General features: G+C 35.3%; 1 protein-coding gene across 1 annotated transcript; it reads right to left on the bottom strand.

Moving 5' to 3' along the window:
• Positions 1–16,120: 16,120 nt before the first annotated feature.
• LOC131037109 (villin-2) lies at positions 16,121–47,541 on the bottom strand. Its single transcript, XM_057969146.2, has 22 exons — positions 47,354–47,541; positions 39,816–39,925; positions 39,393–39,492; positions 39,083–39,151; positions 38,735–38,971; positions 38,251–38,428; positions 37,988–38,120; positions 37,428–37,587; positions 37,179–37,329; positions 36,664–36,764; positions 36,387–36,545; positions 36,183–36,251; positions 35,964–36,032; positions 35,596–35,733; positions 19,233–19,361; positions 18,798–18,953; positions 18,285–18,428; positions 17,900–18,025; positions 17,573–17,638; positions 17,169–17,481; positions 16,778–17,016; positions 16,121–16,655 (listed from the first exon to the last, which is right to left on the bottom strand). Exons 2-22 carry the CDS (start codon positions 39,863–39,865, stop codon positions 16,542–16,544), a joined length of 2,901 nt encoding a protein of 966 aa, XP_057825129.2. The 5' UTR covers positions 39,866–39,925; positions 47,354–47,541; the 3' UTR covers positions 16,121–16,541.
• Between the last annotated feature and the right edge of the window lie 24,548 nt (positions 47,542–72,089).

Below are 72,089 nucleotides of genomic sequence, written 5' to 3'. Positions count from 1 at the left end.
TACAATCTTAAATGTTGTTGCTCAATACAACGTGTTTTAAATTTATGTTGTCATCTTCCAACACGTTTTAAAAAAGGTAAGATTTAAAAATTCAATGAAGGGAAAGTCATTTCACATTCTATGAAATGGCATTAAGAAGATTGCTCGTGATACTTGAAAGGATTGTCTATGAACCTACCACATTGTCTTGAGTAGGATGTTGGAAAGAGGATATGAATCAAGGAGTGACAATAACTTGACTCTTGAAATGTACGGTTATAATTCTCTATATAATAACTACCCCTATTCTATTTTTTAAACTTGGTGAATTGTGTGTGGTGAGAATTGTAGAAATTTTAGTGGGATTTCTTAGTGTTACTACTCATTCATGTATAATCCATCGCACACATGCTCTCTTCCTTTTATTATGTTCATAAAAGTAATCTCAAATAAATAAATGATTTTATTTTATTGTATTCTCTAGCCGGAGCATAAAATCATGAAGCTCCAAAACAAGATAAAAAACCAAAGCACTCAACATTAGTTGTGCCACCTCCAGTAGTTTTGGGAATTTCTTATCTCACAACTTTAATATCCTAACATAATTTTTGAACACATTTATAAAAAGACAAGGTTTAAAACATTTATGGGTAGAAAACTATTTGACATTGTATAATTAATTGTCTCTTCTCAATCATAAAATTTAATTTTGAATTATGAATGATTAAAATTGTGGAAACAAGGTTTTGGTTCTCTATATAACGTTTTTCCTATGTACAATAATCTAGGAAATCTTAAACATGTGATGAAAATACTAAAAACTTTGTCTAATCAATGTCAGGTAAAAAAATTCAAATAAATTTGTGTGGGTGTGATTGATACTAAGGCAAAATTGATGTACATATGAATCAACTTGAATTATTCATTTTTCATTGTATCCATCTAATTTAATGTTCCCATAAGTAATCAAAATGAGATTTCCTTCGACATATACTATCTTTCTTAGGTCTTAGCTTCTTCGTAAAATATAATTATGTAGTGACTACTAATTAGGATAATGGCAAATGCTATAACTATTATATAACCTTATGGTCTACATTTTTGGTATATATCAAATGCAATCTATTGAAAAAATGAGATATATATAGTAACTAATATATATTTTTTTCATTTTCTTCTGCTCTTTACATTCTTTTTGGAAATGACTAGATTTTTCATAGTTTCAACATTTTACCTTGGACTTTTTACTAGGAGACCTAGATATCCCCAAAGCCTTGGATTTACCTTTCTTCTCATTCTTCTTGCCTTCGTCTATCATTCTACCATGAGAAACCAGGGCCTCCTTAGCCATCTTGGAATATTTCCTTAACATCTCTTTAGATAACAATGAAGCAACCACATCCTCCATCTTGAAAGTAGTTGTTGTACTTCTAATGGCCATAACAAGGTGATCCCACAAGTCTAGAAAATAACATAACAAAAGCATGCATTTCTCTTGATCACCATTTATAATGCTAATAGAATTTAACTGGGCCACCAACATGTTAAATGCATTCAGGTGATCTAAAATAAATCCTCCTTCCTCCATCCTCAAAGAATACAATTTCTTTCTCATGAAAATATTATTCACCAAGGATTTCATGTCATAAATATCACCAAGCTTCTTCCAAAGCTTAGTTGTAGTCTTCCCTTCATGGATATTTAGAAGCACAAAATTAACCAGGCAGATTCTTATTAGACTCTTGGCTTTTCGATCCATTGTATCTCATGCACCTTGGGCTATAGTTTGAGGTTTTGTTGAGGAAATAACAATAGATAGATCTCTATCTATGAGCATATCCTACATTTTGAGTTTCCACAACATAAAATTTCCACCATTAAACTTCTTCATCTCTATCCCTTCATATCTGATTTCCATCTCAAAGTTGCAACAAGGTTATGAAACCTTTCTTTGCAATACTCCCAATGAAACAAGATCTACTAAAAAACTCTACTACCCTACAAGGATAACAAATTTGACCAGGCTTTGATACCAATTGAAAGGAAGCTCAGTGCAAAATAACGCTTACAAATGTAAAAACCAACATGAGAGTGAATGCAAAAAATTATTACAAGCCCTTAACAAGTTACAAATTTAGATGCACAAAGGAAAAGTAGTTTATAAAACATAATCACGTAAAACAATGAAAACCATATTTACATGGTAAAATCCTTTTGGGAAAAACCCACACACAAAAGCGCATGAATCAATTCTATTATCATTAATAAGGATTACAATACAAGAACAGAGTTCAAGTGTAATTACAACAACAAAAAATCGAGGAGTAATTCTAGCAACATAACAATGTCTAAAAATAATCAACATATCTCATATTAAGGCACCAACATATTTATAGAGCCCAATGCATGAAAGGTAAGCGTCCATGGTTTCCAAAACCGTCTTGCACACCTAGGTATACAAGTGGTGTGCAAAACAACAAGTTTCCATGTTCTTGACATGTTGCAAATAGAACGTCCTAACCCACTAACACTTGTCTTTCCATAATAGTAACTTTCTATGTAAAACAACACTCGTAACATAGAAACTTGCCAAATCCACATTAGGCATCCAACATGCATAAATCTACCTATTAAAATTGAACTCACCATAAATATAAATTGCCAAACATTAACTCTTCTTAACTTGCAAGTTCTGACTTAGCCGTTTCCATATCCTGCCAAGAATTATCTCAACAAACAAGGATACTTGGAACCCAAGTGCACCTTTGAGAGGTTTTTACAAACTCTTCTCTTCGAATGTGCACCCAAGTGCTAAGTGACACAATTTCATGCTCCACACTATACATCTAGTATGCCAACACTAAACAGGCCCTAAAGTGATATAACAACTTGGAAACATAACTCGTAGGATATCATGAATATAATATGCAACATGAAATTAAATGAATAAATTAAATAAATTCTAGGACTCTCAAAGGTTGAGACACCTTAATCTAGACATCAAACACTTGCAAGAGAATAACTTTCTCATTTTGAATTTTGTTAACAAACTTCAAAAGGTGACCCATTTATTTTTATGTTTTAGCCATCTATAATAGGTTTTAGAGAAATTAGACAACCAAAATTGGGATTTTAATGACATGAGAGATTTTTCCTTGAACTACAAACATTAGAAAAAGAAGGGAGACCCTATTTTATTGAGAGAAAAATGGGGTGTGTTGTGAAATCACACAACATGATCCTTTCCAAAATTGAGAAGAACCTTTCCCTTTAGATTATGAAACCCCTTTATTTGATAGATAAATTTAAATTTTTCTTAGAAAATATCATAGAAACTCATTCATATTATTATTCATGTTGGGCCCCTTCTACAGCCTCTTACATGAAACTAAGGAAGCTTCTTAAAGATTTTCTTTAGGCCTCCTTTGACAACTACAAGGGTTTTCCTCAAGTCACATGGGAATGATTTTGTATCCCTTTCAAATCCAAAGGTCTCAAGTTGTTTTGAACCCAACATCAAGGGTTAGCTCTTTATGTTAAATTGATCATTCATTCCCTCATTAAAGATGTATCTTAAAAATATTGCTTTGACACTGCATTTTCTTTGGCTATCTAGTCAATTGACCTACTTAGAAGGGGGTTGTTTTTCAAATCCTTCTCACCATGAAGGATATTGTTCTTATTGAGGAAATTTTTGAGTTTAATAGCATCTAGAAATATTGGGAGACCATCAAATGTTGGCTTTTTTGTAATAGTTTTTGTTTTTGTGATGCCAATTTTATCAACCAACAACATATTTGGTGGTATCTTCTTTTGCACAACCAAGGTTACCCTTTGGCTTGTTTACCTTGGGCATAGGTCTCACAATTTTATAATAAAGAAATTCAATATCCATGGGATTTATTATCTATAACTTCTATGAGTTTCATATTGTTGAATCATGTTAATGTTAAGTGTCACCTCTCTAACTAGGGCTAAGAGACTTATGATAGTGCTATAGGGGTAATTTTGACTAATATGGTTCACATAATTGATATTCAGTCTGCCAAATCTTGGTGGAAATATTGAAAGTGGGGTCCAAACACCACCTTCTATAACTATAAGCCCCATACTTGATATTGTTATATTTCTCTCCATTTGTCCATGGTACTAATCTTAAACCAAGGATGGAATTTACAATCACCAGTCTTGGTTTCACAAAGTAGGTTTCTCGCCAATTGGTTTGTTGTGCTTGAACCTAAGTTGGACCACTTCACTTGGTGTATTCTTTTCCAAGTCTTGTCAATGGGATCACAATTTATTCATATGGGAATTTGAGAACCTTATTGCCCCTTCTATGGATATTTGGAGTATTTTAAGCACCTTTGTCTAGTTTTCTTTGAGAGATTAGAAATTTTGGAACTAGATTCATGACATTTTTCATCCTTTCAGTCCAGTGCCTTTTTTCTTGTGAATGGTTATGTTGGGAGATTGGCCTTGTACCCCTCATAAATTCAACTAGATATGACATGAATTCAAGGTGGATATTCTCTTCAGTATATGAAAAGAGAAATTTTATATTTTTTTCTCATTTCTCTATTGACCAACATGTTTCACATTTTTCTAAAGCAATTATTTTTTCTTGTGTTATTATAGATCTAGGTGTAAGCTAACAATTTTTCCTTGGAATTAGCTCAAATTTATGTTTTTTTCAACCAATATGGGGACGCCTCATGTGCTATGGCCAAAAGTTCCCTATTTCCATCCTCTTGGGAACACTTGCCTCCTCATGAGTGTTGATGAGGTTGGAGTCTTTATGCTCAGGGTAATTGTGTTACTCATTCATACATTTGATTGTGAGAGATCATAGACTTAGAAGTGTGTCATGCAACTCTAGATCTCCATCTCCCACAACTGGAACTCCTAGGTGGCCCACTAGTGGAGTTTTTAGTTGGTTTGACTCTAGCAAGTTTCCTTGCCTGACTTTAGCTATTTCTTCAGCTAGTGATGATAAAGATAAATATAAAGATGATAAGGGTTATGAACCTACCATGAACACTCTATACCTCACTAATGTATGGGGCAAGTTGGATGACCAAGACCCTCCTTCCTCTGCTAATGCTGTCACCACTTTAGCAGCTAGTTTTTATATTTGGGATTTTTCCCAATATGGACTCTTAGGGTGTGATTTTATATCCACCATTTTCTTTTTATAAATATGTGTACTATTTTTTTATATATAAAATAATGGTAACACTTATTCACTAAAAAATTGGTGTTAAACACATGAAAAAATTAACATAGGGCATAACAATACTATGCCAATAGTTTAATCCATATGAATATCATAACAAAGCTTATCTAGGGACATAAATGGTTTTATTGCAAACTAGTTCACACTATCAATCATATGGATGATCTAAGGAGGAATGAGAAGGAATAATATTTTTATTTTGCATTTCAAAGGCAATAAAATATGGAGTGAAATTTCATCATGATTGTACAACATATATTAATATTTGAACTAATATATTTTCTAATGTTTTAAAGTTAAAAAAGAAAGAGTAACAAATAAATGGAGAATTCTTTATATTTTTTTTTATTAAAGGATTCATTCTTTATATATAAATTAGTTTTAATTTTAATTTATTTTGCTAGAATTAATTTTTGGTTTGATATTTATTTATATAGGTAGATCGCAATCAAGGGGACTGATCCCTTTATATTTATAAAAAAAAACACAGTTCACATAATTTGTCTACAACCATTACAACTTTCCAAGATAACCAACCTTCAAAATTGGAATCCTTACATTATATCTTAAACTTCTATCTACATAATGCTAGCTCCAACTACAAAGAAACAAAATTGGAGCTTTCAACCTTTACTACATATTGTTCAAAGCATTATAAAACTAAAGCTTTTCTAAATACCCATTTTTTGTCATGCCTACTAATAGTCTAACCCAAATATTTTTCACTTATAGATCAGTGTAACCACTCAAGACTCTCAACATGCTCCATCGTGAGAATCTTTTTTGTAGAATAATGCAATGTTATGACCATCTAGTGATGGTGGGGTAACTTGAAATATATGACAATGAGAAGGAATGAGAACCTTTCCACCTTCATGTTAGAGTAAAAGGTTTTATTTACTTAATTAATTAATCATATTGATTAATTAATAAGTCACCTTTTCTTTTTTTGGCTTAAGCTAAATTTAGGAAGCTTTTTTAGGCATTTAATAATTATTTTATTTCATGCATACATTCCTTAGGGTTTGCATTAGGGTTTCAATTCTCAATCTTTCTTGCACTCTCTTGTTTGTAGGTTTTTCTCTTGTACGTGGCAGGTATTTGCATGCAGGTGATTACAAGGCATTGTGGAATTCATCAATCGTGGATTCTAACACGGTTTGAGAGCTCCAGACCTAATGGACCTTGTTCATCAAATTTGAGATTTTGCTTACAGCGAGGTTTTTTGTGCATCTTGGGTCAATTTGAATCTCAAAATCAGATCTATGAGGGTTTGAAAATTCAACTTTTTTTGTGATCTAGGGGGGCACCTTTTTTTTTGAGCAATTTGGGCTAAAAGGACCTCACTGTTGGCTTCCGGAGGGCATTTTTTATGTTTTGACATATTAGTCGATCTATTTTGGCATTAGCAGCATTTGGAGGAATTTTTTTTGAGGTTTGTGTCGTACGGATCCGTACATGCACGACTTTCAATTTTTTTTAATTTTTTTTTAAAGCAGTCACCACCCGCAACTAGCGACCATAAGCGACTTCTTGATTGTAGCCGCAACGATTTTCTATAGACTGTAGGCAACCCTTTTAGCCATTGTGGGCTATAGATCACTAGTGGACTATGCAACTGCAACACAACCACTAGCAGTGATCGCCAATCCTCCGCCCATCGGCCACCTATTTCTACCACCACCTCTCTGCCTAGGCGCTTCTCCTCTCTGCTCTGCTTCACTTGGGCACCACCTCAGCCAGCGCTCCACCCAGGAGCCATTGCTCAGCCACCAAGGGTGGATTTTTTTCAAAGGCCTTCTTTTTTATAGGGGTTTGGTTTTTTAGCGATATATGCGTTGGAAAGGTGTTGGAACGTTTTATTTAGATTTGCAGTCAATTTCATTAGAATTTTTACCAGGTACACAAAGATTAGTCATTTGTGTTTTTTTTATTTTTTGCACTTTCCAACTTTCAAATTTGTACTAGGGTTTGGGTTTCTGTATTGTGGGGAGCATTTTTCCTCTACTTCACATGGCAGACCCTTCCTTTATTGAGCGGCTCACTCCACAAAATTATCACACGTGGAAAGCATATATGACCTGTCTTCTCGTGTCAAAGGGGTTATGGTCCTATTTGGATGAGGTACAACCTCAATTGACTTGTGCATTTGAGATCATACAACACTGAAACCGCATGGATGAGGCCATGGGCATGATTTCCCTAAATATTTCAGATAGCCTTTTGTTCCACCTTGAGGGTTGCACTACACCTCGGGCCATGTAGATCAATTTCCAAACTCTCTTTGGCAAAATCAACAAGTTTCGAGCTCTACAAATTGAGGCAGAGTTGACTTCTTTGGCACCTGAGTCCTTTCCTACCATTGATGACTTCCTGATGAAGTTCAAATCACTGTGATCTCAGTTGGAGGGTATTGGTACTACGAAGACAGATACATAGTGCATCTATCTGATTCTCACTAAGCTTTGAGGTCTTTTTCAAAATTTCTCTTCTTGTTTTTTCTCCACCATGGATGCTATGGGGGAACGTCATACCATGCCCACTTATGAGGTGTTTTGTGTTTGTCTAATTCATGAGTAGGCCTAGATATCCTAGTTGGACTCTCACACCAGATCACAAAACCATGCCTTAGTTGCACAGTCATCTCACGAGCAACATAAGCAGAAACAAAAGCCGAAGACCAAAGAGCCTAGGAAAGATTCTAGTTCACAGTAGTCCTCTAGCCCACCTCATCCTAAGGGGAGGAAATCGAAGAAAGATAGATCTAAGTGTGCTTATTGTAGCAAGCCAAATCATGATGAGTCTCGGTGCTATGAGAAGAATATTGATGGATATGCAAAATAGGTTTTAGATTTGACAACTCTTCTTCAAAAGAACAACATTGATATTCCTTCTTCTTCTTCTTCTACTTCTCACAGGTCTTCATCTTATTCATTCCAGACAGATGGACAAGACATAAGTAAGGGTCATGCATTATGTGAAACAGTTAGTCCACCTTCTTCTAGATGGTTACTTGATTCAGGTGCTTCACATCATATGTCATCTTCTCAGGATATTTTCTCATCTTTTCAGGCTTCTCCTACACCACACATTTTGATGGGTAACGACACTATTATGACTGCATGTGGGAAAGGTTCTATTGACATTGATGATGGTATGTTTTACGATGTATTATGTGTTCCATATTTGTCCTCTAACCTTCTCTCCATCTATCAGATTACTCACAGTGGGATAGGGAAGACAGTCAAGTTCACCCGAGATTCAGTGCACATCAAAGACAGTGAGACTGCCAATATTGTTGCAACAGGGATAGTTGATCATTCTTCCCGCTTGTACTCTTTCTCTCATTTTTGGTCCACCATATCCACTATCAGAGAATCACTCTCTTTCTTCAAGAGAGCATGTTGAGGTGAAGTCGAGTCACTTGAACTTGTGTGTTGTTCTTGAGACCAATGTTGTGACTTCTACACCTCCACCTCTTGTTGAGATTGCTTCTGTTTAGTAGGATTCCTCTTCAGCATTGCTTGACATTTTAGCTCCATGCATCGAGCCACCTATTCTAGTTGTTGAGGATATTTAAGAGGATGTTCATTCCCTCTCAGATGACATATTCAACACATTTGTTGTCCCACCATCATTAGGGAGTCCATTACAACATCATCATGCATTCTCCTTTGAGAATCATCCAGGCCTTCCGGTTTCACCTCATGTTTAGGGGTATCCTCTTCTTTGTCTGCAACCTTTGTTTCTTCCATATTGGAGCCACATTGGTTTGACTATCAGCAGGGTTCCATCATTCTGGGGGGGCTTTGGAGTCTCAATCCTCTCTCATGGGGGGTTTGGTTGTACACATGTTCTTGAGAGAGTTTCTTGAGACATGCACTTGCATATGTACTTTCTTTATTCCATCTCTTTTTGGAGATGATTTTTTTCTCGCTGGGTTTTCTCCTTTTCTCCACTTTACATAGATTTGCATGTTCTGATTGGGTACCTCATCAGGCCTTGTTGCTGGGACCCAACTTTGCATTGTTGCATGCAGTTGCATTTTTTGCATATAACTACTTTCATGCACTTAGCTTTTTGGCTACTCCTTAAATTCATCTTAAAGGGGGGGGGGGGTGGTTAGAGTAAAAGGTTTTATTTACTTAATTAATCATATTGATTTATTAATTAAGTCACCTTTTCCTTTTTTCACTTAAGCTAAATTTAGGAATCTTTTTTAGGCATTTAATAATTATTTTATTTCATGCATACATTCCTTAGGGTTTGCATAAGGGTTTTGATCTCCTTTATTAAAGGATTGTTCTCATTGTAATTAATTAATTCCAACAAGATAATTCAATTCTCATTCCTTCTTCCAATTGTCTCCAATTATTCTTGCATTCTCTTATTTGTAGGTTTTTCTCTTGTACATGACAGGTATTTGCATGCAGGTGATTACCAGACATTGTGGAATTCATCAATCATGAATTCTAACACTTCATTCCCTGAATCTTCATCCTTGTAAAATAAATAGGGATGAGAATCCCTCTACCACATACAACCATCAAATAAGATGTCCTCCAAGTCTCTTAATAACTACTTCTTGATGAGCCTTTTGCATAATGTCTTGATTGATTCCACCAATTCTCCCAAATTCAAAAGAAAGGCTAGGAACATTGATCAAATATTTGTATTCACCCCATTCTTGTGATCTACCACCATGAAATCATCCCCCAACTCCCCTTTAACTAAATGCAGTATCAACTTGTTGACATTTCATGCCTCTTGGTGGCCCATTAGTTATAATCAATCTAAGATATCCAACATGAACCACCATTTATGAGTTGTGCTTCCATCCCCCGCTTTTCCCCTTTCCCATACCTTAGCCAAAAAATTTCCTAAGTTGCAAAAATCTTTAAAATGGCTAAGTACAAATTGTTGACCATTAGATTTTTTGTTTTCTATTTCCCTATATGTCACTCCCTACTCTTATTCTTTACACTATCGCTAAGAACTAATCACAAAATTACAAAGTCAAGTTACTCTGTCCTTGGTTAGGCTTCAACCCTTCCACTCACCTCTTCCCATTTCAAAAGAGGTAAGGGGAATGCCTAAGGGACAAACCCCAACATCCCCATCTTAAAGGGTTTCTAAGTTTTGAAGACTTATCGATGGCTAGGCTTTGACCTTTCCACTTTCCTCTTTCCATTTGGGAAGAGATAAAGGGAGGCCTAAAGGTTGATCCCTAGAATGCCTTTGCTTAGGTTTCAAGATATGAAACCTTGATGTTGGTCAATTTGCAAACTTTCCATCCAACTCCTTCCATTGCAAAAGGGCTGAAGATCAACCCTTATCACCTTCATAATTTTTTTTGAGTTTTTTGAAGTTTGGGGGTCAGTGTAAAAGCCCAAACCTTGACCTCCACCCAATCCCCAAACATAAAGTTTCTACTTCTTTCAACTACTAGGGTTTGGGTTTCTTCCTACCCGGTAAGGAAAAACTCTAGTACTTGACCCCAATTTTTTTTTTCATTCTTTTCATTAACCCCTCCTCATTGGCCCTCATTCCTTGAGGGTCCCTTTTTTCCCTTCTTTGATTCTTGAAAAGCGATAAGATAGATTCCCAACCCTAGACACCTAGTAAAGGCCCAAAATGACATGTTTTGACATAAGAACGCCATAAATGCTCAACCAACCCTTACAACTATCAGATTTTGAGCCATGGAACTACACTAGACATCTTAAATTTTTTTTTTTATAGGTCTAAGGGGGATATAGCATCCCATGGTTATTTATTGCTATAGTTTCCCTTTTTTCAGAAACCTATCTCCATATTGAGATGTAGACACTAAAAAATGGTCAACGCCTACGTCTCCTATTTTTAACATATCATATGCACAGTCTTTACTATTTGTCGATCTTGTCCCTATCCTTCTTTCCCATTTTTTGTCCCATTGATATTGTTTTATCCCAATTTTGATTCTATGATGTCACTTCATCCCCAAATCTATCCCATTGATGCCATTTCATCCCCATTCTGATCCTATGACATTAATTCATCACAAAACCTATCCTAGTGATATCAATTTGCTCTCATTTCGATCCCATGATATCATTTTCTCCCAAAACCTGTCCTAATGGTACCATTTTCTCCAAATTTGGGTCTCATGACATCATTTTTACCTTATTTCCTATCCCATGGCTTCATTTCGTTCCCATTTCATGCCCTTTGACCCTCTTTGATCCAATTTACCTATTTGACCTTATTGAGCCAATTCCTCCATTTTCTTCCAATTTCCTCCCAATTCTTCCCAATTTCATCCAGTTTGACTCAATTTGACTCAATTTGACTCAATTGCATCTTAGGTTTAATTAATTGAACCCCCTTTCCTACTAACAATTCTTCTAATAAATAAATATAATTTATTTATTTATCCCTTTTGCCTATTAATTAAATAAATCCATTTGATTTAAGTACCTAATTCGTAGAGAAGAATAGTAAATTAATAAACTATATTCATTAATTTATCATATTTATCTTCTTCTTAAATGGAGATAATTAATAAATTTTATTTATTAATTGTCCATAATATCTGCTTTTTATGATAAGATAATTAATAAATTTAATCTATTAATTTCTCCCATTTATCCTCTCATGTGGAGATATTTAATATTTTTAATTATGAAATCTTCATAACATCTCCAACTTGCTAATTTGATCTTCATATGGAAATAATTAATGATTTTATTTATTAATTCTCCATAATATCTCCTCCTCGACTTTCTCCATTTTTTCCAATCTCCTAAATGGCATCTTTGTGGTGCACTCGATCGTGTCCATTTGATTCTTCAAAAAACAACTTGATCTTGGCAGTCCATTGAAATATGGATTTCTATAAAAGGAGGCCTCATTCCTCATTTCAAAGAATCTAGTTTTAGAATCATTATTCTATCCAATTAGCAATCTAGTTTTTCACATTGTTACTTTGTCGAATTAGTTTTCATAATCACACTTCTAGTAATCTCATTATCAAATCCCTTGATTTCATCCGTGTTTGTGCATCTTGCATTTAGAGAGCAACAAATCCATATTAGAGAAGAAAGGAGAAACAACAGAGTTTTATCAAAGGAGCACAAAAATGATGGTTTGCACTATGTTTTGATATTGCTTTGTTTCAATAATTCTATTGGCTAGATTGGGCTTGATTTGCATGTTTGTTTAAGTTTTTGTGATTTTCTTAGATTAACATTCATGCTTCGGTTTCTTACCCAATTTCCTGGTCAACACCAACATTCCAAACATTTTTCAAGGCCCCTTGGTCACTCAAGTGATTGGATAGTGTCCATTCATCTATTTTCTAAATGTTGACGTGGAACTAGGGTTTTGCCCTTTCATGTGCCTTGATTTCTTATGGGTTACCCAAAATTGTATAAAAAACAATTAAGCCTTATTCAAAGGCGTTCTTCTTCTTCTTCCAATTCTTAATAGAGACATGCAATTTTTGCATCTCTACTTTTGTAACTTGACTTATGCCTCTTTATCAATAAGGGTTTATACCTTCTCTCTATTCATTTTCTATTTAGTTGTGTGCATAATTGATGGTGGTTGTATTATTCGTGATTTAAGCATATATCCTTGTAGTGTGATCCATATTTCAACACCTTCAAACATAAGACATACATATTTAGTGCAATTTATAGATTGTGAACTACTAATTTGAACAACTTTTAGATGTGAAAAAAACCTTTTTTCTTCTAAAACTGTGAAGATTCAAAATATCTCTATAAAATATTGATGTGTTAATGTGCAAAATGTTAGACTTGTGTATGTTTCTTAATAGCTTTGATGGTGTTTTATGTAATATTAAGCAGGAAGAGACACATTCTAATCTTAGCACATCACCATACTTTTGATTTTTTGCATTCTTTCTTCCCCTTTACTCTTGCAAATCAACATAATGGGTTTATTTGTAGAGTTTCTCTAGACACTAGACCTTATTTTGCAAGGGTCCCACACCTTGAGGTCATTTCCATTGTGTCATTAGAATGCTAGACCTGGTTCCAATAGAGCACAATTTCATGTGACAACACAACAAATGCTAGGGTTGAACACACATTTAAGCCTCTCATGATCCATGATTTCATCGAGAAAAACTATTTGTCCTTGTAAGAAGGTAAGACAAATGGGAGTTTTTTTTAATAATTTTCACTTTAAATTACACCTAATGCACTATGAAACAAATAATTCACCCATTTTGAAATTTAATCCCGTTGTTCCATCTTGCACACACAAGTATTAATGAGAATGAATGTACCTTCACGATTTCGCCCTTGGCCATCTTAAAACTTAACATTGAGCAATCAATGAATGATTTCCACGAGTGCTATAAGTGATCACTTGTCAATGGATTGTGACTTAACTCTTGATTTGACATAATCTCCAATTGATCAATCTCGTTAGCAACCAAGTTGGCAAGGTCATCAGTCGCTAAGTTGGCCTCACGGTAAATATAGTTTGTTATAATCATCCAACTTTGCTGCTATGTTAATTGCCTTTTCCAATAAAGCTTTAAGTTTTCATCCTCAAATATAGTTTTTCTTCCCATTGCATTGACAACGATCAAAGAGCCCCCCTCAATTTCAAGTTTGCATAAATTTTAATTTTGTGCAAAGTTGCAGTCCTAAAATACTTGAACCTGCAACTTGGCCTCATTGTTAGTTCCATTTGACAATCATTTTAATATTTTACTGATATTCTTGGTTACCCCTAAAGACCTCATTAAAAAAAAATAGTCCACTCAAAACTTAACCACTGAAAATATTACATCATATTAAAATTAAACAAATAAAAAATTAGACCCTTATCATTTAGTCCTCGCAATAATTTACGCTCTTCTAGTTGAACCTCTCTACAATGTGGTTATTATTGTTTACAAAATATATAATTTTAAAATTTTGGAAAATGAAAAAATAAAACCAAATTTTTAGTAAGTCATAACAAGGGAAGTCTCCTAACGAAGTACCCTTTCAAACTCCACATTTTTGCGAGATGTCATCTGTGGCAGAGCTTGTGGACTGTCAATGCTGCAATTTCTTATGATAATGTAGGGAAGATGAGACTGCGCACGAAATCAAGAAATGGTAGAGGACTTGTTTATACCAGGACAATCCGTCCTGTTTAAAGGAGAAAAGCCCCAGAGAATGGTAAGTTCTCTTCCCAGTTCATGTTACTTTTGATGAAGCAATTCATGTAATCGATCCAGGATTCTAGAATCTTTAAAGCCTAATATAGTGTAGTATACTAGCCACACATGACTTTCTGCAAAACAACCCGTTCAGCATTCTATCAATTGCTTCCAGGAAGTTATAACATGAGAGGTGTTAAAAGGAGACGCTTTGCGGCTATCTCACAGCTTTTAGAGGAGCGAGTTTACCATGCCAACAAAAGGTGAACCGAAATGAAACAATAAAGAAGAGTGTTGCTAGAGACAATCATGGCAGTGAAAAAGTTTAATGTTTTATCACATAGTTGCCAGTAGACTCGGGTTACATTTGCGTGGAGGGTAACGCCATTTTGAAATAGGGCTTGTGGGTATAATAATAAGGATGGGGGAGTTAATGAATAAGGGTAAATCTATGTTACATTTAAATATAGATACCGGGATATATGGGGCACATGGACTGAGAACATAGGACTAAGAATCAGTAACATAGTAGTATAAATTTTTGTTAGGATTGATTTGGCAAACTATCAGATTTTTTTCATGATAAATTAATTTGATGATTTCTGAATTTATCTGTGTGATCAATTGTTTCTATTAGCTTTCCAGATCATGGTTAGTTAACTTATTATAATGATGGATAATGGAATATGATGGGAAATGTTAATAGAAAAATTGATGGCACAGTCAAATCCAGAAATCATCAAGCTAATTTATCATATTTTTTTTAATTAAATAGAACTTAACTGGGAAAAACATGAAACTTAAAAACACTTAAAAATTCATAAAAATAGAGAAAAATGCAGTTTTTTAAATGTAATGGCAAACGAAGGAAAAACTGCTGTTTTCCCATCTGGCGCAGCTCAAAATAAATTTTTATTATTTGTTTTCAAAATCAAAGTGGGGTCAAGAGGCAGCATGGACCTTCAGGGTGCATGCTATTTGTCATAATTGTGGGTGTCGAGGTCATACAGGAGTAATTTGGATTTAACTCAATGAAATGGAACGGGTATTTGCTAAAGAATGAGAACTCTAGAGTGCACCTAATCAATCCAATGTTTGGTTACTTCGGCAAAATCCAAATGTGGAATGTAAATGGTAAAAATGAGATTTCGATGGAAAATTCAGAAAAAAGCATGTTATAGGTAAATTGAAAAAACTACAGTTTATTTGCTATTAAACTGGCCACATGAATCGTGCCAGCAACCAGAGGAACAAATAGGCAAATTAAACCTTGGGGACTGTGCCAGAATCGGATTGCTGACTGGGCCAAGTGGCGATTATCATGACAAACTGAGATTTATAAAATATTTTTGCTGCTATTGTTACAAGCGTGGCAGTGAAGTAAACACTGCCCAATGACAGGGATGAACGTAGATGCCTGCTAATATGGGGTTGGAATAAACTCATCCCTCTAGCGTACTGAACAGAAACTTGCATCAACCAGTCAAGAGAGAATCCAGTTTGACTACTGAATTAACTCTGTGTTTGAGTCTTATCAACCATAAAAAATACAATGCATATTCTTGTAAACTAAGCATCAGAATACATCAGTCTTAACCAGAGGATAAGTGATAGCTAATCTATAGCAAGGAAGATAATGAATCTATATCTGTAAATGGCAGTTCTTCTAAATTACATCTCACTAAGCATTTTGCGTGTTCATTTGTGTTAAAGGCAGTTACATACCCTTGCTGGAATAAAAATGAAATTACAACCTGAGATGTATGAATTTATTCTTAAATGGGCTTAACAATTTTGCTTTCCATCCCAGCAATAATCAAGAGCACAAATAGGCATTTTCTTTGCTGGTCAAGTTTGGAGCCTTTAATAAATAGGCACAAAAGCTAACCACTGGAAAAAAAAAAGAGTAAAATATATAGCAGAAAATAACTGCCCTTTTTTTCTATGCTTTAGGGCCTTAGGCGATCAGAATGGTGTAAAATACAATTCAAAGAATATTTTGGCAATGCAATTAATCTCACTATTGGCAATAATACTCACCAGAATCAACACTTCAAACCACATCCTAGAAAGCCCTACAAAACTTATGTCCTTCTGAAAATATAAGATAAAGAAGATTTTCAGTAAGGATGAAGTAATTTCTAAGAGCATTAATTCTGTCAGTTAAAAAAGATCAACTGCCTTCTTTTGCCTTTGTTGCTTCCACTTGGGCTGCTCATAGAATGTTTTCTGGTCCATCTTAAATATCTTCTGAAACTCCTCAGGTGTCAAATATGACTGCAAACAAGAATCGCCCGTCAGTGAATATGCACCCTCTTTGTTTTAACATTATTCAGCATAAACTCTGAAATGAAATAAAACAATGTACTGAAAGTCGAAGTAAAGGCCTAGGGCTTTGCCTCTCTTTTTCTGGGATTGACTCCTGGTGCTGGATTTGTAGACTTGGATTTCAACCTTTCATAGCTGTATGTGCCAGAAAATCCATCTTCCTCAGGCTTAGTTTCAGCATCCTTAGATATTCCTTGTACATGAGCATCTGAAACAGACCCTTTCAATTTTGTGCCATTTTCTGTGGCTGATCCTTCACTGTCAGTCAGCTTACTTTCAGCATCCTCTGTAATGCTTGTTTCAACCTTCTCTGCATTTGTAGAGTTGTACATGATAGCACAGTTGGCGAGAAATTAGAACCCTTTTCATTCACATATTCAAAGAATTTAAATTTATTCATTTTAGGCCCTATCAAACTTAAAATTAAATATTTACAGAAGAAGCCCTGATCTGCCCTCCAACCTGAAATTGTCACAGAAACTTTTTCATCTGCAACTTCGGCAGTTGGGTTTGCTGGTGAATTGATTTCTAGTTGAACACTTAAGGTCATAGGAGATGCTCCAGTAGCAGCTGAACTTTGAGGCTTGAAGGATGCTCTGGTCACTTTAGTTAAATTTTTCTCTCTATTAGTTGATGTAAAAGCAGAAGACAGAGCAGCCAGTGCAGCTGATTTTTGTGTTGCAACACCTTTTCTAACTCCATTTGAATTGTCTGAAATCTGCTCCGGACTTCCATCGGATCCAGAAGTGATATTAGAAAGTCGGTTTTGTAATTTCTGTACAAATACTTGACATGAATTTGTTTCAGTATATACTGTACATCATGAAACCCAGCATTTGAAAATCAGAGATATTTACAGTTCTGACCTCAACAGTCTGAGCAGGTTTTCCTTGAAGAATTGAAAGCTTCTTTTCAAATGAATTTCCCTGTATCTGTAATGATAAAAAAACACACCCAAATAATCTCAGAATTCTCAGAATTCAAAACGGCCAGATTTGAGTTATACGAAAACATGTGACATTTTACTGATCACTGTTTGCAACGCAACAGGTTGGAAAAAAATTAAGTTATCAGCACTTTCTTAGAAGAAATTTGATTGCCAGGAAGATAATTATTTTCGTCATATTAAATTTTTAACATGTATTGCCTTAGATCTGCATTCAACTAACATATTAACGAAATAGAAAACATACCACAGCTTTCGCAGCATCCCATGCAAAATACCTAGTGAAGAAAGATGGTTCATTTCCTTCAGTTACTTTGTAAAGTGGAGTATCTTGAGATAACCCTTCAAATAAGGCTGCACGCTCCATGTATTTCTGCTAAATTTTGTACCATTTCAGTTAGAAACTATGGTAAGGTAATGATGCCACAGAGATATCCAGGTCACATTTTTCTTAAGCACATGCATGCATTACATGAAGGCACGAGGTGGTAGGAGTAGTGATTTTCACAAATAATGGTCTTGTAACTATAAACAGTCTTTTAAACTTTTTAATTACAACAAATTCATTCGTATTATGGAATAATTGAAAATTGATGCAAACACAAATTATTATTAATTTTTTTTTCTTTCACCTTGCCAATCTCAAAACCTTGTTGCTTCAATTTAGCCTCTACATGCTGACCAATCCAGACAAAAACTTCACTATGTATATCCAGTACCATGATATCCTCTGTTAGTAGGTCATCTTGACTGAAGTTGAAGACTTCTAAAAGCTGCCACAAAATAACAAAATTACAAGGCAATACAACCTTGATAGGAGAACTCAGCAAACTATTGACAAAAAAAAGGTGAAACAAGCTAGGTCTTATCAATCTTGAAGACACAAGTGCTGCAATATGCCAACCACCTTCAATGTGCCTGCAATTTTCAAACAAACCACAAACACAGAAAATGAGTTTTTCTAGTGCCAGTTTGCCAGTTTTCCAAAAGCTTGGTTTTGAAGAAAGATTACAGCGGGTACCAAATTAGTGCAAGAAAAGTAAACTAACAATTAGTCTTTTAAATGTAATCAAGGAGAGAAGTAATTAAAGAGAAAGAAAACTAATCCTGAGAAGCCTCAAAAAGTAACAGTCCAAGCAAATAAAAAACGAACCCTTGTCAAATTCACAAGCATATAAATGAGGATCTCCACTGGTTTCTTGGGATTCCTTCTGGCTTACATAGCTCTGCCTTCCACCCAGTGCATTCCAAAAGGCTGCTGGTTCTGTACCTTCTTTTACAGCTTTTGAACTAGTTCCAGGCTGAAAATATAATGGTTGTAAAATATCATCAAAAGCTTAAAACATGAGAAATGTTTCAAGCACCAACATAAGATGTGTGCTAAAACTTTCTCCAGTTATCACTCAATGTATTATTTGAGTTCACCAATATAAAAAATGCTGGCTCATATGTATAGGAACAATATGTTTGTTTGCAGTTCAATGTAGAAAAGCTAATAAAAACATGCTTTTATTAAGAAAGTCACTGATAAAGAAACTAGGACGAGTATATGAGAATTGTCATCTCATCATAATACTCACTTTTAGGAATTCAGGAAGTCTGGCTGCTGCTTTTTGCTGCTCAATTGTTGTAGAGTTACCATGCCAAGTGAAAAATGATGTTCCACTTTGTAACAAGAAGCAACGTGTGGAATCCAAAGAGGTTGCCACCTGCATGTACCAACAAAAATATTATTTTGTAGTAGTCTTAATTCCTGTCAGCCAAAGGGTTTTTGTTGTTCTCAAGCGTATTTTCTATTTACATGAATCAGGCTTCACATTCATGTTCTTTGTAGAGTATGTTGTTTTGTAATCAGCAGTTTTGTACTGAGATAAGTTTATTCTCAACAGAAATATTACAGAATACTTTATGCTCAGATCCAGAAAGAGTTCATTATGGCACAAGTCCTAGAAGTAACAATCTGCCTGAGTGCATGACTGTTGTTTGTAATTAGGGTTGGGCCCTAAACCTCCAACGCATAAGGGCTGGGCCCTAAACCTCCACGTCTCACCTCCACGCTACACTAAAACATACACGCCTCATGATAGGACCTATCCTAACTTCGCATTAAGCAATTAGTAAATTAAATAATTAAAAGGGTTCTATTTTGCAAAAGCCGACATGCTAAAAGGGGTTCGCTCTTTACATAAATAAGCATTCAACTCTCACCACAAATAATCAATTGTAGCACTAACTTCATGCGAAATACACAAGTCTGGAGAATGCGAACTTCAGGAAGAAAGTCTTCAAGTTGAGGCGTGAATTACATCATTAGAAGGAGGCGAACTTAGTTAAGATTGTGCAAAGTTCTTGAGGATCTGTAAATCTGGGTTAAAAGAAGGAGCAAGCTATCAGCAACAAACACACACATGACAGTGAAGCAATCTGCCATTCTTTCTGTGACAGCAACATCTACTTCTACAAGTTCTTGAGATAAGTGTTGTAACAATTGCATTACCATAATCTATAATCAGATCCGAGGATCTCTTTGGCTGGGTTTTTCCTCCTGGGAGGTTTTCCCAGGGTAACTGTGCTTTGTCCTTTTGTATTTCATTTCCTTTACTATGCTTAAATCTGGAAAACAATAAATTAATTAACCTAGTTTAAACTAATTCTGATTTTCTGAGTTTTATTCAATCTGAAAGTACTAAAATTAACATGGTATCAGAGCTAATTGGTTAGATCAATCTTCAGATTTAAAATTCAGTACACCTTTATTTCCAGATTGCTGTAGCTTTTGCAGATCAGGTCAATGGGGCTGAAAGTTGAAGATAGGCTTGATGGGAATCTAAATTTTACTGCATGGAAAGTTCGAATCAAGTTGGCTCTTGAGGAAGAAGATCTTCTCCAATTCATTGAAGCGAAAGAGCTAACTGAGCCTTCGGATGCAGCTGAGTTGAAACAATTCAAAAGGGATGCTATCAAGGCCAGGAAGATTCTCATTGATTCAGTCAAAGACCACTTCGTCACCTCTATTGCCTCATTCACCACTGCAAGGGAAATGTTCAGCCATCTACAAGGTACATATGAAGTTAACAATCTTAGTAGGGCAATTACGTTAAGACAACAACTACTTAATATCAAAATGGCTAAAGAAGATTCTGTTATTTCCTATTTCATAAAAATTTCAGAACTAAAGAATCAGCTAGGTTTAATTGGCCATAACATGGAAGATAAAGACCTTGTCATGATTGCCCTTAATGGTCTACCTCACTCTTGGGAGTCATTTATCCAAACCGTAAGTGGTCGGTCGGAGTTACTTACTCTTGATCGCCTTAAGAATGATTGCATCCAGGAAGAGTCTCGCCTCTTCACAAGGAGTCAATCCAAGAGCCCCCATGTAGATGAACATCACATGCTTGTAGCTCAATGCAAGAAAAAGGGAAATTGGAAGCAACCTTATCCTAGAAGAAATAGGGATTCTAGATCCTTTAGTTCCCAACACCCTTGGAAGAAACCAAGAGATACCTCGTGTGTGCGATGTTTTAGATGTGACAAATTTGGTCATTATGCTAAGGAATGTCAGTTTAACCCTAACCACAGTGAAGCAAACCTAAATGAAGTCTCAGAACAAAATGATGACTTCTTATTCATCTCCGCTCTATCTAGCAGTGTTCCCTCAGATAGCAATACATGGTTGATTGACAGTGGTGCCTCCAGACACATCACAGGTTACTGCGATCATCTTTCAGGCCTAGTAGAAAAGGATACCAGCCTTCACGTAGTAATTGGTGATGACGCTCGTTATTCGGTAAGAGGTTCTGGCTCTACTTCTCTAAAATTAGATTCTGGTATTTCCTTGCATCTTAGTGATATATTGTTTGTTCCTGGAATTAAAAGAAACCTAATTTCCTTTTTTGCTCTAGAAGATAAAGGTTATCAAATTGCATTTTCTGAAGGAAAAGTTCTTGCTTGGTCTAAGAAAGATAGTTTTGAATCTGCTCGTATAATTGGTCATAGATATGATAGTCTTTATAAGCTCTCTACTAACCCTATTCAAGCCCTCATCAATGAGGCCCCAGAATCATGTGAGTTATGGCATAGAAGACTTGGACATCTACATTATCAAGCCCTTCCATCCCTTGAAAGGTTAGTCAAAGGTATGCCTAAACTCAGTCAAATTCATGATAACACTTGTAAAGGTTGTGCTATTGGTAAGAATGTTAAAAGTCCTTTTCATAAAAGTGAAAATAGAGCTAAAGACAAACTAGAACTTGTTCACTCTGATTTATGTGGTCCTATGTCTATAGCATCTCCTAGTGGATTCCTTTATTATGTAATCTTCATAGATGATTTCTCTAGGAAAACTTGGATCTACTTCTTGAAATCTAAAGAATCTGATGAATTCTTAAGTAAATTTAAGGAGTTTAAAGCATTAACTGAAAACCTCTCTGGTAAAAGAATCAAATGTTTAAGATCTGACAGTGGAGGTGAGTACACCTCCGGTAGCTTTCATGATTTTTGTGTTGAGTCAGGAATTAAGAGGGAGTTTTGTGTTCCATACAATCCTCAACAAAATGGTGTTGCTGAAAGAAAGAATAGGACCATTGTGGAGGCTGCAAAGGCTATGATTCATGATCAAGACTTGCAGACCTTCCTATGGGTTGAGGCTTCTAGAACAACATTATATATCCAGAACAGATGTCCTCATCGTGCTCTAAAGAACATGACCCCGGAGGAAGCCTTCACGGGATTCAAACCAGACATTAGTCACCTCAGGATCTTTGGAAGTCCCGTCTATGTTCATGTGCCCAAGGAAAAGCGATCAAAGTTGGTACCCTTCGGAAAGAAAGGCATGCTAGTCGGATACAGTGAATCCTCCAAAGCATTCAGGATTTACATCCCAGGTCAAAGGTATGTTGAGGTAAGTAGGGATGTTAAATTTGAAGAAGACATTGCGTTTAAGAAATCGAAAGGTTCTTGTGTTATTGATGAATCTGATGATAATCAAAATATGAACGTTGATACTAACCCTGAGATTCAGAGTGAGCAAGTTGAACCTCCACCACAAGATGATCATGATGATCCTCCAGAACCCATGAATCCCACTGATATTCCTAGTGACATTGTCGTTACTAAGAAGAGACCACTTTGGGTAAGAAACACCATTCAAGAAGCTGAAAGATTTGCTGCTCCAAGTGGCACCTTCCGTGAAACTAAGAGACCTCGGGTATTTTCCAACTATGTTTCTTTAATGTGTAATCTCATTGAAACTGAACCTTGCAATGTTGAAGAAGCCTTAAGTCATCATGCCTGGAAGCTTGCTATGGATGAAGAATATCAGTCAATCATCAAGAATGATGTATGGGACCTTGTGCCCAGACCCAAAGGTAAGTCTGTTGTTTCCTCTAAATGGTTATTTAAAATTAAACATAATGTTGATGGTAGTATTGAAAAATATAAGGCTAGATTTGTAGCGCGCGGTTTTTCCCAAAAGGAAGGCATAGACTATGAAGAAACATTTGCTCTTGTTGCTAGATATACTTCCATTAGAACAATAATTGCTATTACTGCTTCTAAGGGTTGGAAACTACATCAGATGGATGTTAAGACTGCCTTTCTCAATGGTGTCATTGAGGAAGTAGTCTATATTGAGCAACCTGAGGGATATGAGATTCAGGATAAATTAACCCATGTGTGCAGGTAAGAAAGCTCTATATGGTCTTAAACAAGCTCCTCGTGCTTGGTATGAAAGAATTGATAAATATTTGCTAAGTCTAGGCTTTTGTAAAAATGATGTTGACCTTAACATTTACTTTAAAGTAGCCAATGATGAAATGCTAATTCTAGTTCTTTATGTGGATGACTTATTTTTGACTGGTAAAGATGAACTTATTATTAGATGCAAGAAAGAATTAGCTTCAGAATTTGAAATGAAAGATTTAGGTCTAATGCATTATTTTTTAGGTCTAGAAGTATGGCAAAGATCTAACGAAATCTTTCTAAGTCAAGGGAAGTATACTATTGACATTTTGAAAAGATTTAGAATGATGGATTGTAAACCAATGTCTACTCCTATGGAATCTAACTTAAAGAAGTTAAGTGTTTCTGCAGCTAACTCTGAATTTGCAGATCCATCCGAGTACCGACAATTGATTGGATCACTGATGTATCTAGTTAACACTAGACCAGACATATGTTTTGCTGTGAATGCCCTCAGTCAGTTCATGAGTTTGCCCAAGCATGTTCACCTTGTTGCAGCCAAGCAGATTCTAAGATACTTGTGGGGCACAGTTGGCTTTGGGCTGAAGTATCCATGTAACACTCCAATAACCTTGGAAGGTTATTCTGATGTAGACTGGGCTGGAAGCGTCAAAGACTGGAAAAGTACCTCCGGTATTTGTTTCAGCTTGGGTTCTGTAGTGATCTCTTGGGCCTGCAGAAAACAATCCTCAGTGGCATTGAGTACTGCTGAGCTGAATATATTGTAGCAAGTGTAGCATCCAGAGAAGCAGTGTGGCTTCGTAAGCTTCTTGCTGGACTGTTTGGTCAACCATGGGACCCTACAGTTATTCACTGTGATAACCAGAGTTGTATTAAAATGTCTATCAATCCAATGTTTCATGACAGGTCAAAACATGTGGAAACCCATTATCACTTCATTTGGGATATGGTGCAAAGGGGTGCCATTCAGCTGAAATACGTCAGCACTGATGAGTAGGTTGCAGATATCCTTACCAAGCCTCTATCCAAAGTGAAGTTTGTGTACTTCAGGGATAGACTCGGTATTGTAGAAAATGAAACTCCGATTGAGAGGGAGTCTCAAGTTCAGTGATACTTTGTATTGTATAAATCCACCCTCTACGGGCAATGTAAGGTGGTATTGTAAACTTCTCAGGGAGAAGTATAATTATTAACCATCCTCTGCGGGCAATGTAAGATGGTATTGTAAATATTAACCACCCTCTACGGGCAATGTAAGGTGGTATTGTAAACTTCTCAAGGAGAAGTCTAATTTTTGACCATCCTCTGCGGGCAATGTAAGATGGTAGAAAGGGATCCTCTCCACCCTCTGCGGGCAATGCAAGGTGGATCCAGTCTATGCTTGTGTGCAAACTGGAAGGTTATGTAGTTCCATTATATGCTTGTGTGCAAGATGGAAGACTACAATATTCTGATTATGTAATCCATCCTTTGCATGTGTGCAAGATGGAAGATTATGGTTATGTTCTCATCCCTAATTAAGAGGGAGTGTTGTTTGTAATTAGGGTTGGGCCCTAAACCTCCAACGCATAAGGGCTGGGCCCTAAACCTCCACGTCTCACCTCCATGCTACACTAAAACATACACGCCTCATGATAGGACCTATCCTAACTTTGCATTAAGCAATTAGCAAATTAAATAATTAAAAGGGTTCTATTTTGCAAAAGCCGACATGCTAAAAGGGGTTCGCTCCTTACATAAATAAGCATTCAAGTCTCACCACAAATAATCAATTGTAGCACTAACTTCATGCGAAATACACAAGTCTGGAGAATGCGAACTTCAGGAAGAAAGTCTTCAAGTTGAGGCGTGAATTACATCATTAGAAGGAGGCGAACTTAGTTAAGATTGTGCATAGTTCTTAAGGATCTGTAAATCTAGGTTAAAAGAAGGACCAAGCTATCAGCAACAAACACACACATGACAGTGAAGCAATCTGCCATTCTTTCTGTGACAGCAACATCTACTTCCACAAGTTCTTGAGATAAGTGTTGTAACAATTGCATTACCATAATCTATAATCAGATCCGAGGATCTCTTTGGCTGGGTTTTTCCTCCTGGGAGGTTTTCCCAGGGTAACTGTGCTTTGTCCTTTTGTATTTCATTTCCTTTACTATGCTTAAATCTGGAAAACAATAAATTAATTAACCTAGTTTAAACTAATTCTGATTTTCTGAGTTTTATTCAATCTGAAAGTACTAAAATTAACAATGACCACAGTAAATAGCAACTATGTCCCAGACATAACTGTTCATCTTCTTGGTGACTAAGTGTGAAAAAAATGATGAAGACTATTTATGGTCACAAATAATAAAATTCAGTCAATGCAAATTATGAATTCCAAATGATGTCCTCACTTGTTCACTTGATAAATTTAAAACTGTATCAATATTATCTATTCCCTGACCTCTATAGTCCCATTTATGTCACACATGTGAAAGTTGTTATTTCAAAATGGCAAAATTTTGAAAGATCATTAAATCTCTGGAAAAATCAAGAGTTGTGACAATATTAAAAAAACGTAATGGAACCATATGAGTTCTAACTTCTACAACGGTTCCACTTTTTCTTCTCAACTGAATGGAACTAGTATATGTATTGAAGTGGTACAGGGGGGTTTGATCCCCAATTCTATCAATTTTAGCATTCATAATTTGAATCTGTCCCCACAGATTGTACAATATCAAGTCAGGCAATATAATTTTTCAATGATTCAATACAGTTCCACATCTTGTATCTTCGCAGATAATTGAATCGTTTCAAAGTTTTGAATTATTTCAATTTTATGTTTCTTATTGTTAATGCACACAGATTGCTATTCACAATTGATGGTGTAAACTGTTTCCACCTTGAAAATGTTGGAACCCCATGCTTAAGCTGGCAGATTTCTTTCTTCCCTTATATTGTAACTAGAGGTTTTCAAATCCCATCGGCGGCCTTTGCCATTTGTGGACATTAATAGAATTTCTTTCTTTCTTTGTCTTTCTATGGCATGTGTTGTATGAATTTAATTTTTGTTTATATTTGTTTTGGACAAATAAGTTGTGGATGGGGGAGATGACTTGATGGGTATATTCTAAGGGATATAGATTGCAATTTTTTGTTTTTCATTTCACAAAGGGAGCCATGGAGCCTTAATTGGATCTTAACATCTTATAGAGATTAAACTCTTGTTTTGAAAAATTTAGGCCTTTAATCCTGTTGGGGCTTGAGCATGGGTCTTTTGCCTTGTGGCACCCCATTTTAACTTGTCAATCCAGTCCGATAAACAAACACTGCTAAATTTTTGAATTTGGAAGCTTCTGACATTTGTTGATATATAAGTTGCTGAAGTGGAATTGGGTACAAGTAGGTATGTGGGTATGGTCTGCTGGTATGACAATTTTTTAAAAGGTCTGGGTAGGTTCTGGATTCATCCATACGCTAGACAAATAAAAACTTAAGACATACATATTTGCAGTCTAAAAACAGGAATTAAATTCAGAATACCACATATCCTGCATATGCTAAACAAAACTACCATTAATATTACAAATTTGAAATATATATACCAATTTGATTTCAATTTTTAAAACTAGAATGTCATGATAGATATTAATTGCTCAATATTTGAAAACTAAATCTGTAATCACTGTCATATGGGTCTTCATCAAGACCAACATCATCATCATAATTGATATTAGATGATGTAGGCAGATTAGAATAACCACAAGCAGCTCCACCTCCACTTGCAGTAAATGTATGCTGGCTGTTTAACTCTTCAAAAAGTGATGACCTATTCCTACCCATAATCCCAAATTCAGCAGACAATGGCTGCCTATTCCTACCAAGCAAGAATCTAGGAGTCAGACTTCTAAACCCAGTAAAAAGATTGATACTAATACAGGCTATAAGTTAAATTGGGATTTAACAAGGATTGTTAACACAAATTCTTTCAACCCATGCAAAGAGCCACCCAAAGGCCAAAGCTACACCAAGAGCATATTTACCATAAAAATGGCTGTGGAATCAGAAGAAATTTGTGGAGCTGCTTACACGGGCAACATGGATCTTATTGTGGTGCAGCTTACTATCAATCAAACACAATTGAAAACGACTATTGTTTTAGGGTTTAGGGTGCAATTTTAATGGTCAAAAGTTGAACAAAACACATTGAAATTGTTGCCCTCTGCTAGAAAACAAATTGGTAAAATAGTGTCCCAAGGAATTGAAAAAAGATAAGCTTAAATTTGATGACATAAAACCTGTATCACACTAGTTGACTCCTTATAGATAGGGGCTTGGTCAGTGCGAAGCAATGTGTAGAATAGCAGGCATAGCATAGGATGAGTGTTGCTGAAAAAGGGCAGAAGACATTGTTGATTGTAACTAGGTAGGATGCGGATTCCAATTGCCTTAAGGCAACATTGGAATCCGCCAAGGGCTGGGCCCTTCTCTTCCTTCTCACACACCACTCTAAGGGAAACATGTTCCCTCTAATAGGGCCGACCCTATAACCCAAAAGATATATCTCACAAAAGGGATAAAAATAAATAAAAAGAATTGGCTCCAATTTAGTCCAAGCCGACCTCAAATAGGTCCCTTGCCACATACAAATAAAGAACAACTTGACCTCATTAATCATCTCATATCTTCCTTCACAAATGTGAATTAGCTCTGAAGTTGAATGCGAATTTCCAGTAAAAGAAAAAGGGCGAATTTAGTCAGTTATCTGCTGTGCATGAATGCGAACTACATCTGCTGCCAAGGTGTGGATATCTCCATTGAAAGGTGTGAACTGCTGTCAAGAATAAGATGTCAAAAGTGCAGACCAGGTCGCTGTTTGATGAAAACAAAAGTGCAGATCTGAGGTGCAGACCTGATACTGATTAGCCATCTACATCAGCCCTAAGTGTGGTCATATCAGACCTCTTAAAGAGATAAGTGTTGTAATCAGAATATTGTGTATAATTCATAATCAGATCTGAGGATCTTTTCTTGCTGGGTTTTTCCTCCTAGGAGGTTTTCCCAGGGTAATGTTGTCTTGTCTCATTTTTATCTATTTTGTTTGCTTTCTGTCATTCACTAAGTTGAAAAACTCTTAACAGAAAATAATCTAATTCTAGTTACTAAATCTGTTTTCTGATTTTACTGTTAATCTGAAAGTAAAACTAACAGACATAAAAAATCCACCACGACATGAGATATTGGAGGCAGGCTTGTAATTTGAGGACTGCCTCTACTTGTCATTACCAATTGGACTTTGAACTATTGAAAGTGTACAAAATGGTTATATTGTTTTTGTGTGTGTTTATGTATATATGATAGGCATTTAGTGTATGGTAGCGTTAATAAGAAAAATGATGTTAACATGGCACTTTATATTTTTAGTAATTAACTATCCATAGAATGTGTAATAATGGGAAAAATTCATATTAGTACTTATATTTCTAAGCCTGATTTAGCTAAGAAGTGTTTATTTAGATCACATCCATCAGAAAATAGTCTAAATATTTTAATTAATTTACATTCCTTGAAAGTTGCCAGAAAATAATTTTTAAATACTACAAGTTGGTGAAGGCTCAAGGTATATCAAATGTTGGTTTGTTTTGTGTTTTATTATTGATGTCAATCTAGGTCGAAAATAAAATGTTTCGTTCATCTAGAGCATTCTTCTATATGATTCTTCCCTTTTGTTCCCTTAAGTACATCGTTCAATTTAACTTGGTGAATATGGTTGTAACAAAAATCAGTCCAATTTGCTAGGAACAAGCATAACAAAGATGTAGATGCTTTTTTTCACTAATTTATAGAACATTATAGATTGAAGCTTTGTTACTACTTTTGCCCCTCCCAGCCCTTATATAGCAGGCCTGAATGGGTTTGGTGGTCTGCCTTGGGCATGGCCTTGATGACCTAGGTATGCCCAGACATACTTGGAGGGCACTTGGGTGGTTTGGACTCTACCTCGGGTGAACTCATAGGGTGTAGAACTCGAAAAGCTACAAAAAACAATTAAGAAAAAGAAAACCTTTTTAAAAAAACAAAAAGCGCTTAAATGTGAAATTAAAACCTAATAAGTAACCTACAAACACAAAAACACACTTGTACCTATCACTTCAAATTTATGTAACTTTTGTTTGTCATTATGGTGGTTGTTGGATTTTTTGAGTGTTAAAGGACCACAAAGGCATGTTTGATAAGTGCTATGACTATCAAATAGCTTGCACCGAGGAGAATCTTCATTCCAAATATTCAAGTAAGTTTTTAAAAGTTTTGTAAAATTTATTTTCAATATTTTTGTGTATTTGTCAAAACATTTTATTGTTGTTATTCATTGTTATATGTATTGTAGGGTTATATTATTGTTTTTTTCATTGTTATTATTTAGCTTTTCTATGATTTTTTTGGATTGATAGGTGGGGGTTTTGTAGGGCCTTCTAACCCTGATAAAGAGAGCAGTACAACAAGTTCATACAAGCAAACTAGATAACCATAATTGAGTAGAAAAACTAGCAAACTAGATTTTATTCAGTTATCACTCACCTCAAATCTATTGTTAAGGTTGGACATTAATTTGAAAGCAAACTAACTATGGTCTAAACTTAAAATCCCTATTTATTATCACCTCTACAAGTAGTTGTGTAAATCCTATATGGAAATGGTGTGCTATATCCTCACCAATAGATTTTCTTACTACATAACTACCTTTTCAATGCCAACTTCTACAAATAGACATGCTTGAACATCAATTAAACCTTGCACATTAATTTGAAAGCAAACTAATTATGGTCTAAACTTAAAATCCTTATTTATTATCACCTCTACAAGTAGTTGTGTAAATCCTATATGGAAATGGCACGCTATATCCTCATCAATAGATTTTCTTACTACATAACTACCTTTTTTAATGCCAACTTCTACAAATAGACATGCTTGAACATCTACTGAACCTTGCACATTAATTTGAAAGCAAACTAACTATGGTCTAAAGTTATTATTGCAGTCCCAATAATCCCCATGGAAAGCTAAGCATTTTCTATATCTCATACAACATACTAAGTTTTATGGAGGTTTAAAGGAGAGAAGAGGTTCTAATTTTTTCATAGTGCTTGCATGATAGTTGTAGTTGGCTCTTGATCAATGCCACCATTGGCTTAAAATTTACGACTGAATTTAAGATTCTCTCACAATGTATGAAATTTGTATATTCAAATTTCTCCTTGATATCTCGAACCTCTTCAACATAATGAATAAATTTCCAGCTTAGACTTTTGCCCTTATTGCGCATTAATGATTATTATAGGACCTGCTTTAGCTATTAACTTAGATCGATTTTTGGAAGCTTTTGCCCCAGCCCTACTATCAATTACTATCAAAGCTTCCCATTCCACTTCATTGTTAGTACAAGTACCAAAAAAGAGGGATCCATTGTAATTTAAATTGCATGGGGAATCTCAAAGCACTATGCCACCCCTTGCAACAGCAGTGTTCCCTTTTGTTGCAACATCAAGGTCTAGCTTAGGGAAGCCTATTGGGGGAGGAGAGCACCTCTCTTCTGGAGGGCTACTACATGATTTTTGATATGGATTCTATTAAGATTATTTCTACATATCCCTTGAACGGGATAGTTTTTCTATGTCAAGGTATCCTAGGGTTACATTTTTAACAGTTTCCTTGATATTTGTTTATTTTAAAATTTGTAGGTAAATGTATCCATATAGTTTATAATGGCTACTAGTTCTAGTTCAATGGGCCTAGGGATGGGGAGGACTCTAAATTTAACCAAACATCATCTTTTTTGATAATATGTCACAATGATTTGAGTATTTTGCTATAGGTGGGGGTTATCTTTGGCATTGAAGCCCGTGCCCTAATGAGTATAAGAGCTCATGCAGTCGAGTGAAATTTCACTTGTGTTGAATGATCAGCTAAGGAATTGGAATTTGTCTAGGATTGAACAAATATGGGTTGCCAAAGGAGCAAGTTATCTCTTATATCAAAGAACAAGAAGAAATAGATAGTGCGATTGGGAGAGAATAGAAAATCTCATCCTTTATCTAAGAAAGGATTGCACAAGTCACATGCAAAGCCATTTTTCACTTCTCTAATAGTGGCTACCACACATCCTTTTGATGTGACATTGTCTTCCCAAACTAATAATAGCCCCTTAATTTTCCACAAAAGAGGCCATAAGACATTTTAGAATGAGGCAAGGGACATTGTAGATGAGCACATTGTGCATTGCATTTATGCCAATTGGCTTCCTTTCAACCTTTCAAAATCACCATATTGGTGGAAATGTTGACAACAATTAGTTACACTTGTAGGTTCTACAAGTCTTGGGTATTGAAAGGTGTGAATTGGTTTCTTGGAAAAGAAAAAATATTTTGTAGAGCCAATCAAGAATCATGGATTGACATGGGAGTGTCCATTATTCTTGATGGATGGAAAAATCACAAAAATGGGAGTGTCCTAAAATTATGTCATTATAGTGTGCCTTAATGGGCAAGTTTTGATGGTAAATGATTGTAAGTGGCAAGTTAAGGATGCAAACTTCATTGCCAACATCCTCCTAAAGGAAATTGAGAATGTGGGTGTTCAAAACATTGTCCAAGTCATAATAATGTATGCTAAAAATTGTAGGGAAATATGTTTGTTGGTGGAAACAAGACGTTGCCACATGTTTTGGACATCATATGCTTTCCATTCACTCAATGTGATGATGTAGAAGATTGGCATGTGAATTGAGTGGATTAAAGAATTCTACATTGAGGTTGATTAGATTCAAATGTTTCCAACAAATTATTATATTTCATAAGCCATTTTTAGGTCCATCTCTAAGTTGGAGTTGTTTTAGGCATGTTTATAGAATTTTAATATTTAATTATTTGATTTACTTCAAGTTCTCTGTAGAATTTTAACTATATCATCTACTTTTTTGATTTGTTTTAGTTTTTTAATATCATGTAGTGCTAAGATCTTGAGACTCAATTCGTATCGCACACAATAATCTTGAGATGACTTGTGAAAATGTGAGAGGCATTGAGTGCCATGGTCATCATAAACCTTTGGAGTGCATGAAGACAAACAAATTCAGAGGGCCCAAAAAGCCAATCATTTATTCTAGATGATGATAATTTGGCATGATTGTCTAGATGATCTTTTGAATTTCACTAAGCCCATCATGAGTATGATTAGTTTTTCCAATACAGATTGACTATACTTTGGGCAACATATATGATTTCATGGACTCTGTGATAGAAAAAGTATGGGTCATACTAGTAGCTAAGGAGAATGACTCCACATAAACATATTTGAAATGGGTTCAAAAATCATTGTCGATTGCTTGAACAATATGATCACACCCTTGCATCTAGATAATTTCTTTGCTTAATGTTACAACACAAAGATATCTTCTTTGCCTATCTTTGCCTAGGAGGATGGCAACATAAAGACGTTGAAGATAGTGATTGGGTACAAGGCAACATTAACTAGACTCTTCTTAGATCTACATGTAGAGAACATAGTTGGAAGTGAGCTTGGCAAGTTTATAATTTTAAAGGATCACAATCTTGGGAAGTTTAGAATACATACTCCTTTATCCATTCAATTAAGTGTAATTAGTTGTTTGGAAAAAAGGTGAGGAGTTGGTCTAAGTGCATTCCAACTTGTGCCTCTTGTCTCATATGCAAGAGAAGTACAAATAGGGGCCAATGAAGAATTAGGATGAAATCCCTTAGTGTGCTCATTTTGACTATTGCATGGGTTGCCATAGTCACTTTAGAGGATGAGGAGGCTTCTACATAGGATGCAACTAATGGGGTTGATGTTGGGGCTGCTTGTGTTTCAATTTCAAATGAACCAAGTGATGACATTGATACTCACAATGAAGAGCAATATGAAGATAACTGATTGTAATTTTGTATCGATTTGACATTTAACATTCAATTTTCAATTATCTTTATCACTATTAGTTGTGTTTCAAATACATATATGGGATATACATATATATATCGTATGGCCAAACCTAGCTGTACCAAAACCAGGAAAAAGAAAATCAGCATACTGGTGAACCAGAACCCATACCAGAACTGGCAACTTAAGGTTGAAGAATTGCAGAAAAATCATTTTAAAAATGCATAATCTTGACCATGTTCATTTTTTTTTTCCAAAATGGTATGACATCCTGCAGAACTCCATAATCTTAAAATTATAGCATGTCCTTTGACCATTAGCTAGATGAGATTAGTGATAAAAGTTTCTGTTTGCGCTTATTGCAGTATAGGATTTTTTGTAACCTTTCAAACTGTAAAATCATAATTGTAATCAATGGTACAAAGTTTTCAACTTTATGAAACAACACGCATGTTCATTAGTTTCTTAGGTAATGTCATACCCTTGGCATCCATCATTAATGATTTACAAAGTTAACTAATTCCATTGCCTTTCTGATCCTAAGTAAAGTCTGATGCATATTAACAAAACTAGGATCATGGTTTTCAGCACTAGAGAAGCTCTAAGCAAACTTTGTTCTTCCAATGGAAGATAATTGTTAGACATCTATGTAAGGTTAACATTATTAAATGGCCCTACATGTGTAAGGTTAACATTGTGTTGTATTGGGATATGTGCCTCAACTAAGGCGGCCTTTCGTCTTTCATATGCAGGAATGGTGTATAAATTGAGGGCATTCCTCTCACCATTTCATCCAATTCATTGTGTTTCAATCCCTTCTTTGTTTAGAGTTTTGAGTGCCTAATGGCACCACCTGGTGTTTAGGGGCATCAGGAGTTTCTTTTCAATAATTAATTGTCTTTTGTTCTCTTACCATTTTGGAGTATTTTATTTTTGTAATTTGAGTTGAGCAACTATCACTTCATTCCTGTTACACATGGTTGTCTAATTCTTAATGACATTAGAACAATTTTCTTAATTTTGAACCTTGAAATACTTTCATTTTTTCTTCCGTGGTTTTGCTGCAGAAGTTCTCTACGAAGAATGTTCCATGTACCTCTAAAAAGTTTATTGTCTGTTTCTTTGCTTGGCCAGATGTTAAATGCAAAGATCACTGAGGCTTCCCCATGCATCTGACTTTTAAAATTCTGCCCTTTAGTGTTGACCAAAACTATATAATGCCATCATGCTCCATTTTGTATTGATAGGCGGTAGTAGGTTTTGTTGTTAGCACAGGATACAGTTACCCCCTTTTTGTAAGCTTGTCCAAGTGTGGTATGAAAAAACTATGTAAATTTTTTTGAATTAATATAAATAGGAGCAGGCTCCTCATCTTCATTTTACCAATAAAAAAAAAACTAGATAATGCCAGCAAGAAGTTCATATGCAGTTTCAGAATTCATGAAGGTTCTGATTTTCATTGCTGGCATGTACTTGGAGTTTTTTTTGGTTCTTAATGTTTAGTTGACAGACTAGTTTCCTGCATTTTTTTTTCCTTTAATTCTTTTTTTTTTTTCATTACGACAGGGGTTACCCGCGACCTAGCCCAGCGCCCAACCTGCCTTACCTTGGACTTACTTTATTGCCAAGTTGAGGTCAAGGAAGGGGCGAGCTGAGGTGAGACTGGTCCCCTATGGGGAGGATCCACAGCCCACAAGCAGTCCCCCCTCTTAAACCCCAGAGGGAGTTGAACTCGAGACCAATAGGGAGCAAACCCACGGCCCAAGACAACTCACCTACCCGTGCGGACCTCCTTCATTCTTTATTGATTGAGTGTAGCATAGTAACCTTTTATAAATACACATCAAGAAAAGACTTTTTAAATATAGACAAATTTTAGCAGTTGATAATAGAATTTTCCCTTTTTTACACTTCTCTATTCATCCAATCTTCTTATAATCGCTCCCTCAGTGTTCATCAAAACTATATATCTATAGCGAGAAGTTTATATGCAGTTTGAGGATTCACAATGGTCTGATTCTCATTCCTGGCATGAACTTGGAGATGTTTTTGTTTCTTAATATATAGTTGACAGACTAGTTTGCCTGCTATTCTTTTTCTTTCATTCTGTATAGATCAATTGAAGCATAGTAATCTTTTATAAGTGCACAGCTAGAAAAGTCTTTTCTGATATAGGCAAAGTTGAGCAGTTGATGCTGGGATCTGTCTTTATTGTAGATATATTGTATATTTACCCATATATCAGTATATGAAAATTACATGGCAAGAATAACTGATAGGTAAAAAAAGTATAATGACATTTACCGGATTAACTTGAATTGCTTTACTGTTGTGGGGTTCTGTACCATAAAGTTGAAGCAGCATAACATAATCCCCGCTACTTGTCTCATCTGTCAAATCATTCTCTAGATTGTCCTTTTTATTTCCAACATTCATTTGGCCCTAGAGAATAAAGGAGAAACAGTTATGCACTGCAAATATTGAAGGGTTCCTTTCTCTTTATAAAAATATACATTAGTAATTGATTCCAGATTCAACAACCATTAGGTGCCCATTTCATTAGTTGAAAATTACAAGAAAGAAGCTAAGGACCAAAACAGAAAAGAAAAATGTGGTATTAAAAATTAGGTATAAAGAAGAGATTATGCTTTACAAATATTTTGAATACACACATTTAGGATGACCATGCTTGGAAAGAGAGCAATAAACTGGGCTGGTTCTTTTCCTTGAACAATGAGACCCTAAAACAATAACCATTTAAAGTTAGACATTTGCATTTTTCAGTTCTGTTGTGATGATTAGTTCATTGTGTATGATAATTACTCTGAACATTGAATTCAAAAGAAATAGCAGCTAAAATCTTGAAGACCATTACATCCATGGCCACACACCTGTACTGGTCTTCCTTTCAAAGAATTAGCGATCAAGTTTGTTTGTTGAACAGCTGCTCTTTTATCCTCCTAAACCAAGTGGAAAAATGAGAACACAAGTATTTCAAGTTTCAACATTTGCATAATGCAAGACTGATAATTATATTTATCATCCGAAGTTCTAACCAAGACACATAAATATAATAAAAAACTGTGTTCTCATACCTCTGTACTTTGCTGCCCAAGCCATGAGCAAAGAAAATAGTCCTCCCTACGATCTTCTTTGTGGTAAGTATACAAAATGATGTAACAGCCTTGACTATAAAACTTTCCAACGTCCTCTTTTGGAATAGGAGTCTTAACATTGTTGTTGACCCACCATACCTAGGTTAGCACAAAGAGCCATTTGGTTAGCTTTAGCTGAAAATGGTTCAATACATTGACAACCAGAATATCCAAAACATCTAGCAGATATTTTTTCTGAGGATTCGCAAAGTCAGACCTCTAGCTTCCCTCCTCCTTCAAGCAAAGGTGGACTTTCATCTTTCCCTGAAGCTGCCTTCAAGACACCTTTAACACTAACTCCTTGCTTTTTAAGTAGAGCTAAAAATGCAAATTATTGATATTAATCAATTAGTCCTAAAAAACATAGATATCCTAAACTATAATAGTGACTCCTTGCTTTTTAAGTAAGGCTAAAAATGCAAATTATTGATATTGAACAAGTAGTCCTTAAAAACATAGATACCCTAAATTACATGTGACATGAAAAATGAGATTTCACAAAGGAAAGGGACATTTTTCGAGATGATCAAGAAGCACCGTTTTAAATGATTTGAATGAAACATAGAAAGAACCTGCAATTTATAGTCTACAATGATTCTCTAGTTAGAAGCATTTCCATTAGTGAATGAAACATCTAAAATAACATTGAAGACATATTATTAAGTTCTAGATTATCTTTTATATTTGGTCTATTACAAAATAAGTCAAGGCTCAAATAAATACATCACTCACAAGCAACTTTTCCTTTCCCATCTTCGGAGCCAGAAGTTCCACTGCCCACTGGCCAGGACTCAAAATTAGCTTTAAAATCTAGTGTTTCAAATCCTTGAATGACTCGTACCAAATGTGTCCACTTGGCCCTATTCTGACTTGAAACAAATTCCTGAAGAAAGTGACGTCTAAGATCAGAAATCTTTAATAATTTCTGTTTATTTGCTTAAGATTTGCCTTATATATGATACTAAACAATCATGTTCTTACCTCTGCAGCTAAGCTTGCAGCTTTTCTATCTTCCAATTGAGTTACTCGACCAACCCATATATAGATTTCAGATCCACAATCAAGTACGTAACATTTATTTGATTCCAATATTGACTTAGACAAGGGCCCATCCATGGCCTGTAGCTGTGCATCCATAATACTGATTCATAGAAAGCCAAATAAAAAAATAGTCAGTAGTTTTCTTCTATTCCTTGTCTGTTACCCCTTGATAATATAATTGAATCACCCGAACCAAATTGATAATTCATTAAAGTGATCTAATTATTAGCAGTTTCTGTATCACAATCATTTTGTTCTTCAATTAAGCATACTGATCTCAAATAAATTATTATTAAAGTTTGCATTTTTTTAGTGATTGATTGTACAATGTCGAATTGCATCAATATGGACCTGAACCCATTTTGATGTACAAGATACATTACTACAAGGGAAACTCATAAGCCTTTACCAGTAGAAATATCTAACTTCTTGGCTACAAATGTAAGTAAAAACAAGCAGCCTGGGAGATCACTTACAATGGTCAGAAAATAAGCACTCACATGTAAAGTTTTATCAATGATGTCTCTAATTGTGGACTGTCTTCAGTGTTACTCTTCTTACCAATTGGAGCAAATCCCCCAAACAAAGCCCAGAATTCACCAGAGTCAGCTTCTGCTACGAGCTTCCCATCCTCTATTGTTTAAAAAACCAGAACTTATTGTTAGTGAATGGATTGAATGACATCATAAAACATATCAAAATAAAATTAAAATCTTACTTTCAAAATGACTAATCAAAGAGAAGTGAGTATTGAAGAATTTACCAATTACTGCAATTTGACACTTCCCTTCATGATTTTTATGTTTTATGTACTGTATGACATCCAAGGCCTTTGCCCGTTCTTGAATGTTCGATGTTGCTCCATTGAATTGATAGATCTTCGATTCCGTGTCAAGAACAAAAACATCATCATGGTTTAGCGAAGAACGAGCAAAAGGGACCTGTATTGCCAAAACCAGGATCCATATTGTAATTCCCAGATGCAGAGAAAAACATTTCTTTTTAATCAGACACTGAAGGCTAACTATCTTGCATGTTCTATGCTGAATATCTTATTAAAGAAAAATTCATGTTTTCATGAATGTAAAAGGATTTGCAATAAAATAGTTGAAGTTGGTCCCTTTAGATCCTAATAAAGGACATTGGTTTTGATTTGAATAGGAATTCCTTTCGAGATGTTTTGAATCTTTGATTGCTTTTGAATAGAAAGAAAATGTGACTGGCTTTCTGAGTTGCATCAGATTTACCTGCTTCACTCGTACAAGACGCCTGCCTTTACATAAATATAGACTTGGTTCAAATTTTCCTGTGTTTATCATTTTATCTCCAGAAAGCATGGATCCTTCCAAGGGTATAAAGCATGGCTTGAAAAATGACAAAAATTTATCACTCTCGTAGCCATCTAGTTCCCTATATTGCACTGTTCGTCCCCCTAAAGCTGCATCAAGTTCAATTGCTTTTTTGCTAGCTGTGTTGGCTACATCCTGTGAACATCAAGATATGGTTTTCATAAAAAACAAATCACTTAATAAGAAATACATGAGAAATTGCAGCCAACTCTATAGCCTGAAGTAATCCACATTTTCTGAACTTACCTGGCTACTGTCTTTCCCAATCCAAAAGAATATGTCATAGTGACGATTCCCACTTGTTGATGCCCCTGTCTGCCAGAGAACATACCGAGAGAAATAATTGAACTTTTCCAGTGTCAATAAATCTATGTAAGCATTTCAATAATACAATGCAAGACTCTATACTGGGCTGTTTACATGGAGAAAGATATATTTTATGCAAAACTCTTGTTGATTGGAATTAAGGGGCTATTTTCTTGTTCTCACAATATAAGATGGGGAATGATTAAATACAATAATCGAGACTGTGCTGAGAAAATCAGTCTTAGCTTACCTGCAAAACTATGTAAGAGTCTTTAGAGTAAAATTTACCATACTCTGATTTTGGTATTGCAACTGGATGCAAATTTTCTATTTTCCATATATCCATGCCGCTGAGAATAAAAGTTAAGGTAAAATTAAAGAATAAATATTCTTTAGTGCTTCTAAATTGCCTGTTTAGATCCCAGACATGGCATGAAATGTATCTGTAAAAATCTACCATATATATTGTTACTGCACTGGGCAAGTTACTGCCAGGTTACAACAATGGGAATGAAGTATCTTTGCAAACTATACTGTCCTGATAGTATAGTACCAATGTACCAATGTATCATCAAATGCTTGCACTATACAATTGTATCATGTGAACATTTTCTATATACACCTATCAGAAGAAGGTAAAATGTACAGATTGATCAACTGTTACGGAGGATACACTTTCTGACCAGCTCCTTGAAATGCAGGATCAACATTCTTCATAGACATGGTGCTTGCAGGTTGCTTAATATTCTGTTTCACTTAAGATTTGCACAGCTTTGACTTTTTCTGTTCCAAAAGAAATTACACAACTTCAATAGTGATAATCATTTGCACCTCATACATGTATCAATGTAGGGCTCTAATAAAGTAATAGACAGCTACAAACGAGAATACATCTTGCATGGCATCAATATACGTGTCAACTTTAAGAGAAAGGTTTTAAACTTTAGGGAAAATTAGTTGACAAATGAAAAGCATTCAGATAGTCCAACACAGAGGGCTTTTCTTTATTGAGATGAATATGTGTTGCCAATCTCATAGGCATTGTTTAGTTGTGTATCGAAACACTTAAGCTACAGACATCTTCATTATGTTTTCCTTGTGGAAATATGAATTACTTGTTTCCAATTTGAGTTGTTGCACATTGCCTCCAGCTTTGAGATGAAGAATTGAATAAGCACTTCACTAATTTATTTAAACAATAGGTCATGAACTTATGATGCATGGCAAAAAAGTCCCCAACATTTTATGCAGGATCTATCCATGGCTAAGTTAAACTCATCTTCAAAACACAAATATTTGTATTTCATTATGTGCAGATTATACAGTCTTGAGATATAATATTTTAATGTTATACATTTCAATAATTGGTAAGAAGTTCATATTTACAAAGGAAAAAGTTCTTCAAGTAAGCCAACTACTGAATGGAGAGATGATTTAGCTAATCTCTAACACAGTTACCAATGGAGTATAGTCACCACTGGATGTGGTTATCCATGGGCTAAAAGTGATAATACCATGAATGCAAGGCTTGTGATAGAGAAAGGACTTTGGGGGAGATTTAATTGGATCTAGCATGTCTGTATAGTTGTCTTTTATATAGCAATGTCTAAATCAACCCATCTCTCAGTCTTGTGCTACCAAATAATTCACGCTCATTCCAAATACCATTTCTCTGTATCCAATATGTATTCGAATCAGTTATGGCTTATACACATATCTGGGTCATGTTTGTATCCATAGGGCCTATGTAAGGTCAGGAGGTGTATTTTATTGGCCATAACCCATGTATATGCTATGACAATAAAAAGTGAGAAAATATCTTACCCATGATAAGGAGGCATGCCTTTATGTTACATACACCACACGTGTTTCAGTTCATATTTGGAGGGTTTTCTACCGCTTTCTACTGTTGGACATTTCTTGACCAATTTGAGGTCTCTGGAATAACCATTTAGCTACGAAAATCTCCTGTTTTTGGTTGTTGATATATTTGGGCAAATATTTCTTCGTCAATAGTAACGGGAGGTCTAGTCTTTCAGTTATATTGCTGCATTGATGAAAGATATTTGAATTTTTTTTTCGTTTATGGTATTTTTCACATATTCATACTTTATTATGTATTTTTATTAACGTTGCATCCCAATATTTGGGCAAGTATTTTTCCTAAATTTGAATCAGTAGTAATGGGAGGTCTAGTTTTTTGGGTTATATTGCTGCACTGATGAAAGGTATTTGAAGTTTTTTTAACTTTTTATGATATTCTCCACACATTCATACTTTATTATGTATTTTCATAAATGTTGCATCCCAAGTGTATTATATCGACGGGTTTTAAAAAATTGCCTTATTTATATTGGATACCATATCTGCATGTATACCTCTATCTATATCCGTACTTCATAGCTTCGTGCTATTGTAGGCGCGCATAATTTTTCCCTAAATTGATGATAATTGATGCTTGTCTTTACAATGTGGCTCTTACTCGGGGAAATTTTTTTCTCAGCTTTGAAATGGAGCAAATGATGAGAATAATGGAAGTATTCATAATTAGTACATGGCCAGATTGAACAGTAAAAGTCAAGGTAAACTTTACCCAACTGGAAAAATCTTTAAGAGGAGAAAGAGCCAAACATGGGGAGAATTCTGATGTAAAAGAAGAATGCACAAGCCTTTATTTGGAAATCCTTTACCAATTTTATCATAGAAGACAAGGTAGGAGGCAAGATGAAGGCAAATAGGCCACAAGCTGAAGATGCAGCGTGTCTTCTATTCGAAGAATAAAATGAATATTGAAAGGGTGGGTATCCTATGGAAAAGGTACAGGATCAACTTTAATGCCTTGTTTGGCATGGATTTATGATTTTCAAACCGTAAACATAATTGAGGAGGGAAATGTTCACATGACAAACATAGCCTTTAGAAAAAGTGGCCAACTTGTATTCATACCATAATAAAGAAAGGATATCATGTATAAGGATTTGAGGAATCCAGTGAAATGAGAAAAGGATTGATTAACAAGTTTTTGGCCTAGGACAATGCACCTTTTCATATCATGAGTTCAGAAAACTTGGAACAGGTGGGTTTAGTTTAGTCAAAAGAAAATTCAAATGCTACAATTCGTATGAGGGTTCAAGCCCCACTCGAGCGATTCAATTTTAATGACCTCTAACCCAGATGCCAAGGAATACAGTAGGAAAGGATGAGGGTAAGGAAGTGATTGGCATACAATCTTTCAATATTAAATGGGGTTCTCAGATTTGAGAAGGCCATTAAAAGTGCAACTTCCCTATAACTAACTGAAATCCAAGATTTCTCCTTCAAATTTTAGAAGAATGACAGCAAAAGTACTAACCCAAGACCACAAAATATTTATAGATGGATTTTCCTCAAACCCAAGTAATCATAATTGAGAATCATGTCAAAGAGGATCACCAAATGGTGAGGGTCCTTGGGATTAAGAGGAATATTCTTTTTATACATTTTCAGTAATTGCTTGATTTAATAAACAGACCGATATATATATCTCAGTAATTGTTTGATATAATGAACAGACACACACATAATGTATGTATATGTGTATGTATGATACACACATATACACATAATCTTTACACACTGTTAGATATGAATAGTTTTTCCCAGATGATACTATGGCTGGCAATATAATATGCAGCTAATTATCACGTTTCATATTTTGAAATTCACTGATTTAAAGACCAAATTTATAATTTACATATAATTACCTGTATATAGATGATTACAATAGTATGAATGGTGCTACAGCGATACTGAAAGATTGATCTAAAATATTGATATTATCAATATGTAGAAAAATCCAAGCCGGACATTCTAAATAAATTTTAGCACCGAAGATGGCCATTATGAATTTGTATGTGCACTTTGTTAAATAAATATACTCTACTTCTTGAGAGTTATGAGCACTACTTCCAAATCGCATCACTGCAATATAGCAACTACATGTTTAAATGATAACTTGGCTGTCTAATTGCAATATAATATTCAGGTAAATATCGTATAGCAGATTCTTGAAATCCCCCTATTAAGACTGTAGATGCGTTTTCTTTCTAAAAAGTAAAATCTTACAATCAGTACCATAATGAGAAAGCATATACTTTCTAATTCATATTTAAGGGCGAGAAATTTCCTCTAAGAACTAGTGAGGAATAGTAAGTAGCTAGCTTGGCTCACATATGTTTGTAAAGCAGTCATCAATAGAGGAACTTAATTTTGAGTAATTGGGTCTATAATATTATTTAAACAGGTTGAGTTTAAATGGGGTTAAATGATGTCATAAGATTGTAAATTAAATTAGTATATGCCATATATACTCCTTGGAGACATTGGGCATATGGACAAGATAATATGTTAGTCATCATTGCCTGTGTAATCTCATAGGTGGATCGCAAATGCATGCCGCTTATGAGGCAGTTTCTGTTGGATGTTTAAATGATCCTGATCATCATCATAGCATGCGTATCTTTCAAAGGATTAGCCATCTTAATGCAACGATGGTTTCTAGTGGGAAGGCCAACGGTACGGGATATAATGTTTTTGGAAACTTTTGCTTGAGAAATTGTGATACAAGATACAAGAAGATTTGAGGGACAATTAGTGTTGGTAGACTTGGGATGCTTTACGAATATGCCAATTATAAAGTTAGTTATTCAAAAGAGGTGGAGGTGTAAATTTAAATGTATACCTGGTGACAACAGCATTGATGGAGAATGTAGGCAATCAAAACTAAAATAGAATCCTCTAGCTCTGGTAAAGATTTGTGTGCAAAAGAACTAGACAAAGCTTATGCGATCAGAAATGGGACTTGCTTAGGAGTGTGGTCATAGGAGCACCCTATATAGAGTAGCCTTTGGGATTGGATTTTCTGATTTTCTTTGTTACTCTTTCAAAAATTTAAATTGAAAGATACACGTACTGCTAGAGATCTTGGGAAAAATTAGAAAAAAAAAAGGTTTAGGCAAATTAAATTGCCGAAGGGTCAGTATGACTAATCTTAATTAACATAGAAGTGGTAAAACAAGTGATAAAGACCTTCTGTCTTAATGTTATCACAAAGATTAGATGTATGCCACTCATGAAATATTTGAAAAATGAATTCAGTTAAACGCCTTGTAACATATGTTATATGCAACTATTTAGGCTTTGGTCTGGTAACAAGTGGGAGCAGTACAAGAACATTGATGGTCATGAGGTTTCTAAATTGAGATGTTACAACCTGAGGTTTGTTCTGGTCTAACAAGAAGGCTAAAAAGAGCGAAGGTATAAATAGAATTACATCAATAGCAATTATCACTTTCTTCATTGAGATTAAATACCAAACCTAATCTGAAATTTAACTAATTAGTCCGTTTCAGAAAACTAGTACATAAGCCAACAATATGTTCGCTTGAACATGTCGTCGTGAAACTCCGTTAAAGTCAAGTTTGATATAAGGTGAATGATGCAATAACCAATGGACATGATCTAAATGCTCCTGGAAAACATCCAGGCGGGTGTGTTGCTGCTACTTCTGATACCAATTGCTCTCCCAAAAATAACAGACCTACCATCATGAGTCAAATTGGAAAATTTAATTTTTGAGAAGGTTACAAAATATTAGCCATTGGTTAAATACCAGTTTGCGATAAAATATCAAATATAGTAAAATACTGTTAGACACATAATTCTGCTTTTTTCTATATCCAAAGGCTTTGCCTTCATTTTTACTCATAGTTTTCATCAATTCTCTTACTTCCCAGGACCTGCATGCCATATTCATCTAGCTGATGCATGATTTTACTTGTTTGAAACAGCAAATGCAGCTTCTATAGTGTAGGGCCACGTATCTAGTTATTAGTGATAAAGTGCTACATAGGTGGCAGAAATTAATTCTTTGATAACTGTTTTATTTTCTTGAGATGTTGTATAGCATGTGATCAGGCTACGCGGAAAAATTATAGTGTCACAGTACATTTTGTAGTCTGTTACCAAAAAATATAGGCGTTGTATCTATTTATTTGTCTTCAGCATTTGTATGTACGTACAGGGCATTTGTTAAGATGCCCTGAATATGAGCATGTATACTCTTTTAGTCTGCTGTAGATTAATATCGCTGTATAACCTAGCAAAAAGAAAACGAGATTATATTGTTTACATGCTTCACTTCATCATTTCATCTAATTTTTTGAATTTTATCTTTTATTATGATCTTTATCTTTGAGAAATTGTCTAGAAACTTTTCAACCTTTTGGCTTTACTTAGCTTCATGCAATGAACATCATTATGACTATACTCTATTAAAGTTAAAACTTCAAATTCATAAACTCAATTAACTGCAGTTATATTGTTTTCCCGATGACTTTTTTCAATGGGTTTTTACCAATGCGATACATGGATGTGTAGGCCTTGTTCCAAACATCTTGGACACTCCCCAGCTCTCAAGGCCTCATGGCTCGGATACCATGGTTAAATTCTCATTTCAGTTGAGACTTACTCTTGTTATGATCATCTTAATGATTAGATAAGATAAATAACAACCAGATATTTTGTATTCTTCATGGCTGAGATAACTGTGTGTACGTGTTTCCTTGCTGTCTCCGAAGTCTGAGAGAAACTTGCGTAATGAAAATCCATCATTCTGCCCACCTGTACTGGAAACTTCTTGGAACATAGGTTCCTAGAGTCTGTAGTTTCCATTTTTTTATAAAACAATCCCTTTTGGAACATTGGAGGGATAGGGAAAATCCCTTTTGGAAAACGAGAGGTTTCACATGAATAGCAACTTAATGTGGAGGGCATGATTGTGCCGAGATTCAACTTTAATGTATCTAAGACTTACGTCTTCCACTTACCACCATGCCCCCGGCTTGGGAGACCATCTGTAACATGTCTTATGTCTTAGTTATTAGTCCGCATGGTTTGATGATCTTTTCAGTTGAGCAGTTGTTGGAAATATTTACTAGTTGCTGTTCTTAAATTTTCTCAAGGCGAGTTACTGTACTCCAGAAAAGAAGAAGATTCAACTTATGTCAGGTTTATGGGAATTAGATCTTTAAACTAAAATTACTTCTGCAGAGTCTGCTTCTTGTTCTTGAGAGTTTTATAATGGAACTGGAAGTAACCATAAATATCTACTTAAATTGTAAAAGAAATAAAGTTGTACGTAATTCATCAATTTTTCAAGTTCCAATCAAGATATCAGTCAATTCCAATGGTGGCCCAACTTTGGAAGGTTATAATCCTTACTTTTGAAAAAGCCATGCCTTCAGGCTAACTACAGAGTATACAATGATTGCCAAGGTTAGCAAGAAGTGATTCACAGTTGTATAACAGTCATTATCTTCAATCTTGAACTTATACCACAGTAATTTTGAAGTCACCAGGAAACTCTGATTCAAGGATGGATTACCCCAACGCCCAAAACTGCATCATGGTATTTGACAGGTTCCCCAGGAAATTGGGGTATCCAACCCTGTATCATCACTCGCTTCTCTTGATCAATAAATTTAAATGTAAAATAGCTTAATCACACCTCCTAATGACTATATTCAAATGTCATATAGCTTACACACATCTCCAAGGGGCTATCTAAATGAAATATTGGTTTTGCTCCTATTTAGAAACTCCTATACCCCATGTCAATTTGCTTCGATCATCTTTGCTCTTGCTCAGGTATGATCTATGTTTACGTTGTTAAGGATATCGGTTTACCAATTGAAAAGTGCCTCTAAGGTATGAGGATTTCTATTGCCAAATAAATAATAGATGTCTGAGTTGAATAGTTGTAAAGCTTGATCAATGCCTTTTCTCACTAGGATCTTCCTTGTTATCTTGATAGTAATCATTTAGCATTCAAAACGATTCCCATCCTCCTTGTACATGTATCCCGAGCTGTTGTAACACAACTATTGCTTTACACAAACACTTGACCAGAGACCCAAACTAATCTCTACAACACACAGAAAACCAACACAAAATATAAAGGCCACTGCTCAAAGCATCATAAAAGAGCTTTCAATTATCCCAGCCGATTCTTCAATCATCCTTACAATAAACAAGGGTCAAACTATGAAAAAATCTAGGAAGAACACTTTCAATGCATTCCCACATCCAATTAAATGACAGAGACTGATCACGATGCTACATGAAGCTAGTAATTATAAAGAAAAAACAGAAGCTGTGAGAATATAAGATTACCTTCTGAAGGTGAAGGACACGGTTCTATTCGATGAGATTGGTATGAGGAGAGCAATCTGCAATCCACTGTATTGCTAATAACAGAAATGCGTAACACAAGTGCAAAGAAGCTTGTTATTCCCTTTAGTCTACTTCCTACGTAGGGAATATATTTTCTTTTCTTGTGTGTAATAAAATAAGAGTTGATAATAAAGCAAAAGTCGGTAAAGAAAAAGAGAAAGCCGTCCACTTAAGTGTGGTACCCAATACCCATTCTCTATTTTATATCACTGATTTAGTCGGCACAATGGACAATCATGTTCTGGTCGTAGGCTGGGACTTGGGACAGTCTATGGTAGATTATTGGGGTGTTGCTCGTTGGATTTCGTATAGTGGTGAGAGACTTTAACTTCTGCCAAAAGTTGAATGTTTCCATGTGTATTTGGGATGTGTAAGGGTTCGATAGTTGCTGCTTAATTGTTATGGGTCGCTATTATTTGATTGGTGCAAGGATTTTTGTTTGGGTAACCATTGAAAAAGATATCAAAATGATTTTGATTTGGGTAGAGCATGGAACAGTTTTTCCATTTATGATCGAACTTTGTAAACATGGACGTTTAATTACATGGTATGAAGGATTAAAAAGGATTAGAAGGGATTTGTTAGTAATCTCTTTCACTTTTGTAACATATATGTTATATGTAATATGTATATTATACATATATGTACATATACATGTATATATATATATACATATATTTGTATATATATAGATTAGAATAAGGTTATATAATATAATATTATATCAAAGACATTTTTATATTTATTTCTGTTCAAATTAAAAAAATTATAGCTGGTGTATTTTTTTGAACTTCCAAATCTTATTCTTGTGATTTAAGTTATTATGAATAACTTTATTAAGTTACCCATAATTCTTGATGTTGTATCTCTTAGTCTACCCAATCAAATCAAGGGTTTGAACCAAAATGTGTCAAAAGATTTTGACCCAATGCTTCACTAATCCAAAATATTGATTATTATTTAAGTAATGCTACAACACGAATCATTAATCACAATTATACTTTTGTTATAGCTGTATTACAAGAACATCTAATCTAACAAAATCTTAGGAGCCCAAAGAGGTGCATATCACAACTATCATCTAGAAAGGCATCCCATTCAAGGAAAGGGTAAATTTAAATATAATCTTGGTAGATGTAATTTGTCAATGTGTATCACATGGTTTGCCATCCACTCACCCATTCATGAATGAAAATCCCTTACTCCACCCTATCTTTTAGGAGATAATTTAAGTGGTCAAAGCAATAATTATTTTTTCATTAAAACAAAGAATCTCATATATTCAAGTTAATAATGTAACATATATCTTATAGTAATAAATGGTAATAAGAGCTCTAAATTCTTATCATATAATTAACTCTCATAAGTCCTTGTTTGTAAGTATTAGTCCATCTAAAAACAACTCTTTCGTATTTAAAGTAAGACAATGCAAAGTCATTGGACTTGTAGCCTAAGATGGTTTAGGGCATGAAAATTTCAATCAATTTATAATCATTCAACTCCTTTGCTATTGTTTTAAAATTATGATAGAGGCATTGATCATGAAAAATAATTGTCCGCTAATCCTTATTAGCCACTTTATTTTTATTCTAGTTATTGAATACTAAGAAACATTTGTCCTTAAAATCACAATACCTAAAATCATGGTATTGTTCACATGATCATGGCTAGAAAGAGTCCTATGGTGATAGATTGATGATTTCATGTCCTTAAATTATGTGTATGAGTAAATCATCATAAGAAGTATCAAAATTGTATTGAAGTGTGTCCTATAAAAGCTATAAGACAACTTTAACTTCACATAAGTTGATTATCAACTAAGAGAGGAATAATACAATCCTTCAAAAGATGGTTGTTTAAGTAGTGTCATGCATAGATATGACAAAACAACTTACAAGTTAAATCAAGTCCTTTTTCTAACCTAAAACATAGTTATCTCTTCACAATATGTTCAAATCAAGATACTTAATATTTTTCTTTCTAACCTAAAACATAGTGTCATACTTAGAGAGGCTCTAAGCATACTACACTGACCATACCCTATAATTTTAGTATTCAACATTCAACTATGATTAATTAACAAAGTATCTCAAATTATTTAAAAAGTCATTATGTACCAAGTTAACTTCAACTTATAGATAATTACAATCGTCTTATAACACACAAATGCAACCTCTTTGAAATGCATAGTCCTAAAATGAACAAGGAAAATATGGAATTCTCAATAAGGTATTAGAAGCCATGACAAGTGTAAAAATCACCGGTTCTTTCCCCCAATGATAAAATCAATGTGACATCAAGGAATCATGTTTCTCTCTAAAACATAATTAATCTTGACAATTTATACATGACTCTAGTATGTTTAAAGAACTCAAACATGAAACTCACAATAATATATGCTAGTAATCATCTTTGTTGTCATCTAAGGTTTTCCTATTAGTACAATAAAGGGTACACAATTATCATTATAAGAGTTGTTTATGGAGATAGCCACCTAAGATCAAGAGGCCTAACAAAAGCACAATGAAATGAGAAGACTGACATGACAAGAATAAACTATATTCTTATAAATGCATGCTTATATGCAATGAATCATCAATCCTAGAATTGCTATTACAAAGGGAACCCTTTGGTTATATAGACCAAGGTGAAACATAGGAGATTATAAGATTATGACAAATGTTCTAATCTTATAATTTGAGACATAAAGTGATAAGTATTCTATGTGTACCCTAAGTAAAATTAAGTGATTAGGTTTAAAAAGGATCTAATAGTAGAACTAGTTAGGTAATACCTCTATTTACGCCAACCCCCTTAAGTGCAACTTAGGGAGAATGAAAAATCATGCATGGATGCAAGGATGGGTCTCGACTATTGGGTCACATTAGGTAGCCATGTACAAATGCAATCTCTCACAAAGAAAGAAAATGAGAAAACCCAATGGGACAAGAGTTCTCTCCAAAAGAGAGAAAATACAAGAATAATGCTCTCAAAGAATAATGAGAAGGAAATAAAACCCACGTAAGGAACCCCCCAATAAGAGAGAATAAGAGAGATCATGTAGCCCTTAATGTAGAATATGTACCAACGATAGATGCTTGAAATTGGATGTGGAAGATGGTTCATGATTAATGAACAATGTTGATCCCCTTAGGAAGACACAAAAACAAAGGTGTATGTATGATGTTTCTCATTCCTAACATGAATAATGAGGAAAACTCAAGATGTATGATGTCTTTGAAAATTGCTCAAACGTCACCATGTCAATGCTGAAAGTTGCCACTACCAAGTCAAATGTTCTAAGCCACATTGATGAAGATGACTATCTAGAATCTAGTGGAGATGTATGTAGAACAAGATCTTATGACTCAAAGTATCTCCTCTGAAGCAAAAGATGCCTCCTACAAATGTTGCTCCAAACTATCCATAGTCATGTCAAACTATGATGAAAAATCATGTGGAGAATGAACAAGAGGGTCCAAAGTTTCCTTCACAATAATTGAAGAAGAATCAACTTCATCAAAGATGAGATGAATGCAATTAATGATCTCCCAAATTTGAAAATGAAACTCTACAAACGAACTTGCGATGTTTATTAGGTATTCATCCGAATTAGTCATATCTAGAAGACAAGCAAAATTGAATCACATGAAGCCATGAATCTAGCAACACAAGCATCATCAAATACAACAATAAATGGAGTTGAAATACAAGGCTTAAGAATTGGATCACATGTAAAAATACCCAAGTTTAAGTAACCAAAGCTCTTGAAATCAAAGTCCACACTAGAAGTGTGATCATCATCCAAAGGATCAAAACCATCATTAGGAATAAAGTTTGGAAAAGTGTACAACAAGATGCATGATCAACTATTCTAGTAGCAATGACATCTATGCTCTCCAAGTCTCTAAGGATAACTGAATTAGGAGTAAGTTTCACAGTCTTCCTTGCTCCACCATGAGTGATTTGATAGATGGAAAGGAGATTATTTTTCAAGTGAGGTACACATAAGACATCATTAAAGGTGCCATCCCCAATATCAATAGATCCCTCCCAATTACATTAATATATGTATGATTGCCCATCAAAATAGGTGACATATCAAAAGGCTCAAAAGAAGAGAACATAGATTGTGAACATTGAAGATACCATATGATGAGAAGCTCCTGAATCTAAAAGTCATCTCCCCGATCCATGACATATAGAAGCACAAAGAGCTCGTCCTTATCCTTGTTCCAATAGTATGACTTTTTCCTTTTCAAATTTTGATTGTTTTGAATAAGATGAAGTTGAAGCAAACATTCTAGAAGGCAAAGTGATTCTCTTCTTCTCAAGAAGATGTTTCAATTCATCAATATCCCTCTTATAACAATAATGTTCTTCATGCCCTATCTTCTTGCAATAGGCACAATTTGGCTTCTCCTTCTTAGATGGTTGGAAATTTTATGTTCTTTGGTGGAATTATATGTGAATTGTGTGTTCTTCTTAGGCTTGTTCTTTTTGCCACTAAAAGACTTCTCATCCTTTGCAATCAAGGCTTGGAATTTTGAAGATTTCAAAATGCCCATTTGAATAAGCTTATCTTGCTTCATAGTGAGTTGCATATCAAATTCCTCAAAAGAAGGCATATCAAGCTTACTCCCAAAGGCATTCTTTGTATCATACAAAGTAGACACAAACATTTAATATTCAAGTCCTAGCTTTAAGGGAACACTTAGCACCAATTGCACATTTGATTTTCCAATCTTACACTCCTTCAATCATGTTCTTAGTGACTTGAATTTAGTAATGAAGTCTTATATATTGTCAAAATTACATGGATTGAAACTTATTAATTCATTTTCCAACAAATATTCTTGAATTTCACTTGTTTGCCCAAAAACATTTGACAATTTATTCCACATAGCCATGGGTGTATCCAAGTGCTCAATGTGAAACAACTCAAGAGAGACATACACGCACATATAACCAATGGCTTCTTCACGATTATTCAACAACTTATTCATTTTAGCTTCATCTTTTGGTTAATCGTCAAGCCCATGAACTATCCTATATAACCTCTTAATTCTTAGCAATTTGTTCATTTTTTTAATTTCCATTTAGGATAATTATAAGGTGTTAGAAGTGTAATCAAATGACGCTCCATGATGAAACAAGAAGTAAAGAACATATGTCAAGAGGAATGCAACCACAACAACAAGAAGGTTTCCCCACAAATTCATTCAAATGAAGATCCCTTTGATAATATATGAGCTTGGCAATTTATGGTTAATACAATTAGAAATGCCACTTGCAAAAGATAATGAATTTGTCATGATCTAAGTACATGCAAATGCCAAATTTGATCATATAAATGTACACTTTTTAATAATATGAGATCAACCTGATCACACCACTGAAAAGTAATAAAAAATCATGCACTTCCAAAAAAAAATAGTGATCGTAGGAGTAAGAATGAAATCCTGTAAGTTTCCAAAATGAGAATTTCTCAAAATATGTGAGATTTTGCAATTTTTGATAAAACCTAGAGACCAAAATTAAGAACCATCTATAACACTATGTAAATCACGAAAAGTTAGACCAAATAAAAGGATTGTTTGAAAATTTGAGATCTTGAACTTGAGTTATGAGCCTTCAAAGTTTGACTTCAAAAACCAAATTCCCATTAGAGAGGAGTTGGGGAGGTAAGAATTTGAAACAGATCAATGGTGTTAGTTTTGGCTTGGTGACAAAATATACCATATTTTTTTCAAATATTCCTTGACCAACAAATTTTATGAAGTATTCTCCAAAATTCTATTTTAAACAAAACCTTTGGCAGGGAAGCTTTGCATGAAACAATCGCTATAATTGTTCTTGTAACTCTCAATGGTTCTCACGTCTCCCTCCAACGACTCTCCTGCCTCCCTCTTTTTGAACGCCCTTGGTTCTGCTGCGAATGTCTGGGGCTCTGCTCCCCCCCCCCCCCCTCTAGTTCCCTGGCTGTGGATCCTATTGTTGTTGACTCTATGGCTTCTGGGGAAACGACCTTGCCGTCTGTCTTTAATGCTGCTGGTACTTTGCCCAAACCTGCTGGTAAGCGTAACTTTGCTCATGTGGCCAGATCTTCCGCCCAACCCTCTAAGGGGGTCCATCCTCTCCCTTGTGCGAAATCCTCCCTTGTGGTGGTTTGCAGGCAGGATGTTGTGGACAATATTGGGTTTTACCAGCGCTGTGCTTTGGTGTGCAGATTCTCTGGGCTGTGGCCTTCCCTACCGAACCTTCACTGCTGGGTAAGTGACTCCTAGCAGCCTTTGGTTGCTCTCAATATCAAAATTTTTTCCCTGTGCTAAAGGATTTTTTGTTTCTTCCTTCACTTCTTCTGCTGATAGTGATTTGATTTTGAGCAAGCTTTGGGCTTGGGGAGTGCACTACCTCTCCATCAACCCTTGGACAACCTCTTTCAACCCTCTCACTGAACAACTTAATGTGCGATCAGTAACTCTATTGGTCATTTCTTGAAGGTCGATGATGCTATGTCCTCAATGGAACACACTACCTTTGCCCACATTCTTGTTGATATCGACATCTCTGCTCGATTTTGAAGGCCTCCTCTTTCACTGCAGAAGATGCTTCTCTACTAGATCTTGCTTTAGGTTTCTCTTCTCCAGAACACAAAGTGGTTTCTACCTAGTGGAAGAATGCTACTGCTGGCCACTTAACAGTAAATGCTATAGATTCTGCGTCTGCTGGCTCCTCCCATGAGGTTGATGTCGTGCCCCCCACGACTCTTGTTGCTCTTACTGATGTTTTTGTGGCCTCGTCTCTAAAGGGCCCCACTTCCGCTTCTTCTGTCCTGCAGCCCTCCCTTGCTACTGGATCTGCTCCTGCTATTGTTGTTCTGTCACAACCAGTTGTTGTTGATGTTCTGCAGCCCCCTACGGCCCTCTTCCAGCCTTCGGCTGTCACTAGTGTTGTTGACCCTGCGGGGGCCCCTCTGACGGATCTTAGCATTGCCCAGTCTGTGGTTGCTTGTAGGCGTAAGGGGAAATCTTCTCCCCTGCTCCATACCCCCCCTCGCGGGGGTTTGGGTGGCCCTTCCCCCCCTTGAGTGGGGTTTGTTCCTTGGTTGGTTAGGTTCCTGTGTTTGTTCCTTTCCGCCTTTGGGCTGTGGTTCTCTTCCAACATCATCTCTCTTGATGTTGCTTTTTGTTAAGGGTCAACGCCCTAGTTAACGTTGCTTTTTTCAAAAACAAAATATATTATGTTTTGATATCAGAATATTCTTTTGAAGAGTCAAAATATTTTGATTTTGGTAGGTTTTGGAAGGCCATGAGCTGATGTGTCTTTTGGATTATGTGGGTGTATGGAAGTGTGACACATGACATGCACTAATAAGCTTAGTACAATGGTGTATTGTGCTGTGTAGGTGTATGAACATGCAAATAACTCTACAATCTTTTATTTTTTTAAATTAAATTTTTAAAAATAATTAAAAATGTTGAATCGTACCCATTTTTTACAACTTTATTTTATGATGTGACCATATAGATATATAGCCTAAATTAATGGTAAAGGGGGTTAAAAATCTTTGACGGTTGGGGCAAAGTGCTCCAAATTTGACATTTTGATAATCAATTTTAGAGTTCTTAGACCTTCTAGACAGGATAGCAAGATTTGCTATGACCCAACTCCAAAATAATAGCTATTTTTTGGATAGGTAAAAATAATTTTCTTAGACATCCTAAACACAATGGTAAGCTTAGATTTTCACCAACATACTCCAATTTAAAAATACAATACAAAGCCACAAAAAAGACCCCTCATACTCTAGTATTCATATCATGTTTTTGGATTATATAGGCCATCATTTGAAGCACGAGAAGATAATACTCAAAATTTCAAGATCTACTAAGTTCTGTACTCAAGACCCCTCATACTCTAGTATTTATTTGAAGATTTTTGGATTCTATAGGTCATCATTTGAAGCACGAGAAGATAATACTCAAAATTTCAAGATCTACTAAGTTCTGCACTCAAGATCTCTTTAAAAAAAAACAAAGACACCTAATCCATTGATATCATGCTAGAGTTGGCTATGGAGATAGCTACCTAAGATTTAGAGGTCTAATGAAAAGCACAATAGAGTAATAACATCAACAATGATAAGAATAAATTGTATTCCTATCAATGAATGCAAACATACAGTGAGTAAGCAACTCTACAATTTAGATTACAAGGTGAACACATAATATTATTAATAGATAAATAGATCTTATAGTGAGAAATTACAAATGATCTCCCAAATGAAAATGGGAGCCAAAAACTAGAAGAAGACAATTGGGCATCCAAACTATCAAGCCAACCATGGCTTTATCCATTACTAGAACCATATTGTTAGCTCATAGTTGAGAACAAAATTGAGGAATTTGAAGCCAGCCAAAACCATATCCATAACCAATCTGACTGTGACTCCAAAATGCTCGTAGGGGAGGATGAATACCATGCTCAATTATTCTTTGTCAAAAGAAGCATAGAAGACTCATTTGAACTTAAGCAAGATGAGGTCTATTAAATCCGAAACAAAGCAAGAGATACATTTTCAGTTGGGGGAGTCGTGGGAATGTGGAAGAAACAGCTCTGCCGAAGATAGTTACAGAGGTAGCTTCAACCCGCTGACATAGAAGTAACGGTGTTGGTCAGCTCGAGCACATCTTGAGATGGAGATGAAAGCCCACAATCTCAGCAGTAACATAAATGCATCCATTACTTGAATGTTGAGTGACTCCACGAGAAGAATGATTGAAGCAAAAGGCTTCTCATCATCACAAAGATGACTGTAATGAGAATCTCTTTGCCATTATATTTCAATGATCACTTTTCATCACAAGAGACTTCATTGGGTTCTTGCCTTCAGATGATTGGTTCAATTTTGTGGGAAGGGAGCTACCATTGGTAGAATGAGGGCCAGAGTGAACAAAAGGATGAGGGCCAATGCACAGGTCAACCTTCAATAAGTTGATTTGAAAGAAGATAATGTCGAGCATAAGCCAATAGTCCCTGCACACGCAAGCACAATTTGTTAGTAACCAAAAAATGATGGGAATGATCCCATCCAACACAATATTGATGGCCAAGCATTTTATGAAGGGGGACTGTTTCCCACGAGGAGGGAGAGAAGCCATTGTCCACCAAAACAACCAAAATTGCCATTTTGATGTGTATTGAACTTGTCATAAAAAGGAAGTTCGAATCTTTGCCCCTGAAAATCTCTAGTTCAAATATCTCTGAATTAGGGAAGTTCATTCCATTATTTGTAGCTAATATTCTAAAATATTTCTTTATTTGCCAATAAATCAGCAAGACCATTCGCTTCTCTATAACAATGGGAAATTTTAAATTGGCCAAGACTATTGATTAATTGTAGATCTCTCTGAAGGATGTAGTTTAGTTGTGATGAAGGTGTTGAAGAGTTAATTAGAGCTTGTATAATAATCACGGAGTCAACCTCAATGCAAAGATTTAGAGATTTGATATCAATAGTCATTGATAGTTCTAGTAGGAGGGCAAATAATTCTACAATGTTTTTTATTAATAAAGCAGCAAAACAAGGGTGTTGGTCCTATACAAAGACAATCCAAATAGGATACTAACAACAGACCAAGAACAAACCTCTAATAGCAAAGACCAGAAAGCCCATTTACAGCACACTAGCAAGCAACTAGTAACCCACATCAAAGGTGGGTAGAATTTTGCAATGTTGTTTGTAGCATGTGGGATAAGTTTGCAAGTTGCTTTAACAATCTTCCCATTTTGGTCTCTCAAAACTGCCCTAGCCCCTAAGATACCAGGATTTCCCTTTGAAGTCCCATCAAAGGTTAGTTTGATCCAGTTGGTCGAAGGGGGTATCTAGCTTATCATAATTCAATTGACATTTTTGGAGTTTGAATTGATCCTAGAGTAGGAGGATGTTTGAGATAGGCCCAATGTTTTAATATTTGGTTATTCGACAAAGAGAAAACCTTCCTCCTATTTGAAGTTTTAATTAACTTAAAACGACCTTTAAAATATATTGTTCTATTTTGTTGGTTACATGTAGCACAATGGAAGGGCTAATTTCCCATAGGTATGAATATGATGAAGATTTGACAAGAATGGGCCAACTATAAAAATGTTGAAGTAGGTTACCATGGAAATGGTGTTGTTGAAAGGGGTTTGCCTAAATCGAACCTTATGTTTGGAATGAACCCTTGAATTGAATTGAAATTGGAAATGAAAATACTGAAGTAAATGTTGAATGATATGTTAGCAATGTGTGTTTAGTGTTGTCATTGATGTCAACTTGATATGTGTGGATTGTTTTTGATTGTTTTTTGATATGTGTGGATTGTTGCCTAGGATGGAAAGGTTTGAAAATGAGTATTCAACTATTGTTATGTTATCTGGTGGTGACATTGAGTATGTGGTGTTTTTTGAAGATGACAATACTAGAAGCTGAAATATGCAAGAAAGAGTATTTAAAGTCTTTATGGGAGAATGTTTCACATTTCTTTGCTTTTGAAGATGAATGCTTCTGGTTTTAGATTTAATGTCTATGTTATGTGGATGTTGCTCAATTATGTTTTTAGGTCCTTAGTCATTTAGGTGTTGAAGTTAGTTGTTGCAATTTGTTGACAATAGTGTTGTCTATCGAGACTTGTCCAGAGAATGATTCACATTGCTCCACATTGCTTTGCAATTTTGTTTCATATTGCTCTACAATTTTGTTTCATGTGTTGCAACTTGGAGGAAATATTCATATTGTTTGTGCAGTATTCCAATTCAGAATTCAAGTGTTGGTTTGCTATCGAAATGAAGTCATGTTGTTCACTTGTGCAAAGTTATCATTTGTGTTGGTGTCTGGTCGACTTAGTTGGTTCATCTTATTTGGATCATTCTCTTTTGGTCTGGATATGCATTGGAGGTTGAGTTAAGGTGTTGTTATAGGTATTACCGTGGCATGTGAATATCGTCATTAAATTATTTTCATTGCATATTGTTTTTGAGCCGACTAGCTAACATGCTTTATTGTTTATCTACACGTTTCATTTGATGTCGATATTGACACTCAAAATTAATTAATTAAATTTATCCCTTCCCACATAATTAATTGTATTAATTGTGTTAGTCCTCATTTTTCTTCAAATTAATTAAATTACATTTAATTAATTTTATCAATTAATTATATAAAATCCCTAATTCTTCTGAAATTTAAATTAATCCCTAACCTTAGCCAATTTATTCAATATTCCCCTAATCCCAATTAGTTAATTAATGCACAATTAATTAACTAATATCTTTATTCCTACAAATCCTCCATTTAACCCCCTTCATTAAGCCTAATTAACCCAAGCCTAATTATCATTAACCTTTTCCCCAATTTTAAACTCATCCCACCTACCTAGGTCCACATGTGACTCCTCCTCATAAATTAGCTTGCATGCAAGGGTCACTTTCTCATCCACCTCATCTTTGACCCAAGGGTGCTCACACGTGTGAGAATGCTCTTCCCCATGAGAGCCACCCTACACCTTCCCTTTCCAACCCATGTCATCCTCCTCAAACCTAGGACTCTTACACTTTGCCAAAAATGCTTCCACTTGTCATCTCCATGTTCTTCCCAAGATGTCCTTACACATGTGTGAGCACACCTTGCCCTCTTTCCCATGCCAAGTTTTCTTTCCAAGACACTTCACCTTGTGACACTTCTCACAAGGCTAAGAGCCCAAGTCACGTCACCTTCTTTCACTCAATCTTAGCTCTCCATTATCCTTCAATCTCAATCGTCCATTTTGAATTCTCAAGTCTATAAATTGGAGTCTCCTCGCTTCACCAAATTATGCACTTCATTAGTAATTTCATGATGGTGTTTTGCTTTCCTAGTCATTTCTTTTGCATCCATATCATTGTCATTTTATCATTTAATCCTTCCATCTTTCCATCATAATTCCCAATTCACTAGCCTAATCCACTTATCCCCTTCACCAATCCACCATTGTTGTTAGCAATTGGAGAGCATTCCACATCGAAAGCATCAGAGGAGCAAATCAAGTGGAGCTTGGGTGCATCCACTTCTAAGTCAATTCGAGGAGCTTGGGAAGGTAAAGGTTTAGTTTTTTAAAATGTTTCATATCAATTTATGAATTTAGCACGTTCAACTAACCTTCTAAATTTTCCTTTTCTTTCAACCGACTTTAGAGGATGTGTTGTTGTGTGTACTTTGATGGAATCAATGTAGGAAGACATGTTGTGATGTATTTGGGTCCCCTTTATCTCCTGGAGTGGATCACATTTATCATAGTTGCTCATGGTGGCTAACTTTGTGTAAATTATGTTTATTCTATTTGTGGTCAACCTAGTTGAGAGTTTTGGTGAATAAGGTGATATAAATAGATGTGTGGATGTGTGAATTATGGGGTGAATTTATTGAGAGTGTTGTGGAAGTATACATGGGAACCAAAAATGCGAATATCAATTTGTGATGAGCTTTGATGATCATATCTTTCAATATGACATAATTTTGAGGCAACAAATGTGAGTTATGTTTCATTATATTGGTCGCTTGTTTTAGAGGTTCAAGGACAATTTCATGATTGGGAGATCTTATTCATTTTGAGACTCTAAATAGAGGGCAAAGAGTATTTTCCTTGATAAATCCACGTAGGATCTATCTTCTATACTTATGAGAATGTGGACTATCTTTGTATTGTCGAAAAAAGAGAATTATTCCTTCCTAGAATCCACAATATTTGCATTAATAAACCATCTTAATCCTAATAAGGCTTTAAAGGTATTGAATGGTTCTTTCATCTTGACCACTTCAAATTTTACAATTTTCTTAATGCCTTTAATGTTCACTTCAACTTTTTCCATCTACCTAGTCTCTCCATGTTGGATCCATCGGCTAAGCTTAGATTAATAGGGGTTTTAAATGTGGTAGTCAAAATGATATTCAGATTCACACCAAGATATACCATGACACATTTCATCTGATTATCATTTAAGTGCACATTGATGAGTAGAGGGTAATTCTTCCAATTTCAATCTTTAAATAGTTGGTTGATTTGTTGTTGCTTCTATTTATTCTAATACTTAGCCAACTATTTTAGTTGTCTGTCATCTTTTTGTCGGGATAGGGAGGCGACATCCTTCAACATCTTTACTTCCACTTTAGTAAAGCAACCTACTTCTTGTTATTATTGCATGATATGTTATTTAGATTTTTTATACTACCTGCTATGTTGATTCTTAGTGGGCTAGAAATATTCTTATCCTTCTTCCAAATCGGGGTAGTAATAGTCTTCTTCAACCTCCTTGGGTTTTTTCTTGGTCATATCAATCCCTTGTTTGGTGAGGATTGTAGCCTTCTTTTTAGGTCCAATTTGCTTTTTCTGCTTCATCCCCAATGTTTATTCCTCTCTAGAATACTCTCTATTTGATGTATTAAAGGACCAAATGCCCATTAGTTGGTAGTGTCTTAACCCCTATTTTTGCATTCCATGGATTACTTGAGCTCCTTTCTGCAATTCATTTCTCTAGGATAGTATTTTGACATTTTCAAAAAATTGCCTACCATGTTCACATTTTATAAGTCATTATTTTCATCTCTAGAAAAGGGACATTTCTTTTTCTATTGCAATCCCCAACACTTAGATGCTTAGTGACCAACTTTTCTATAGTTGAAACAAGTCGCATAATTTCTTCTTTGGTTGTTTCTACCTCAACCTCTACCTCCCCTATGGTTTGACTATCGGTTGTATTCAATGTATTCCTATTGGGTTTTTTTTTGTATATTGCAAGCGTCCTATTTTCTCTCCAAGGGTCTTCTTGTATCCTCCATCATTTATTTCATCAACACTACAATTGTGGCTATAGAATACTTGATGACAATTATTTCCTCCATTATGGGTTGGAAGCTAGTTATTTGGACAATCTCCAATCAATTGGGTATCCCATTTGCACTAAACAATATAGTATGTTGAATTGGATTTAATAGTTTTTACCTCCATGTGTAGAGAAACAACAATATTTTCTCCTTTTGCTTTAGCATAATCATTTTAGACATGTCCCTCTCAATAACAATATGTACACCAAATCTCTTTTGCTTTCTTTTGTTTGCCCTTGGCAATCATTTTACTTTGAATAATTAATTTTGAATTTGTCGTTTGAGTTCCTTGAAGGATTATTTTGTTTCATTTTTATTCAATATGCCATTGTGATGAGGTTTGTATAAATAGCAAAGACTTTAGCAAAAAAACCATTTTACCTCTATTTTCACTCTACCAAACCCATTGAATTTGAGACAAAATATAGATGAGTTTGAAGGTTTTTTGTGTGGACAAATCATCTATTAATGAGTTAGTTGAATAGGTTTATTAGGATTTTTTATTCCTAATGATAAATTGTAATTATTTTATATTGTAAAAACTTGCTAATTTTTTAAATAAAAGTTTATTAAAAGTGTATATAGGATATATACAACTAAATTTATTTTTCCATTTAAATAAAAATAAAAAAGTAAATTTCTATTTATAGTCTAAGAGAAATTATAAATTTATGTATAATTTTTTTTTATCAAGGGGTAAAAATAGGTTTTAAGAATATTTTGAAACCTTATACATAAGTGTAGCGTCATAAATTGTCACCGAGCTAATTTACACCTTATGTTTGTGCCCCTACTTTAGCGTGTCCTATCCCCATCTCTTATTTAGGTCCAATTTGTGCTAATTCTCCAGTTATGATGCCATGTACACCTGCCAATTGATTTCCTCAATGGGTGTCTTTCTCCATGGTGCTAAATTGAGGTCCCTAACTGAGAAGGACTAGGGCACTAGTCCTAGGACCAGATCGCCCATGCTTTGGTCCCTCTTAGTTGAGGCCTATTTCAAAATGGAGCAAGGGTCTCACTTCTCTGGCGAGAATTCAATTTTGTGGCTCTACGTGACCATTAGAGGTTGACATAATCGGAAATTTACCTAGATACACCCATATAAAAACATTTGATCAACTTAATTTCATAAAAGCATCAAAGTCTCTATCTCCAAGCAATCAAGCACTCTTGCATCCATGAAGCATTCATCATCAAGCATTTTCAGAGATCTTCAAGGCTGCATATTCTTCATTCAACCATTATAGAGAAAAATTACATCATTCATATGCAATAATGTGTGTGTGATTAGAGTTTTGTGTGATCTTTCCATTATTTATTTAAGTATTTGCATTATTCGTTCAAGGTTAATGAAGCAGTCACCGATGAGGAGGGACCTCAAAGAGATCAATTTGGACCGGTCAGCAAGAGTAAACACAACAGAAACACAAAGATATGATGGAAGCAATGCAGAACATATAATTTTATTGCATGAAATCTGATAAAATCCAACCAGTAATAACCGGGTTACAACATACCACCTCACAGGCATGGTAGAATAGGTCACAACCGGGACCTTGAATCGAAAGATCTATCTTCTATTCACAGTCTAGCTACTTGATTATCTCATTCATTACATTCTAATGCATGATTACAAATATATATATATATATATATATATATATCGATCCAATGGATCCAGTTGGCCCAAAAGGGATCAAAACCTAAAGAACAAGACCTAACATGAAAATAACAAGGTCGACCTTCGCTAAGAGATTCCTCCGGAAAATCCAAAGGATGAAACGTAAATAGTGGGAAAAGGTTGGCCCCACGCCAAGGAACATCGTAATCAATACCCAAGGCTTCGCAAACTTCAGAAGGGATTCTGGTAGATCACCAAAATAGGTCCAGGCAATCGGTAACAAGAAATTGTCATGGAAACCGGTAGCGATATCTTATCGAAAAGTGATCCAAATGCGATGCGATCTAGAAGCATGAAAGATGATCAAGTCTTCAAATAAAATCTGACTCCACAGGATCCGGTGAGCCAAAACTAGGACACAAAAAAAAAAACTGAAACTGAAAATATAAAACAAAACAGAAAGGAAAATGTTTTTGGTTGATGCAAGATTGCTATGAATCAGGGATGCTCCTGCATTAGTTAATTCCTAAACCAAGGTTTGACTCAAGAAAACCCTTATTCCCAATCATCTTCCATTCTCTATTGTGTGCAAGAATAGGTACAAAGCTATAATTTTCAAGATTGGCATTATTCACAGAGATGAATATGTTCCCTTTTGGAAGACAAAAAGTGTAAAGGACCAAAGAGATCGACACTCCAATCCTGACAATTCAAGTCAACCTTTTGGAAATAGGTTTGAACATTCACATATTGCTTAGATCTTGGTTCGTGGCTTCGTGGCTTCGTTTGACAACTGTAGCTCACTATTTATGCATAATCTCTTCAATTTCAGCACATTTACCCTAATTTCAACATCTTTGCAATTCAACTTGGAAAAAGGGAACCACACTCCAACAAGTGGATCCAATCAAAATTCTCAACCCTATCCTTGTTGGATTCAGGCTAGATCTATTGGATTCACCCCTCTTTAATGTAATTGGTCTCCAAGCAAAAATGAGTGGTTTCATTATATTTATTGGGTGAAACTCTAATTTTTCACCATTACAATAAGCAAGATGACTATGGACACAAAAGTCATTTAACAACACAATTACAACCATACCCAACAAAAAGGACCACCCTACACAAATGTAATGCTCGCCAAAATATCCAAGAGAAATTAAGCATCTAACATACTAATGGAGATAAAAAAAATTTGTATGACATCTAATGCAATATATAACATCAACTATAAAGTGCATCCATTAACATTTAATCATTATGAACATAAATTAAAAAATACTTTTGATTAGATACACAAGCAAAATAACATAACATTACAATCATTACAACGTTCTCTCTAGGGTACCTTAACATCATTACCTAATTCAACTATCATAAGCAATAACATTCTACTCACTTGGTTACCACACTTATTATTATTTACTCCTTGATCATGTTCAAATGCAACTTATTTATTTCATTCCATTATGAAATGCAAACTACCCTATCATCTAGCTAACACGATACGCTTACTCTTTTCAATGCAAGACTAATCCATTTTCCTACATTCATTTTATGTACCAAATCCAAATGTGCTTAAACCCTTAACCATTTCCTATCTTCATGATCATTATCCATCTATAATGATAATACAATACTTAATGCATAAACATAGTCACCTTTACTTAACTACCTTATCCATGCTACACATGCATCCATATTCCTAGCATGATCATTCCTTGAACACGAGTTCCAAATGCATACTGTAAGAATCTTAATGTCATCCTTAATAAACCATCCTATATGCTATGCATACTTTCCTAACTTTCCAATGCAACCACATGAATGACATCATCAACTAGACATGATATTATTAATCAACCATAATTCCTACATAATATTCATTCCATTTCCTTAAGGATCTTCCACATAGTAATCTACATCCTAGTTAATAACCATGAATTTTCTTTATAAACTTATTGCAATTAATCAACAACATTAATCAATTCTTATCTAGGTGTAAATCCGTTACAACATCTAAGTACATCAAGGCATTTCCTTTCGATATACTAGTACATAACTATACATCATAGGCTCATTATTAAAATTCATGCCATGACCTAAGGCACCAACTACAATATAGTTACAATTACAATTACATGAATGATACATCATGAGCATAGCTCATTCCTAATACATGATTTCATCTACATCTTTTACATAATATTACATTACATGAATCTAAGATATCCATTACATAAATCTGCTACAAGAACATCCATAAGCTACTATGAAGGAGAGTATCCACATTCACACATGAAGAATCCAAAAGAATATCCCAATGGTTGAAAAATACCAACCACCCGACCATGTGGAACCAAAGGAACCACCCCCAATGCTAGTAGATGACACAAGGTCCCAACACACACTCTAGGCCTAAGCTGACACCTAACAATCAAAGAGACTAAACAATACAAGGACTCTCAAATAAGGACCAACTACAATCAATCACAAGAAGAAACTCCCAGAGGCGCACAAATCATCAAGGCATAAATGCAAATCAACAAAGGGACACAAGTAGGAGTGGAATGTCATCACATGCCATCTTCTAACATAACAAATACTATAACACAAAGCACAAGCCTGATAGACATGTGGAGCCATCTCAACCTATGAGAGACCAAGGGAGATTGACTTGGCATCACAATGGCCTTCTCAAGCTTATCCTAAAACATCCTCCCTAGGATCAAGTCATGGGGCTCAACTATTAATTGTCTTGATTAGGTGAACTTAACTACCCACCCATAAATTTATTATTACATTATCACTTGTTTATTTCAAGGTAAAATTCCAATGTTCCCTGACAGTCTAGACTTCATGCATCCTTACAAGGAACCTCATGCAAGCCTATCTTTCGTGACCCCGATCATCACAAGGAAGCCCACTCCCCCTAGCATGTTCCCAAAACAAAATCACAACAAGAGGCTCCAATACAATATGTAAATCAGAAAACCATAAGCAACATAATGCAGCCATAACACATACATGAACATCCAATGATTTCAATATCAAGTAAACCAATAATAAGCCTCATAACATAGTAACGCATCAAGCCATATAAAGACAATCAAATCTGTCAATCATATGAAAAGAATACTAACAGCAAGGCACATCAACTTGCTGGTTCAAAAACATTAAAGCAACCCTCTCTACCATGGCTTCTCAACATGAAAGAAAAACATTAGTTTAGAGCATCATTAGTAACGCCACTCCTTTAGCCTTTTGCAGACATAAAAAATTTCCTTTGGCATTTTATACAACTCTTCAGTTAAATGAAAAACATTAAAATGACTTCACACATATACGAAATTATCGAAACCAAGTAAAACATGAAATCAAACGAATACATAAACCTCAATGGAGTCGGCTACACAACGAGATACAAACGTTGAATGAATTCTTTCATCTTCGTCTTCTCTGTCTTGATTGGGTAATTTGATGTAGCGAAGAGCCATCCTCTTGGTCTATGATATTACTACCCGTGAGTATATACCACAACAATTGGTTTTTACAATATTTGTTTTTGTTGCACTGTCTCTTGAACTTGGTATGCCATCAAACTGTGCTTTTGTAAGCTTAAGATGCACAGACAATTGTTCATGTGGATGCCATTAATCTTTTCACTATAGACGTGGCAAAATATTATGTAACTACTTTATAGATGTTGATGGTGCAATTCGGGTAGTGTCATGGACTATAGTGCCACCGGTTTCAGTGCAAGTTTTAGGGCGTTTTCCTAATTCTATCAATTTTTTTGTTGTCTGTGTTTTAATTGTGTTGTGGATTGTATTGCAAAACTAAATAATGATTATCACTTCTTAAAGAAGTTTTCACATTATGTGTTTTGTACTCTCATTCTACTATTTTATAAATTTTGGATAGCTGAGCCTTTGGAGAATGAAATTTGAGGGAAGGTATAATTGTCTTGAAAGTTTTTGCCTCCATAGAGTTCCTAGAGTGAAAGTGTACAATATAAACGCAATGGTTCTAACAGCTGAAGAGACCATTTTTTTGCGCAATGAATGCTTTTGCAGGCTTCGTTTTGGGCATGCAGGCAACGAATATTTTTTTGGACTGCATAGGGCATGGTTTCCCATAAACAATGTTATAACGCTTCTATTTGAAAAGAAACCCCCCTCTGGAATTTGACCTGACAAATTATTTAAAGAAACATTTAAATACTGAAGCACTTTTAGTCTTCCAAGGGACATTGGTATTGAACCTGCAGAAAGATCATTGTGAGATAAATTTAGATGCTCTAATCCTGTGCAGTCCCCTAGAGCATATGAAATCACCCCATTAAGTCTCTATTGCTTGAGCCTTTGAAATTTTACCCATCTCCTTTGGCAACGGAAAGATTAAGATAGAATTATAGGTTTTTGCGTCTGGCAATGACTTGGCGAGGTATCTTTCCTCCTAGTTTATTGTAAGAGAAGTCAAGGAGCTCCAACTTCTGACATTCATCTAACAAACTGGGATCTCCCCTGATATATTGTTATGCTGCAGGTTAAGATGTCTCAGCTGTTGGGAGCTACAAAGAGAATCTGATATTTACGGATAGCTGGTTGTGACTAAGAAATAAGAGTCCCAAACTTTGCATTTGACCTATCTCACTTGGAATGCTTCCTTCTAATTTGTTGCCATTCAAATTCAATCTATGCAAGATATGTAATATTTTAATTTCAGATGGATCATTGCCGCTGAAAAGTCTATAACTCATATCTAAGAGAGTTAAATTTGTCAGATTTGCAGTCTGTTGTGGTATGATTCCGTTTATCATGTTGCCTGATAACTCAAGAAAGAGAGATTGGAAGACAGTTGACCAATGGACTGAGGCAATACACTAGTGAGATTATTATGCGCTATATGTATTTTTTCCATGTGGAGCAATTTGTGAGAGCAGTAAAAAAAGCCACAGGTACAACCTATGGAGGAGGTTCAACTTACCCAGTTCCATTGGCACGATACTTAAATAAAGCATTATGAGACTGGAACAATTTCCAAGGGAGTTTGCTATGTTTCCCGTAAGTTGATTTCTCGATAAACTGAGCAACTGCAAATTGCAGAGCTTGGTACCAATTTTCCATGGAACATGTCCATTCAACTGGTTTTGATTTAAATCCAATTGAATCTTTTGATTTAAATCCAATTCATTCAATTTTGAGAGATTTGTTAAAGAGGATGGAATGGTGCCTGATAAGCTGTTTGTGAAAAGGTTCTAGGCGAGTGAGCATGCCCAATTCAAGAGGAATGGGGTCTTGGAGATTATTCTCTGCCAAATTCAATTTAACAAGGGCGGGCAGGTTTCCTACAGAGCGAGGAATAGGGCCTGTGAGATTGTTTACACCCAAGCCAAGGAACTTCAAACTTTTAAGGAGGCTTAGCTCAGGCGGAATGCAACCCTGAAGTTGGTTAAAGGAGAGTCCCAGGTCATACAAACCACAACAAGCAGAGAGATTGGGCGGGTGTAGTTCCTTGCAATTGATTATCACTCAACTCAAGTGTCTGTAGATTGGTAAGCTGACCGAGTTGAGGTAGAATATGGCCTGTCAGAGCATTGCTGGAGAGATCTAGGGTTTGAAGAGAGGACAAATTCCTGCGCGGAGGAGAAATGGTACCCTGCAGATTCATGAGCGATAAATCAAGGGCAATGAGAGAGGGAGAAGGAGGATCACATATAATGGCAGACCAATTGCAGAGTGGGAGAAGGGGATTCCAGTTGGACAGTAAAGTGTCGTTGTTGGTAATGGCAGATTTGGATCCCAAGAGCAAATTTTGTTGTTGTTGTTGCTGCAATAAACTATTGGGTAGCTTGGGAAGAGCAAAGATTGAAAATATGGCAAGCATCAAAGTGAACAAGAAAATAGGAACCATGGCAGACCAAACCAGAGCAGAAGAATTCCTCGACTAACAGAAACCCTAACAGAAATAAATCCCTTACCAACAACTATTAACAGGGGAAGCATAAAAAAGCAAGCCTACCATTTTTCGATCAAAAAGGCTACAGCAACCCTTAGAGCCCCCAATACTTCAAAATACACGTACGTACAACAACAAAAAAACTCAGCGTCTAATAGATAAAAAGAACCTTCTGTTACGCCATGTAATAAATTCAAATCCCTCAGAAATCGAGCATCGAAACAACTGTGAAGAAGATAGAAAAACCTTACACCATGTAACGAGACGAGGCCGATGAAGCGTGGAAAGTGAAAATCTGAGCTTAATGGCACACCCAGCCGAAATGTAGGCATAAAGGAGCACGACAAGAGCGGCGATCCAATCGCAATCATACGTGCCCAGAGGGATGGAAGATTTAAGCGGCAGTTTTGTGCATTTGATTTTTAAATAGAAATATTTGTAAGATGTGTGTTAACTAATACTAACGCTAATGTAACCTTAACTAAGAATGCAAACCACAATTTTATTTTTTGATCTAATGTCAAAGAGGGCAGAGGGCAAAGGGCATAGGGCATAGGGCATAGGCACATTTTGGTTGTGAGCATCATGTACTCAAATATATTGAAACATGAAAAAATTTCATATGCAGGTATTACACAGCTCTGTACTCACCTTCTCTTTGTTGAGGGAATGCTATGCTGACATTGAGGAGGACAAGCAGGGGGCTAGGGACCTCTACAAATTCATGTCTAACGAATGGAGCAGTATTATGGAGGCCACTAGGGTGCGCAAGACACCCCTGTAGTTTGCTTTATTTTCCTGCTGTTGTTTTTTATTGTTAAAAAGACTAGGTTCCTTTTTTATGCTAGTTGTTGTTAATTGTTGTTATAGTGTTGTTTCTACGCTATGATTTTTGATGGTTTTGCTATGTAAAGGGTCAGTGCCCTTGTTCTCACTGCTTTTTTAATCAAAAACATGAAGAAAAAATTAGATGGTCAAAAAATCTAATATATTTGGTATCTTCTTAAAGTTTAGGTCTTAAATTCAATATTTTGTCAATGTTTTTTGAAATAATAATTAATCTAAAAATTGTGATTTGTGCACCTTTCAAACTCAAGGAATGATTTTTCAACTCTATCAAGCAACATCACAACTAATAAGTAACATGAAATTTATTGTGTTTTCCCATTTATCTTAAGTCAAATATTAGATTTTGTACACACTTAAATTTGACTGATTAATTCAATTAGATCAAATCTCCTAAGTCGCTTGCATTAATTGAATAATTCATATTCTTTAATTAAAATCAAGTATCCTTTTGGCTAAATTAATTAAATGGAGCCATGTCCCTTAATCGATTAATTAATTAATTCCCCCTTTTCCAATCCCTTAGATTAATTAATCTAATTAATTAATTCTCCCTTTTCCAATCCCTTGAATTAATTAATTCCCTTTGTCCAATCCCTTTGATTAATTAATAGATAATTAATTAATTCCCCCTTTCCAATCCATTGAATTAATTAATCCAATTAATGAATTCCCTCTTTTTGATCCCCTTATTTGAATTAATTTAATTCAAATATCCCATTTAGGTCACATGTTTCCTAACCTAAACTACCCTTCTAACCTAACCCCTTGCCTAACCCATGGGTTCTAACCAATCCTATCCTCCCAACCAACCTTATCCTATCCTATCCTAACCTCCCCTCACATGTGTGTGCACACTTATAACTCCCTTATAACTCCCTAATTTCCTTAATATTAGGAAATTGAATCCTATTTTGGGTGGCTTCCTCCCGGGCATGTGTCCTTGAGGACACATGTTAAGCTCCTTCTTGACATTTGTCCCTCTTGGGGACACTTGTCAATCCTAATTAAGTGTGGAATCTCATTCCTATTTCATCTTTAGGATTGTCACTTGTCCTATTTGAGGACAAGTGTTGCATTTTTCCAATCCCTTCCTCTCCTTCCTTTCCTATTTAATCCTCATTTTTTTTCAAGCGAATCCTCCACTTTTCATTCAATACATCATTATAATGTAGCATTTCACCCTCCACTTTCATTACATTGCATTGTTATAATGCATAACTTCATCAACCATTAGCACATCCATATTGTCATAATGCCCAATTTCATTCCCTTCATATCATCCAATCCTCATATCTAGAGTCCAATTACCATAATCACATCATAGAGAAATATCGAGCACTTGTTGTGTCAATAAGAACACATCTGAAAATGGGATAATCAAATCAAATATTTTTGAATAGAGTTTGCATATTATTTATTTTTTAAATGCTTTATTCATGTCTTTCTAGCATCCTAATCTCGAGGTGTTTGAGCTAATTGTGTTTGCTTGATTGTCTTCACAGGTACTTCAATCTCTCATATTTGAGCGTAATTTTCCCTCACACATTTTCTGGCATGCTTGATGGGACCCCCTTCGTGGGTCAATCTAATCTTTTTGTTGTTGTTTGAAGTGCTTTTTAGGTTATAGGTTCAATCTTGTCAATTTGGGGCTTTTTAGGGCAGTTCGGGGTTTTTCTAGGCAGTTTAAGGACTTTTGCGCTTGTGTCAAGAGAAATTGTGCCTATGTCTTGACTTTCTGTGCCCATGTCAAGACTTTATGCGCCTATGTGGCCCAGACCTACATGTGTGCAGGGTTTTGGGCACATTGGTCCTAGTTGCCCAATTTGACAAAATTACTCAATTTTTCACTTTTAAGGCTAAAATAGGACCGTGCATGGGTTAATTAGGCTAAAATAAACTCATATATCTCTAATTAGGATTTTGGGAATGAACAACAATCTTTCATGCTTATTTTTATTATAAATTTGGCTTTAAAAGAGTAAGAATTATCAATTTGGGGCTATAAAATGCACACTAAATCTTGCAATCTTTCTTCAATTCAATGGAAATCAGTCAAATTAGGGTTTAGCAAGGTTAATTTGATTCACCTAGGCTAATTAAGGTGGAAATTAACAATGAATTGCTTGTATTGAGTATTTAGGGTTTCTAGACTTGAGTCAAGTTCTGCATTTCATCCTAAAAGGCCTAGAACTTTTGCATTTCTCGTTTTGTGAGTTGCATTTTATTTATTAGGGATTAATCTATCATGGAAAGTTTGAATTTGAGTTAAAATTGATGGCATGGTGAATTTTGAGCTTCAATAGGGCCTATTTTCTCAAAATTAGGGTTTATATCCTCAT

The sequence above is a fragment of the Cryptomeria japonica genome, chromosome 2 (genome assembly GCF_030272615.1).
Source record: "Cryptomeria japonica chromosome 2, Sugi_1.0, whole genome shotgun sequence".
Lineage (NCBI taxonomy): Eukaryota > Viridiplantae > Streptophyta > Pinopsida > Cupressales > Cupressaceae > Cryptomeria > Cryptomeria japonica.
This window is presented reverse-complemented; position numbering and strand designations above follow the sequence as displayed.

What these genes read in the sequence shown, in the direction of transcription:
- LOC131037109 (XM_057969146.2), bottom strand. Translation starts at nt 39,865, where the DNA reads ATGTCTATGAAGAATGTTGATCCTGCATTTCAAGGAGCTGGTCAGAAA. An exon ending in AATTTGACAAGGGTTCGTTT is followed by an intron (nt 18,429 to 18,797) that starts TTTATTTGCTTG and finishes GTTATTTTGTGG; the next exon opens with CAGCTTTTAGAAGTCTTCAA. An exon ending in AGTTTCTGTGACAATTTCAG is followed by an intron (nt 17,017 to 17,168) that starts GTTGGAGGGCAG and finishes CTACAAATGCAG; the next exon opens with AGAAGGTTGAAACAAGCATT.